We start from the raw sequence: 54,880 nt of genomic DNA, 5'->3' as shown, positions 1-54,880 counted from the left end.
AGTATACCCGGCGCACTACCAGATTCAGTTTCAACAGTTCAACATATTCTGCAAATAATAAAAATCAATATTGACAATATAATTAATGTAGTTTTTAAAGCAGTGAAATAAACACGTTAATAAATGATAGTATGCATGTGGATGTCTGTGAACTGATAACTTTATATTGTTTTTATTGAATTATTTATCATAAATTATTATTTTTGTGTATATTTGGGTATATTTTATACAAATATTTTTATTGAATAAACATACTATGTATGTTTTAGATTTTGTGAGGTTTGACTACAGCATGCTCCTCTTTCTTTACCTTAAAATAAATAAGCCGCCATTTGGTTATACCTGCTTTTGTGGATGCCTAGTGTTTTTTAATTGCTTTAATGTGAAAAATTGCTATACACAACATACAATTACTCCTAACTTTCACTTTCATGAAATTAGAAATAAGGTAAAAAAAATTCCAAATTAATAAGTTGGTCATAATTTTAATTTTGTCAGTAGTTTTAAAAAAGTAGCACAGTGACTTACGGTAAAATTTGGTATTATATCTTTTCTCAGCCAAAGCTTGTTCTCGTGTACTCCATGTTTTAAACTGACAACTTCTGATTCTTTAGGTTCCCAAGAGACAGCCTTCCAGTAGCAGTGATTGACTTTATCCAAATGTATGATGTTTTCACTTTTTTTTCACTTAATTTACAGAATACTATTTCGTCTTTTTATTATTCATATCAAAACCATCAAATATTTGCATTTTCTTTATAATGAGTATCATTACATCATATGTAACATTTTTCTTCAAGACAACAGATGGTACAGATGGCATGTTTTCAACTTTGCTGGCTTTTAAATCCCCTTGAATTATTTGGTAAAGAGAGTTCATGTCCGTTTTTAGGGGTCTTAAAATATGATACAAGTCCTTTTTTCTAGCGAAACTGATTTAATGATATTGCTTTTGTCGATCTTATCATAGACGATTTTTTCATACACGGGCTGTCTCAAATCTATTCATATAATGATGTAGTGTTATTTATTCATTTTCAGGCTCTTCTAGTGGTAGCCCCGGTAGTGTTATCATGAAGGTACTGACGGGTGGATCAGGTTATATCAGTGGCGGACCAGGGTTCAGTTCTGTCAGAGGTGGTGGATCCAGGGGAGGAGGTGGAAGGACACCTTATGGAATCAGTGGCGGATCAACTGTTTACAGCAACGGGCGCGTGGTTGGAATGAGCGGCAGCGGAAGTGGTAAGATCTAGGAGGTTTTGACTGGCCTAATCAAAGAACTTTATTCGGTTATAACCAATATTTGCCCCCCCCCCCCCCAAATCAAACTTTGATGGAGGTATATATAATTAAGTTCTTAAATAGGGGAGTATATGCTGACTTCAAAGCATTGAATCTTTTCATAATTAATGACGTCATATGTACGTAATGACGTCACAAACATGACGTAAATTTCATTTTTTTTAATGAATTCTACAGAAAAATGTACATATTTCGACGATAATTTGAGTAAAAGTCACCAAGCGCATGTGTGTACGGGATCAATATTTTGATATAATGTGTAGAATGATAGTATAAATGAAATATGTAAATATTGTTCCTGAACAAACTTGCACTCTATAAATTTTAAAGCTAAAATTGTGGGAAATTTTGTCCATTTTGTCCTCTTTCTGAAAAAGGATATAAAATCGGACTAGTTTGTGACGTCATAAAAGCAAAAATTGTGAATAAACTGCCTTGAAACTATAATATATTCTGTTGATTTATATTTCTCATACAATATATTGAATTCAGCACATTTCAGGAAGTTTTCAAAATTTGACTTTTGTGGGGGCAAGTATATGCAATATACCGCATATAGTTCTTTGATAAAAACAAGAGGACCCTATATCTAAATCATAAATGATCATTAATTAACTTATTACACTGAATGCATAATTATCTTTGATTTCTTTTTACATTGCAGCGTATTGTCCTCGGTTTATATTGTAGTGTATTGTCCTCTTTGTTTGTTTTATTTTGTTTTACATCCATCTTGTATCAAGTATGACGATCCTCACTGTAGGCGGTGTTAATGTTAAAGGTAATCATGTGTGTAGGTGGTGTTTATGTGAAAGGTAATCATGTGTGTAGACGGTGTTTATGTTAAAGGTAATCATGTGTGTAGACGGTGTTTATGTTAAAGGTAATCACGTGTGTAGGTGGTGTCTATGTTAGAGGTAATCACGTGTGGAGGCGGTGTTTATGTTAAAGGTAATCACGTGTGTAGGTGGTGTTAATGTTAAAGGTAATCACGTGTGTAGACGGTGTTTGTGTTAAAGGTAATCACGTGTGTAGACGGTGTTAATGTTAAAGGTAATCATGTGTGTAGGTGGTGTTTATGTTAAAGGTAATCACGTTTGTAGGCGGTGCTTATGTTAAAGGTTACTATATGTGTAGACTGTACTTATGTTTAAAGTAATTAAGTATGTAAGCGTTAAGATGCTTATGTTTAAAGGTAAACACATCGGAGGCGGTATTATCGTTAAATGTTATCATATGCGTTGGCTGTGATATTGTTCAAGATAACTACAAATGTAGGAGGATCAAAAATGGGAGAATTACTGAATGCAATGTTTTGCTGAAAGATGTCTTTAAAAAAAAGGTTGTATGCTCTCTCTCTCTCTTCTGATGCAGGGTATAACATGTTTCAGTAGTTAAGCTGGAAATCTGACAAATAGTCGCCTATGATAATCTTCTGACATACAATCAACCATAGTTAATCTTCTGACAAACAATCACCTATAAGTAATCTTCTGACATTCAATTGCCTATATGAAATCTACTGACATACAACCGCTTATATGTAATCTTCTGACATACAATCGCCAATACGTCATCTGTTGACATACAATCGCGTATAGGTAATCTTCTGACATACAGTCACCTCTAAGTAATCTTCCAACTTAAAATCAATTATAAGTAATCTTCTGACAAACAATCACCAAAATGTAATCTACTGACAAACAATCGCCTATAAGTAATATTCTGACATACAATCACCGATAAGTAATCCTCTGATTCACTATCATCTATAAGTAATCCACTGATTTAACTGATTTACTATCACCTATAAGTAATACACTGATTTACAGTCGCCTATAAGTAATCCTCTGATTTACTATCGCCTATAAGTAATCTACTGATATACAATCGGTTATAAGTAATCTTCTGACATATATAAATGTACTCGTACGTCAATACGCAGTCTTCTGACGCACAATTGCCTATAAGAAACCTATAAGTATACCATAAGTAATCTAAAAGAAATTTTTACTCAATGTTTCGACTAGAAACAACAATATTCATATGGAGACAGTAATGTGCTTAACTTTGTTAGAGAACAAAAAAAACATCTTGCGAAACTTCTTAACAAGTTTTTATATCAGTGTATTTTGTATGTAAAATTCATATTATATTAATTCTGGTAACGTTAAATATCTCCATTATTTTATGAATTTTGAAAAATATAACTAATGGTTGGAAAATTCAATATCTATGATCGAGATTGTTACTTTATTTACTATATACACTGACATCTGGAAAAAAATAACTCCTGCCATGGGAGAGGGCTCTTGGTAAACTACTTCAAAAATATGATTTTATTGCATCTCACCAAATGTTTAAAATTTAGATGAAAAAAAAACAACATTTTGGCAGTCGATAAAGGTCAACTAACAAAATTATTTCATTACAAACCATATAAATTTAGCTTTTCAATTTTCAAAATCTAAGCGACATTTTTTTTAAATGAGTAAGGTGTTTCTGTAAAATCAATAAAAGACCCAGATCCGGAAAGGGGAGGAAAATCTGTAAAATTATTTAGTAAGCAGAGTTTAGGTTGAACTAATATTAAGTTTACCAAAATAAACCCACTGTCTAAATCTTTACTTTAAAATTCTGATATTATGTTTCTTTTGTCTGTCTGTAAAACAATATCTAAATCTATGAATGACAAGGAACATCACCATACATGTTTTTTTAATTTGTAGCAAAAAGAAATCGTAGCCTTTTCATAATAATATTTCATTTCAGTTAAAGTTTATGATATATAGTCAAGTACAGTTTTTATATAAAATATCAAATCATTTGTTGAGAGTATTATGTTACAATTGTTCCAATAAGAAAATCCTTTAATTATATAAAGAAAATAAAACATGAAAAAACATGGAAATCAAAACAATGAAAAGAATGAAATAAAAAATAGTCGTTCAAGTGTATATTTCATATAAAACCATAATAAAAAAAACTGTATGAAGGGACAACACACATTCCACTTTCAATCTGAATATAGAACAAGTACTTTAGTTGTTAACGGATTCCACGATATTTTTGTTACTGCAAATTGTGAATTTCTAGTATAAAAATTTTAACCATATTATTTACAAGAAAAAAATTAAAGCATCATCAAACTCACTCAAAAATTGTGATTAATGCAAGTATCTCTGCAAAATTTATATAATGCTAGTAAAGAAGTAAACCGATAAATGTAATTTATAAAAATCTTTACAGTAAAAATGTACATGAACTATGGAAAGATAAATATAATATACAAAGACCGTTAAAAAAAACAGCATGAAAAAGTGACATGAAAAATTACCACGATTCAGGATTATCTTGCTTCTATCATCAATTATGCATCTAATTAAGCTTGTGTTTTCAGGGGTCCATGTTCTTAATCCTGATTTGTTTTGCATATTGCATTGAAAAAGTTAATCACTTTTCGCTTTCTTCGTCTCTTAGAAATGAATATTTTTTTCTTATACATGCATGGGGAGAGTAGAAAATCAACTTACATGTTTACCATGTTAAGCAAATAAGATCTCTACGAAAGATTCTCAACATTCGATTCATAAATTATTGATATCTACAATATACACATTATGTTTTTTTTTCTGTTTACAGAATGCATGAGGAGAGAAAAGGACCCATATACAATGTGACTGAAATATTCTTAAACCATTTTTATCTGTTTAATTTTGGGGAAACGCGTTCTTGAAGAATGTCTCTCGGTATTTCTTTCATAAACATTAGCAAAAGATGCAAATTCAGTTTTCTGAGACTTTTTTGTACCATTGAATCATAGCTGTCTTCATGCCAAGACGTAATTTATGTAATGTATTTAAAATGATTTACCTTGATCATCCTTGACGTTTATAAAGTATGAGTGTTGTTTTTAATAATACGAACAAACTTCATGTATATCATTCAGACAAACAATTTATAATTTCAACACCATTTCACAAAGAATTGAAGTTTGCCCCCTGGTAAATTAAAAAAGTTTTATATTCATTTTTTGCGATTCTGTCCATCCATAGTTGTCCCTTATCGACAATAAATCTGAAAAATGATCCATCAAATATTCACACATCTCAATTTTACCAGAACGACGGCATTGATGTAAAATTGTTTCACAATCATCCAGTAGTGTATAAATGTCCATATATTTCTCAATTAATAGTTTTACTATTTTAACATTGCCTCCCCAGGCTGCATCGTGCAACACTGTCTTACCACAACTGTCCCCTAGATCTAATAAATGGGGACAGATCTCAACTAAAAACTCACAAACTTCAAACTTCTCACTGAGACAAGCTAGATGCAGAATATTTTTTCCATCACTTGACACGGCATTTAAGTCCAATCCATTTTCTATCAGAAAAGTCACGATTTCAACACTTCCTCCCCTACAAGCTGAATGTAATACTGTCATCCCTTCAGTGTCCTTTATCACCAATAAATCTGGAAAATGATTGACCAAATGCTCACACATCTCCATTTCACCAGAACGACAGCATAGATGTAAAATTGTTTCACCATCTCCCTGTAGGGCATTGATGTCCATCTTTTTCTCAATCAACAGTTTTACTAATTCAACATTGCCTACCCAGGCTGCATCATGCAATACTGAGTTACTAGATTTATCTTTGAAGTCTAATAGATGGGGATATTTCTCAACTAAGTACACACAAACTTCAAACTTCCCATTGAGACAGGCTATATGCAAGATAGTTTTACCATTTTTTGATAAGGCATTGAAATCCATCCCTTTTTCTATAAGGAAAGAAACAATTTCAACACTTCCTCCATTACAAGCTGAATGTAACGCTGTCCACTCGTCATTGTCCCATATCGTTAATAAATCTGGAAAACGATTGACCAAATGCTCACACATCTCCATGTTACCCGAGCGACAGCATAGATGTAAAATTGTTTCACCATCTCCTTGTAGGGCATTGATGTCCATCTTTTTTTCAATCAATAGTTTTACTATTTGGACATTGCCTCCCCAAGCTGCATCGTGCAACACTGTGTTACTAGATTTGTCCCTCACATCTAACATATGAGGATAATTCTCAACTAAGTACTCACAAACTCCAAACTTCCCATTGAGACAAGCTATATGCAGAACACCTTTGCCATTATTTGACAAGTTATTAATGTCGATCCCTTTTTCAATCAGAAAAATCACAATTTCCACAATCCCTCTCTCACAGCAAGCTGAATGTAACGCTGTCAATCCTCTACTGTCCTTTATCTCCAATAAATCAGGATAATGATTAACCAAAAACTCACACATCTCCATTTTACCAGAACGACAGCACTGATGTAAAATTGTTTCACCCTTTCCCTGTAGGGCATTGATGTCTAATTTTTTCTCAATCAATAGTTTTACTATTTGAACATTGCCTCCCCAGGCTGCATCATGCAACACTGTGTTTCTAGATTTGTCTTTGACGTCTAATAGATGGGGATAATTCTCAATTAAGTACTTAAAAAGATATATGTTGCCACCTAGGGCTGTGTAATGGAGAATATTTTTACCATCATTGTCACTAACATTCAGTAATTGTGGGTATCTGTTTAACAGATATTTACACATATCAAAATGTCCATTTTTGCATGCAGCATGCAGGATAGATTCACCCGTATTATCTGATTTATATTCCTTTGGTTTATTGTCACTTGATATATGTAATATATTTTCATTCTCAAAGAGGTTTAGCATATATTCAAACATATCTATATTCCCACTGAAAGCTGCCCAATGCAAAAGACTTTTTCCACGAATATCTGTGTGTTCCTGGAGTAATGCGGGATATGTCTCAACAAGATATTTGACCATGTTAAGCCTACCATCCTGACAAGCACAAGTAAGAACCGTGTGACCATTGTCTCGATCTTTTTCATATGGATCACAGCCAAACTTTAATAGAAGATTGAATGCATTTTTATCTCCAGAATTTGCTGCAGACTGTAATACATTGGAACCTTGCTCATTTTTTATATCTACAAGGAATGGATACTTTGATAGAACTTGTTCCATTAATTGTGTTTGTTGCATAAAGCAGATTTCCTGGAGTAAACTATGCTTTATATTTTTCCAGACTGGGTGTAAAGAAGATGAAATCTGGTGAAGATCAACAAGTTCACAAACTCGGAGCAATAACTCTATATTGCCACTTTGTACAGCATTAAAACACGTTTGAAGATCACATTCCACATCTGATGACAAAATGAGATTAACAATATCGGGTTGATTTTTTGAGCAAGCGGCGTTGAGTGATCTGTATTTTGTTCTTTTGTCTGAATGTGGAAGTAAATATTCAACCCACCGCTTATTCCCTACCTTCGAAAAATGCACTATCATTGAATCTCCCTTTTTATCATGACATGTTTTAAACTTTGAAGTGCATTCTTCAGATTGTAATACGTGCTCATGGAAGTTCGAATCATTCCATAAATCCAGTGATGATATGGAAGAATATCCAATTACATAGCCTTCTTCAATAATATTTGCAATGCGGCGGGCAACATATTTAAACAATCCTTGTTCTATGTAGACTTGTGTACTTTTGGGGTTTTTACATGTGGTCAATGTCATAAGTAAGGACGGAAAACACATTTGGATCATTTTTTCAGGATTTGATATAAACAAGACACTGAAAATAGATTCTTGTACTGAACTATGGGCAAACTTATAAATATTTTCTATCATGTCATGAGTTATTAAAAAACCTTCAAAACACAAAATATTGTCTTGGAAATCGTTAACATGCGAGTTTTGCAGACCTGCAAATTCTAAGGAGTCGCGCTTCAGCTCTAAATCCAGTCGGGGATTATGAATTAATTCGACTTCTACTTTTCCTCCTTTCAGAAGAAGATACACTAAAACAGCGGTTTTTGCAGTTCTTTTTTTCAATAAGGTTTTGAAGTAGTCTCTCATAAACGTCATTGCATTTGGTAAAAATGCAATAACGTTTTGTTTAAAATTTTCATTGCCTCTTGCCAATTTACAACATTGTGGAAACCCTATAGCAAGTGGCATTTCAGATATTTTATAGATGAGCTTTTTGTCTTTTATGTATTCAGATAGTTCATACTTTTCTGATAGCTGCAGGATCTCGTCCATGAGCAATGCATTTTCCTTGCTTGATAGGTCAACCAGGGACGACATCAAAAAATCGTTATCGCACTCGTTTTGTATACATTCCTGATATATATCATTTCGAAGTGTAAATATCAATCTGTTAGATTTATTATCAATATCTTTTTCAATTAAAACCTTTGTCATATCTGCTCTAGCTTTACATTCGTGAACGTCATCGTTGTATAAAGTAAACTCTCCAAATAAATTGTCAATAAATACCACTATATTATCATCCGGTGATATGCTTTCATACAAGTCTGTGAACTTGTAAAGCTGAAGAGGAGAATTCCCCTCATCCATCAATTCTTTCATCAACATCTTGGCGATCGTGGTTTTTCCAGTCCCGGGGTTTCCCTTGATGACGACATAACCGTTATTGTCCAACAGTTCCTTCGCTCTTACATACGAACGAGTTTTCACGAATAGATGACTAACAGCTTCATAATGTTTTTGTATCATTTTCTTAGTTGTTTCTGAAAAAAAAAAAATAGTTATCTTTAAAGAACATAGTCTTACTGTTTCTAAGATTTCAAAATTTGTTTACCGATTAATTAACAGTGTTATGCCCAATAGAAAGTGCAAAATGGTATTGTAGCTGGAACTCCAGTGTGTCTGAGCTTGAAAGAGAAATTAATCAATTTGGACTACATTTACGATATTGTGTATTGTATTGGACTAGAGATACAATATTGTATATGATAAGAAAATTATATCAGCAAATTTTGTTTTGTCCCCTTCGTATATGAAAAAAAAGCTTTGATTGATGATTAAGGAAATATATCTTACTAATACGATTTTCAGAATATAGTTCCATTTATACTTTACATATCAATTTAATTGTGTTACAAGCATCTAAGAATAAATTTATCAGAATTGACACAAATAATCACTGGTGAATAAATTTTCTTAATGTCACAAATACTGACAGAAATAAATACTCGATAGTTTTCAATAAGTATATGAATAAAGGGGAAAACGGATATTAATTTATTCCTTTAAGCTGTTAAGGTAGGATTCTTCTCATATTTCTAATATTTAAAAATTAATGAAATTTTCACAGAATCAAGAAGACAATACCAGTAAGTGATAGTGATAGTATCAGTGAAATAAAATTTGACCGTTTTATATTAGAGGCAAGGTCAGTTCAAGGTCATTATCTTTTTCCTTGACATTAAGAATAAAAAATAAATGTTGCCAATCATACGGTACCTACTTCTATTTCTAAAGTTTAATGATAGTTCTTTTTGCATAAAAACATATAATAAAGTAGTCTTATAAATGTACAAAATGATACAAAAACAAAAGGTTTTGATCGTTTACTAAGAGAGAAAAAATACTTTTTATGGATTTTTGGCTCAAATCTGCACTTTGATAGGAAGCGTTCAAAAGCTAATAAAGTTCTAGTTTGTTTGAAAAATCATATTTATTTGATATATTTTGAAAGTTTAGTCCCTCATTATTAATCTAACTTACATTTGAAAGTTTCTCCAAGACTTCGATTGTGTAAAAATTTAAACTAAATTCATTGTTCTATTATAATTTTGAGAGGCAGAAAAGAAGATATTTTCATACGCCACCATTCCGCCAAAATATAGTCCCTGCTAGTTTTCAAATGCAGTTTATCATTTCTATTTAAAGTGGTACAATTGTGATGAGGAAAGAAAAATATGGTCTTTTAAATTCCTTACACCTCAATATATAAGACATATAAGCAAATATACTTTGAATGTTTCATCTAGTCAGAAACCAGAGAAGAATCCTACCTTAAGGCTATAAGGCCGTACTGAATCTGATCTAGACCTTTAAGACCTAGAATTTTCCCATAAATAAAGCAGACATGCATCACTAACATACTGATTTCTATTGCCTCTTGGTACCAATAGATATCTGTAATATTTTAAAACGAGATAAGCAATTGCAACCATTCATTTAATATTTTTGTTATTTTTATATTATCGTACCTATCTGTCTTGCAAGTCTTGGATCTACAAAAAAATAAATTTCAGAATAAAAGATGATAATTCTTTAATTCATCAAATAATTCATAATTAGCCGATGACAATAAGTTTGGTTAATTATAACATGTATTGTGCAAAGGGAATGATTAACGCCTTTTTAAAAACCTGAGCAATGTAGTTCCATTTTGCTATTTCATGACATCTTATTTACCACGCATTACTTATGTGCCGTTTAATATCAGTATTACTATTTGTTTTATTAAAAATTAAATCTGTGGCAAACTGGATCTCCTGTTTTGATCATTCCATTCATAAAATCATCGTTACATGCAAGTAATATGAGATAATTACCATGGAGCACCAAATTTCTTTGCATAATCCGCATATTACCTGAAGAAAAAAATAAGTAATAAATTAAATAAATCAATTGTTTTATATTTATATAATTTTGATTATTGAACATCTGATAATAATCAATCTCTATATTTGTTAATTGAGCATTATTATCATTTATATCTTAAATCTTTCAAAAGAATCCGTCCAAATATTCTGAGTAAAATAATGCAAGAATCATTAAGCGATAAAAGACGCAAAGATTTTTAATTACTTACTTTTAAGATCATCCACAGTTGTATGAAGTTCTCTGATATCTCCAAGTAAATCTATGTATTTCTTCTCTTGCTCTGGGTCCATGGAGCAGGTTTTTATCATGTTGACTGCATCCTGATAAACCGTTGCGGCTCCAAGGTGTCCCTCTAGTTCCACTACAATGTCGCAGATGTTCCACCATTCTTGTCTAAATTCTGACTCAGATAGGGACAGATCAGCTGAATGTCCGTAATACTGGTTTCTAATGAGGCGAATTCTTTCAATGTTGGCTGCCACACTTCTGTCTCCGGGATTCGGAATTTCTCCCCAACCTTTAGAATGTGGTGCTATTTTACTTACATTGCGAAGAAGTAAATACAATAAAGATATGTCTAAGTCTGAATAATCACCACTGTATTGTTTTGGTAGTTTGGGGAAAATAATCTCGGACTGTGTTTTGTTGAGGGGATTTCTTTGTCTATTTGGAAGGTTATCTATGAATTCTTTAACTTTTCTGGACAAATCTGATGGTTTTACTTCAGACTTTAGAATGTCACGTAACACATCGGTACATGGACCCAGTAAAAGCCTCGCCAGTCGAGCAGTGTTTGTTGTTTCTGGTGTAGAAGTATAGCTCTTGGACAAAGACATGATGTGACTGCATTCAATATGTTTGATGAAATGATGTTCTAGGTACGTATCTTCGCCATGAAAAGATTACAAACGTTTAGTAACAAAAAATAAGTCTCATAACTATTTCAAATTACTGACAAAAAACATATTTCAGAATACACATATTTTCATTTAGTCAACTTTATAACAGATTGGCATTCACCCATTCATTATGATTTGGATTTTAACACTTTGATTTCCTGTATGATTTATGTGTTGAGAGAAATGCCGTGCTATAAATCTATAGGAATCGAAAGGTGTAAAAGAACTTACAGCATACAAATTCACCTTTCTATTAACATTTTGTTATAGATTTAATTTTGGTCTATGTATACTTTGATGAAATATTTTAACGAATAAACGTGACGTTGTGCTAGATTCAAAGGGATTCCGACATCATTTTTATTTATATAAAGATTTTTGACTTCTAAAATAGGGTGAAGATACGCAGAATTATTAAGGCTGCGTAAAGAGGGCGGGGTCTTCTTTTTATACGGGAAATATTAACTGTGACATCACCTGATAAAAGTCAGAAATTAAATAATTTGCCAATTTAGACTGTATAAGGATGATAAACATCAACAAAACTTATCAATGCATAGCTACACCCCAAACAGCAGACTATATAAAGAAATCCCTGATCGCATTGAGCTTGTCAACATGACGTCATTTTGGTAAAAATGGCCTATTTTATTGCATTTGATCATTTAATAGAAAATTATTACGAATTTTAGATAGGCTATTAATACCACCGTAAAACCTTTTAGTGCCATTATATAATTATTATCGATATATTGTATATGATTAATTATGTTCCCCAAACGAAGTTGGGGAACATATTGTTTTTACTCTGTTTCTTATTATTATTATTATTATTTTTCTTCTCGGGAAAATTTTGTCCGCGAATGATCTTGTAAAGTACACATCCGATTAAGGGGAAACCTTTTTAGGGTAAGTAGGCATGTTATGTAGATTTGCGGAACGAAGGTCATTTTGCGCGCACGTGCTTGCAAGAGCGCGCACGTGCAACACGTGAAATCACCAATATACTTGAAATTGCCGTAACTTTTACATTTTTCGATGTAATGCTTTGATATTTATAATATATAGACATATTATAAATGTAAATAAGATGACATTGTCAACATGCCATTTTGTGTGCACGTGCTTGCAAGAGCGTGCACGAGCAACACGTGAAATGACCGATTTAATTGATGTAGGCGTATATTTTTACCTTTTTGATGAAATGCTTTGAAACTCACAATATAAGGATATAGTAGTAGCATAGATAATATGACATGGTCAAAATAGCAAGATCTCACGCGCATGCACGTGTGCTTTGCTCTGATTGGTTGAAACTAAAGTCTCAAAATCTTTCTTGTTTTTTGATGAAATTATTTGAAATTTTGAACATAGCCATGCATTAGGATATCCTACACCATGAAATATAACAATTTTCATGAAAACACGTGCATGCACGTGTGCTGCAATCTGATTGGCTGAAACTTTAAATAGCTATAACTCCCTAGGTTTTCAACCAAACAGGATGGGATTTGGAACATAGATAGATATAATAAACTTCTACAAGAAGGTATGGTCACCATGCACATCCATACACGTGCGTGTACGTGCGCTGCAATCTGATTGGCTGAAACTTTAAATAGCTATAACTCCCTTAGTTTTCAACCAAACAAGATGGGATTTGGAACATAGATAAATATTATGGACTTCTACAAGAAGGTATGATCACCAAGCACATCAATACACGTGCGTGTACGTACGCTGCAATCTGATTGGCTGAAACTTTAATAAGCTGTAACTCCCTTGGTTTTCAACCAAACGGAGTGGGATTTAGAACATAGATAGATGTAATGGACTTCTACAAGAAGGTATGTCACCATGCTCATGTATGCACGGGCGTGCACGTGAAATTAGTAAAATCAAAAAAAAACACTTGAATGAGCGTATTTTTTAATACTTTTGGAATAAATACTTTAATATTTAGTAAATTTAAGTATATAGATTGTGTAAACAAGATGATATGGTCATTACGCACATGCATTAACATGCGCACGCGTGCAATGCTAAAATTTGAATGAACTTGGTATCCATCTGGGTAAACGTTGTTAAAGTCTCAAATGCATAAAGATTGTCTTATTTAATGAAGCTTATAAGGAATATGGCAATAAAAGGGAGATGGGGAGCGTTTGGGGAACATCTGTAACGGTCCCCGTTACAATTAGCACTAGTTTTACATTGTTATTGTGTAAAAGTTTGGTATATTTTACATTGATGAGCCTAAGCAGATTTATTAAGGAAGCACACAGATCAGAATTCGGCAATATTACATTAATATTTAACACTAAAAAATGGATAAGTCGTGGATAAAACTTTTGTTATCATTATGCATAATCATTCTGTAGACTTCAATGTGAATTATACTACAGGAAGCACTACCCTACGAGGTCACCACGTGGCGTCAATAATTAGAAAATATGCCTTAATGAAAATGTGAAAAGTTTAACATTAGCACGGGGTAATTAATTTCAGTTTGTAATAATAGTAATGCAAAACCATATCTGTACAAAGAAAACTGCTTCTCACTAAGATATTGACCTTAGTGAAGGAAAGAGTACTGTGTAAGAAGGATATGGAGATAACGAACAGTATTCAATCTCAAACTTCATTAAACAATATACAAAATAAGAGCAGAGCAAACACGGACCTCCGAAACATCAGAGGTGGGATCAGGTGCCATGGAGGAGTGAGCATCCCCTATCGATCGGTCACACCCGCCGTGTGTTCGTGTGCAACAATACATTCAAGGAGTGGTGTGAATCAGATGTAGATACATAAAAATTCCAAAGAACTTATGGACAATTTGAAATCACAAGATATAACCAAAATCAGCGGCCTAAAAACTTACGACTTTTCAAAATTATACACAATAATTCCCCACGATAAAGAAAAAGGTACAGTTTGAGCTTTATTGTGCCCTAAAATTTTATGTTCTTAAAAAGTTATAAAATTGGCTTTAACAATAGATGAGTAGATGAATATGATAAATTATTAAAGAATATGGCATGAAGAAGGGCCATTCTTGAAATATGACGTCATTTATTTGGTATATTTTTAAGTTTAATGGAGAAAAGCTTCAAAATAACTCGTTTTCCGCTAATTTTCCTTTAGAACATAGAGTCTGCCACCGTCTCCCACTTTAATTTTTGGATATAATGTGCAAACTGCTATGAAAAATCACATATCTCAAAATCTTTCCGGGCGACGGTGGCAGAGTATGTTTTCTGAAAGAAAATTCCACTGGAAATTGATGTATTCCTCAACTTTTTAAGAAAATCCAGGCTCATTGATATCATTGACAACTGCTCTTTTTTTAATAAAAGTCAAACTCATAAATTTACTTATATAGTCATTAACCAGTACACTTCAAGTTTCTCCTTCACTGCTGTTGATATCTTAGTAACTTAAGTAAATAATTTGTAAAAACCATTTGCTGTTCATTATCTTTTTCAGAAGATAAAAAAATATTTTCAAAACTGAGTTTTTCCATCAATTTAACGTTTGGATAATAATACGATGTATAATATAAAATTACTTTATATTATGCATTGGTGATATTAAAAGTGCTAAATAATGAAATTTCACTTCAGTAGACATAGCCCGGATAACAATAAAAATGCTCACAACTGCTTCAGTAAACCTTTAGAAAGACAGAGTACTTGTAATGCACCAAAGTTTATTCTAATTCAAGTGCATGTGAACACCAATACATTTAAATGGCGAACGCAATAAATAACCCTGATCTACAGAGACATGTGTAACAAAAATCGTAGATTCCTGTTTTATTAAAATGTCAATTTATTGTGGAAAATAAGTTAGATTTGAGACGCCATCACAAAAGTCGCTCTAGTGATTTAAGAATAAACTGACAAATGAAGACTGAAGAAAAAAAATGAAACCTTAAACTAGTCATTCATATTTTGTATATTATCTGATTTCATTTTGTCTATCATCAATTCGTTTAATTATCCGGAACATTCTTTATAAAATTGCAACGTTTTCTAGAACGTTTTTAATACATACAAATCACTTCTTTATAAAACTCAATTTTAAAATCAATGATAAATGACGTTTCTTCTTTTAAATTTATAAATAAAAGAACTTATAAGAAGTTAAATTAAAAACTTTAAAGAAGGCTTTTATTAAATGTGTGATATAAATATGTGGATTATCGTCCTTTTATATTTTTTTTAAATTGCATTAGAAATTGCATATGACAGATACATGTAAAAATATCTAATAAGTAATAAAAGATTAATTGAGCAAAGATATATTCTATTCTTTTATGTTTAATAAATGTATGAATTTGCAGACAACGTATAATGTATAATATACGATAATAATAATTGATTTCTACTTTTTTACATCATTTAACTTTTTATCTTTGCATTTTCTATGGAAATTATTATTTCTTGTTTACGAAACAATCTTCTGCTTATCCCTAACACAAAAATACTATAGTTAACTATAGTTTACTTTAGTTAACTATAGTGATAACTTTGAAACTTTGAAAACTTTGATTTACTATAGTAATACTAGGTTCTCCACATTCGAAAATTTAACCATGGAGGAAGCTGCGCGAAGGCGAAATGTGGACGAAAACACTAATGCATCTTAGACTTCCTAATCTTCATTAATCAATGATTGGTTTTACACTTTTTATACTTACCCACTGCAACATAAAACAGTGAAATAATTAACACTTTTTAAAGTTAAAAGAAAATTATAATTAAATTAATTAAGAAATAAGGAATCATTTTTTGAAAAAAACGGGTTGGTCACGTGATTAAATCCAATAAAGCCTGGCTTTATGGAAGATTTGATCATGTGCCAACCCGTTTTACATCTCAATAAAACTCAAAATATGATACTTTATTACTTATATTTACATTTGTGACTTACTAATACTTTATATTTGCCTGATTGTCACTTTTAATGTGTGAAAAGCGTTAATTTTTCAAACCCAACTGCTTGTTTGTTATCCACTAAACGCGCGTCGACCCTTTAAGACGTCACAGCGAAATTACGTCGAACGTTTATCGAAACGCACATCTATGACCTCTTGACCCCGCACCTGTATTTATAAAGTTATAAAAACGCTTACCTTCAGTAGTGTTATATAAAGGAAAACATTTGCAAATGTAAATATAAAGGATTTATAATTATCCTGTAAATTTGCCCAAAACTGTAGTAAATAGAAGGAATCTGAAGGAACTTAAAAAAAGTTGATACAGGTAGTCAGTTACATGTAGCTTGGCAATAGATTCATAATTATAAGAATCATAGTCTGTTGTATGAAATGATCTATTTCAATATGACTATAAACTGATGAATTGGTAGTATTTCTTAAGATAAGACACAAAGGAACATTTGGACCAGTGTCCTTTTATCTAAACGGTTTCCTTTTCTACATATTGCATTAACAGTTTTGTTTACTTCAAGTTCAACATGTGTCTAGTGCTAAAAATAGCGCCACGCAAATGGTTTCATAACAACGGGAAGTAACTCTAAAATAAGACAGCGATTGAGACGCAGGTCATATGCTTATTTTATCTAAAGATGATAAAGTAAAAGCTGAAAAAAAACAGAGTATGGGAAATTGATTAAATAAAGAGGAATAGGAATTTTTTACAGAATATTTTATTTCTGGCACAGACTCTTGAATTGAATGCATGACGATTATCATTCTCATGATATTGTAATCTTTTATAAACCCGTTATATATCTATAAACCCGTTATATATCTAATCATGTCGTGAACAGGTTGAGGTTCCCCAAAATTATTGACATGTGTACAGGAAAATAAACTTTCAATCTGATCAGCTAACTGACTCTCATTGGTTGTCAGGCTTCACGACATAGTCGCCGATTAACGACGTGTTTGTTTAGCACAGTCCGCTTTCCTCTAGGCATGCAAGGTGCTGGGCAGTCGTAGTATAAACTCAATTTACTTATCAAGTCATTAAAAAAAAGTAAGTGTCTAGCTTGAAATGCTATTAAATTTAATCATGGCGGAAGCCGATTTTAACCAAGGCGCAGCTTGTTTAACCATGGCGCACATAAAGTTAACCATGGCGGGCCGCCATGGTAAAGCCCCTTGTGGAGAACCCTGTGATAACTTTGACACTTTGAAAAACTTTGACAAAAACTTCGACACTTTGAAAAACTTGGGGGAAAATCTTGACACTTTGAAAAACTTTGGCGAAAACTATAACACTTTGATAAACTTTGGAGAAAACTTTGACACTTTGAAAAACTTTGGCGAAAACTTTGACACTTTGAAAATCTTTGGCGAAAACTTTGACACTTTGAGAAACTTTGACACTTTGATGTACTATAGTAAACTATAGTTAACTATAGTATTTTTTGTTCGGGATTGCATAAATATATATGCAATAATTCTCCAAAATAAAAGCAATAGAGACCGGGATTAAACGTTCATCAAATATACAGATAATGTAAATCTAAGGTGTGCATCGGCGCACGGAAACAAGCATATCATTTTTAGATCACCTGAGCTGAAAGCTCAAATAGAATTTTCTGATCACATTTTTTTTTGCAGTCCGACTGTCTAGATGTCGTCTGTCTTTCTGTATTTTTTTTACATTTTCGGCTTTTTCTCCAGAACCAGTGGGTAAGTTGCAACCAAACATCCAAATAATCACCCTTATATAAAGAAGAGTAAATAGAATCGATGATTGTTTAAATGAATTGCCCTGTCATCTTTCAAAAAGAGATAGATAAGTAATATTAAAAAAATGATGGCGTGTTTAAAAATCTTGTTATCAAAAACACTGATATGGGAAAGTTAGCACTAATGTGGAAGCATCCTAATGTAGTATAGATACAAGGCTTTTTTTCAAATCATGACTCCTGTGGGTAGGATGCAATGGACGATCAAAATAAAAGACAAAAAACAAACTGAAAGCCAAAAAAATATTTAGGCATTGTAAGTTAGTCTAGATTCAAGGTATTTCAAATCATAACCCCCCCTCCACCTTTTTGGGAAGGATATGGAGATAACGAACTGTACTCAATCTCAACGTCCATAAAAAATATAAAATAAGAGCAGAACAACCGAAACCGAAACATCCGATGTGGGATCAGATGCCTCGGAGGACTGCGCATCCTCTGCCAACCGGTCACATCCGCCGTGTGCTCCTTGTCATGATCAGGAAATAACGGAAAAAATCCGTCATCAATTCAGTGTATAAATAATGGACTAACGATTGGTTAAAAAGCGTCAGTCACCATTTGACTCAATGATAAATTGTATTTGCTGACAATGTTATTGTATCGATCATAGAACCTATGAAATGACTTTAAACGAAAAAATGTGGGTAGGTCAATACACATTCTACTTATTACAGAGAGATGTTATTTTAAATTGAAAGCCTTACTTGGAAATTTCTTTAGAAATTATAAACAAAACATTATTTATTTATTTATTTATTTTTTTATTTATTTGAAATATACCAGAATTATGGTTTGAAAAAGGATTGAAAAAATTGGATTACTTACATTTAAATTGTCCCTACAGTACCTTTTTTTTAACATTACCGAACTCTTTTTCTTTTGATACACTATGACTATTTAACTGACTTGTCTTAAGTGTAGGCCTTTTTTCGAGAAAGATCGCTTTTTATCTAACCTTTCGTGTCTCGGGAAAATTACCGGTATATGTCTGGGTGGTTTTGTGTCTTTTTTTAAATTACCCCGGATTACACAATATAAAATTATGCTCTACTAAGCAAGATATTTTAAACGAGAAATATAGCTATTACATCATTCTTTTTATCTAAAAATAAAATATTACTAATATTACTATTAAAAAAACCTGAAAATACCTAACATTATTTTTTTTTGTCTGTTGAAATTTACAAAAATGGAACACAGATTAGTTCTGGAAGCAATTACAAAGCAAGATTCCTTTTATTTACCTAGAATACCCGAATCTCGCTATTTAGCGGGTTTCATTGTATCGCGGAACATGTATATTGTAAAAATTTGGATACATAACCTACGCGTATATTTGTTTTTTTGTTTATGGACAATCTGGATGTTGTCTAAGTGTTTACTTTTTTGATGATTAAAAAGTTTTAAGCATCCGTTTGGAAAAAAAAAATATTCAAATAAAACTTAATTTTAATAGATATGGAGTCCCTTTTTTCATTAGACCATTTGATTTCTAACCTAGTACAAAATATTGAAAAAGCTCTTATTTTAAAAGTCTTTAGTAATAGCAGCTGTTTATTTTTCATGCGAAATAAATTCAAAAATAAGAATGGAGGTAAAAACCATGTACAAGTGTCCATATTTACCTATTCCTCGATACAAAGATACTCTCCATATTTAGGAGGTTAATTAGATTTCCTATTTTAAAGACAGGCCAGAAATTAAACTATGCAAGCTTGGAAAATAATTTTACACAAAAACGTTAGGCCAAAGTAAGAATTATAAACATCATTTGAGATAAGTTGAAGTAAAAATTTGAAAATAAACTTCAAATGCAAAAAGTACCGCGATACAATGAGACACCAGTATATATATTAAATCCAATTGTTGTGTAAAATTTCCCTATTCTGGAAATGTATCCAAATATTTGGTCGCCCTTTCTATATACCCATTTCATTAAAAAGAATAATGGAAATATGACGGCAGTCTGACATTTATTTCACCTAAAACGAATGCGTTTAAAGTGCAGATTAAGTTCATGTATTATTTTGCAACGGTTATCTGACAGTTTTACATGTTTTATCTTATTATAGGAATTAATTCTAAATCATTAAAAAGCTCTATATTACTCAGCATATTATCAAAGTTTTCATACACATAATACAGCAATATACTTTGGTACCGTTTCACCTTTCCTAATATTAATAGAAAGGAATATTGATATACACATATACACAGTTATCATTTTCAATGTTCCTTTCAAATAATACAAATATTTAGCAGAACAAACACTGTGCTCTAAAATAACATAAGACGCGGGTTCAGCATGTGCGGAAAAGAGGGCATACACACCCCTACTCGTGTGTTCGGAACTTTTTTTTCAATTGTTTGGTCTTCTGCAAATTCTAAGACCCGAGGAGTTCAAATTAGCTATCTCAGTTGCTCTTGAGAGATAGCGAGAATACAGCGAGAATACAGCGAGATAAGGTGAATTCAGGAAAATGTGTGTTTAGGAAGTGATTAGCGCGTGCAGACATAGTAAACAGAGAAGTTGGTTGGTTTGAACATATTTTATTGTTTTGATGTTATAACAAAAGGATTGGACACAAGTTCTTAAAAACTTAGAACGTCCTCTCCTTTATAACAATTTGTAACACAAAGTATTGTTTAAAACTAATTTACACAGGAAGTAAAGGTCAATAAGATTATCTCACATAGGCAATACATGTACAAAATTGAATTAATGTAGTATGGGCAAACAAATCTAAATACATTACTCAAAACCGACCAGATCTCTTGATAAACAATTGCACATTTAAAAATAAACTTTGGTTGTGTTTTAGTTTCCAACACTCTATAGTATCTGTAGAAATGTAATCCAATCTCTTTTGAATTCAATCAAACTTTTTAAGAAGAATGTATTCTCTATGATACTATTTTTTAACGTCATACATGCATGTATTTAAAAAAAAAATTTCGACAGTAAAATATATTTGTATCGGAATATATCGAGACTATATTTTTTGGCGTCATTTTAGCAAATAAGGCACCAATATGGCCTTAAATGACAAATCGGATGAATGAGAATTTCTTTATGATGTACTACGGGTTACGGGTTCTAGTAAATGTACGCACGAAAAAAAAATCCTCCAAAATCTAACGGGGATCGGAAAGGTACAAAGAATATGTTTTCCATTTCGCAGAGCTATTTCAATTTTTTTTTAATTCGGTTATCCAATCTTCACAATCACAAACAATTCATGTGTTATATAAACGTGGAATTCTAATATTTTTTTTTAAATCAATCTGTAGGACGATTTGCGTCTCTTCCTATGCCTTTGTTCTTTTAAATGCTGCTTATTTCCCTTACTGTTGAACCTCTGGTGTTTTGAACTTGTTACAAACTACATCTTATTATATATATTTCCTAGTTTACAACAAATAAAAAAGTCGCTGAAATCTTTTATAGTTTCTTATCTTTATTTTTTTTTTTTGTTTTTTTTTTTGTTTTTTTTTTTGTTTTTTGTTTTTTATCGCGGTTCTTTAATTTATCATCACCAAAATAATATCGATTTTAGATTGCCTTAAACCACGTGTTCAAAGTAAAATGTAAAACTTGTACAGTTGGTCACTTTTGCGTGGTAAAATATACTCTGTGCATTAATAAGAATAGCTATATAAGAGTAATAAAAGTTGATCACTCAGTAATGATAATATTTTATATTTTACTACTATTAATGGTATCGGTCGGTTTTGAAAAATTGTTGCTAAAGAACCCCATTTTTGCCGAAAGTTATTTGCGCAGTAATTTTTGTGCAAGAAATTGATACCTTCAAATAAAGGTATTCTGGTACATCATTACAAAAATGTACAAAATAAACAAACATGCTCTACTGAGCAGGAGATGTAAAACAAGAACCGTGGTTTTTCTATCAAAAGGTTATTTCAATGTAAACAAATACGTTGAAATTTCATTCCCTTCAGATATAAGGAGTTTAAATCGAAATGACCTTGATGTAATTGTGTCCATATCAATTTGGAAAATAGAGTTATACAACTTTTTTCTTTATGAATTCTAGTTATTCAACCAGTGAAAATTGCGTGAAAATTCGCTTAATACATTATTGTAACTAAACATGCATATATACTTATATGTATATTGAATTATCTTTTTGTCAATTCATAAATAGGTGATACTGAAATGTATGAGTGAGGTGGAAGAATCAGTGAGTGAATGTTTAATAAAAATCCACAATGATTTTATAAATATACTGCCATTTGAAAGTTGTATTGTGGAAAAAAAAAAACATTATTGTAACAGTTCTAAAAATTAAAAAAAAAAATATTTGTTATAATTTTTTTTTGGATTATAGCATTTTCCATCCCCATTTTTATTAGATTTTTTTTCTGAATAATGTTACTCTTCTTTCCTTTATTTGACAATATAAAGATCAAAAGTTAACGTATGCTAAACAACTGTTAACGCATTCCAAAATCAAAACAGAAAATCTTTTTTTCTGTTTTAAGCATATTGCCCTTAGGTATTTACAAAACTCAACAAATAACACAGTTTACAAGATATTTATTGGTGCGAATATTAAAAGTTTAAAGAACGCAAGCCATCGTTTACATAGCTAGATTTTACGGAGTAAATTTCCTCCCAAAACCTATCACTGAAACAGTTTTCACTACCACATAACAATTTGAAAAAGGCAAAAATCTACAGGGTAAATTTCCTCTAAAAAATGACACTGATACAGTTAACATACAGTAGTCAATTCAAAAGCGACTGTCCATGATATAAAAAGATTTTACGGAGTAAATTTCCTCCCGAAAATTATCACTGATACAGTATTCACTACAAACAATTACAAATTGAAAATAGCAAAAATCTAGAGAGTAAATTTCCTCTCTAAATTCACATTGGTGCATTGTACATTCAGTATGTCAATGCCAAATCAACCACCGTTTACATAGCCAGATTTTACGGAGTAAATTTCCTCCCATAGAATTTCACTGATAGAGTGTTCACTACTTTAATTACAGTTTGTTACTAATAAAAATTCAGAGAGTAAATTACCTCTCAAAATTCACGTCGGTGGATTGTACATTCAGTACTTCAATGCCAAATCAACCATCGTTTACATTGCTAGATTTTACGGAGTAAATTTCCTCCCAAAGAATTTCACTGATACAGTTTTCTCTACTAACATTACAAATTAGTACTAACAAAAATCTACAGAGTAAATTTCCTCTCTAAATTCACGTCGGTGCATTGTACATTCAGTATTTCAAAGCCAAAGAAACCATCGTTTACATAGCTACATTTTACGGAGTAAATTTCCTCCCAAAGAATATCACTGATACATTGTTCACCACTATGTTTCAAAATAGAAAAAAAACTCTACAGAGTAAATTTCCTCTCAAAATGCACGTCGGTGCATTGTACATTCAGTATTTCAATGCCAAATCAACCATCGTTTACACAGCTAGATTTTACGGAGTAAATTTCCTCCCAAAGACTATCACTGATATAGTGTACACAACTACATTTCATCTAGAGAGGAAATTTCCTCTCAAAATGACATTCATACGGTAAACATACAGCAGTCAATTCAGAAGCGACTATCCTTTATATGACAAGACTTTACGGAGTAAATTTCCTCCCAAAGAATTTCACTGATAGAGTGTTCACTACTTACATTACAGTTTGTTATTAACAAAAATCTAGAGAGTAAATTTCCTCTCTAAATTCACGTCGGTGTATTGTACATTCGGTATTTCAATGCCAAATCAACTATCGTTAACATAGCTGGGTTTTACGGAGTAAATTTCCTCCCAAAGAATAACACTGATACATATTGTTCACCACTACATTTCAACATAGAAAAAAAGTCTACAGAGTAAATTTCCTCTCAAAATGCACGTCGGTGCATTGTACATTCAGTATTTCAAAGCCAAATCAACCATCGTTTACACAGCTAGATTTTACGGAGTAAATTTCCTCCCAAAGACTATCACTGATATAGTGTACACAACTACATTACAAGTTGAAAATAGCAAAAATCTGGAGAGGAAATTTCCTCTCAAAATGACATTCATACAGTAAAAATACAGTAGTCAATTCAGAAGCGACTATCCTTTAGATAACAAGGCTTTACGGAGTAAATTTCCTCCCAAAGAATTTCACTGATAGAGTGTTCACTACTTACGTTACAGTTTGTTATTAACAAAAATCTACAGAGTAAATTTCCTCTCTAAATTCACGTCGGTGCATTGTACATTCAGTATTTCAATGCCGAATCAACCATCGTTTACGCAGCTAGATTTTACAGAGTAAATTTCCTCCCAAAGACTATCACTGATATAGTGTTCACTACCACATTACAATTTGAAAAAGGCAAAAATATACAGGGTAAATTTCCTCTAAAAAATGACACTGATACAGTTAGCATACAGTAGTCAATTCAAAAGCGACTATCCTTGATATAAAAATATTTTACGGAGTAAATTTCCTCCCAAAGAATATCACTGATACAGTAATCACTACAACAATTACAATTTGAAAATAGCAAAAATTTACAGAGTAAATTTCCTCTCTAAACTCACATTGGTGCATTGTACATTCAGTATTTCAAAGCCAAAGCAACCATCATTAACATACTAGATTTTACATTCATTATTCGCAGATAGAAAATAAACATCTAAAAATAAATTAATACAATATACACTTTTTACAGGAAAAAAACATACATTTTACATCTTATTCAAAAAAAGACTTTCAAGGGACATTTTTATCTCAATATACTAATGATGAAATACATTATTATTTAATCTATAAATAAACAACGAAGAATCTATACAAACACATACAGTTTTTTTGACTGATTTCAAGGCGTATTCAACGAGGGGAGGGGGTTCAATGCGCATACAGTAGCATGGTGACGTCACAAACAATATCTCAAAGTACGTTGAAAACTGTATTGTCCAGTCTATATCCGCGAAGAAAAAAGGAGAAGGAGGCAAGTCCCTCTCTTGATTATTGTCGAACAGTTTGATTTCAAACACATCTATCACATTTACTTTCTTTGACCGAAGCTCCACTTCTATGCTTTCCTTAAGGCTGATGCCATTGAACACTTGCTGAATGCATTTCAAACATGTCCAAAAGAAATTTGGCCGCCATATTTTTAACAAATCCATTGTTGACCTATTGATAAAATTTTTAAACTCGTAAATCATCTCATATAATTATTTTTAAACTTTCAATTTTTCAAAGAAAACATCCACCTTGACCAAGGATCGAAATCCTCATGGAACTAGTAATGTAGTTAAGGATAGAATTCATATGCCAGACACTACCTCAATTACATTTATCGTTACATTTATACATATATAATTATAAATTTACCTTTATTATTCAATGTTTGGTCTTGGTTTCCTTATTTCTCCATTCATCAGAAAACAGTCACTTTTATATATCCAGTCGTCACTTAAACCACTCCTGAAATAATTTTGTTCACCTATTGAAGGGCGGTCTAACTTGGTTTTCTTTCTCTAATTTGCTGCGTGTTCCCTGCAACTTTGAAGTGGAGAAGCCACTGGGCACGATGCAAATATCCGATACCGCCAATTTCAAAACTGCCTTACACACAAATCCTCATGTGGGGATAATACACATGTAACCGGAAACGGAAAAATAAACTGTTTTCACACAGAACCAGAAAACAAATTCATTGTTTTCAAGATAAATGAATGATTTAGCGTCAATAGGTTGTTGTGAGAGAAAATTGAGATGGTCTGTTTCTTATCATTTCATCATTTTCTTTTCCGGTGCGTGAATCCCCGCTGTTACATTTGTAATCAAACCCTTGTATTGGATAGAGCTGCGGCCATGTCATAATATTCTGACCTAAATCAAGCTGTAAGTTCCATATTTTTTCACCATCAAAATCTAAGCCCGAAAAAATCATAAGTCGCCTTAGCTATTTACATTTTGTTGATATGTGTACTCTGCTGCAATTGCATAGACACTATCTTTCATGCAGCAGTTACCGATATTTAGGTTTCAAAGATGTGATTAAAAATCATTGACTGTTATTCGTTTTAGTTGACCTATCGACACTAACATCATGGGGTCAAAAAAGAGAAAAATAGACTTTAGAAAAAGCTAACGCAAAAGCAAAACTTCTAAAACTTGTTTTAAGCTTTTAATTTTAAAAACTCAAATAATGTAAATCATTTAAAAATTAAATTAAAAAAAATATATACTAGTATATCGCCTTCCTTTTTATATGCCTGTATTTTCTATTCCAAACTGTAATTTATTATTTACGACTTGTATTCGATAATGGTGTTTTGGGTGTTATAACATCTGATCTTAATTACTATAAAACCGTTATTTCAAAATTTTGTAAGCATCTTAATATATTATCTATCAAACCTGAAACCGCAAATTTACATCTGAGAAATTGTTAATTATGTAAATCCATTGAAGTTTATTGCATTTTACTAAGTTACATGTTTTACATATACTCTACTACTACATGTATCGCATATGTATATTTATTTGATGTAACAGTATATTAATTAATACATTAATGAAAATATTTATTTTATAAGATGTAACAAAAATATGAACAGTAAACATGTACATTCAAAGAAATCTTGTCCGATTGACGCGTCCGATGAAGTCAATAAAAGTGTAATTGATGCAAATCACCCGTATTCCCCAAACGCTGGCAAGACAGTTTACGGCAGTAGATTTTGATTTCAGGAGGGTGGATCCTAGGTTTTCAGCTTTTTTTGGTTAAAGAAAAATACTTGATACATTCCTTCATTTATTTCTATCAGTGAAATTTTTACATTAAAATGAAAATATTAACATAGCCAATCAGGATGTGTCTAGTTATCACAACGGTAAATGTTTTCACCAAACAAATCGTAAAAAAAAAAGAATCTGGTAATTGTTTACTTGAAAAAAAATATTTAACAGGAGATGTTAAACATTACCTGTCACACTAGCTAAAACATCCTCACACACAAAACGGTATTTTCTGACTTTTTCCATTTGCAAACAGGGCTACCTCAAATTCACGCGTTTTTTAATGTCTTTATAAACATTCCTAGTGCATCACAGGTTGTAGCCCCCCATGCCCGAAAAAAGCTCATTAAAAAAAAAACCTTTATTTGTTCAAAAAGTACATAAAATTTACTAGGCACAGGTACAAAAGTTGTAAAAAAGGATTGGAAGAGAATAGAAAAACGTCTCAAAAGAAAGGAAAATCAATTTGATATTTGACTTAAAGACGTACAACACACTGGGGGAGATAACTCTTGCGATTTCAATTAAACGTTTGACGTGACGTCGTTTAACGTCAAAAATAAAGCGTCAAAACGACGAGTAAAACGATCCCGATGTATATCAATCATGAAAGAAAATTGGGATATGGGGCTTGGCTGTGATTGTGCGTACCATACTCAATCAATAAGTTTTTTTTTTTAATTAACCCGATTCAACTCCTTAAAAAGCAAGACATAAAATACCATCCCTTAATGTTTATTTCATTTTATTTCATATACAATAAATTGTATTTTTTATCAGAGCGCAGCATTTTTTTTTATTCTGAAAATTTCATTTTACATTGCCGAAAATCTCTTTATGTACAATTGGCTATATAACATTCCGATTAATGATCTTCATTACAATTGGTGCATACACGATATAAATACATGTATTATGTTTCTTCTTTAATAAAACAACAATAAATAAACAAAAAAACTTTTTACAATGTGAAATCGATGTTGTTCTCAGACCCTTACTGATCAAAGAGGAACAACTCTGAAAATGTAGGTCTGGAGATGTTTATTTTCCTCCCTTTATTCACGATTTTCCACAGAATCAGATACATTTACAGCAAGACCTGATAAATCCGAGAATTGAATACTATAGACCTCATATACACAATGTAAGTATAGAATTGAAAAGAATTGTTCACTTGTACTGAAATTATCTGCATTTATGAATATCCTATTGCAGCAAATCGTAACTGACTTTCTGTCAACAATGTCGGTTCGCATTTCCTCGAATCAAAACAAAACGTAGCCGATAAGATTTTAAAATATATCAATGTGCGATTTGATATCAATTGAAAAAGATGAAGAGTTTAATGTTTGATATTTTGAAGTTAATGTGGACGAATACGGAATTTTCATTTTAACTTTAGAAGCGACGACATTGAAAGAATATCATAAGGGGTTTATGTACATCTAGGCCTAATGCAAATGTCGATGTATCCCCACGGCCACATACTGTCTCGTTTGAAAAAATGACATGAAAGAAACTACAATTATTCCATTTATATCACAGGAGAGTTGAACATACACCATTTTTTAATGAATAAAATTAAAGAAATAAAATTAAAAATCAACATATTCAAGTTCAACAAAACTTGAATGCGTATCCAGGTTTCATGTTATATGGAATACATAACGCATACGTATATATTGACTAAACACTAAAATCTTTCAGTAATTTTTCCTGAAACATATTAAAAGAGTAGTCAATATTTATTCTGCATTCATGAATTTAAAAAATAATGCCTACCTCCGGGATTCTTGACGAAATACCAGTATATTTGCACTGTAAAAGACGTTTCGTCAAACGCTAATGGTCTGCGACGCAAAAAAGGAAGGGGTGGGGGTGATAGGGGTATTCAAAAAATGCCTTAAAATCTACATTTAGATACGCTTTACATATGAGAACTTTTAAATTTGTAAGTTTATTTATTTTTCAAGCAAAATCAATATTCCAATTTAATTTTTTTAATGTGTATTTGTAGTTTCATATAACAAAGTGATCGACCCCCGTCTGAAAGACGCGCGGGAACGTGATTTATTAAGAAAGGGGGAGGGGGTAACTTTCCGCTTTTAAATCAAAACTGGTCGTACAAAAATTGTACAAAAAATTATAAAGATTATTTTTACTACCAGCTACCTATAGAAAGTTTTTTACCAAAATTAAACGACAGGTTTTTTCACAAAAAAATTTTGAATTTGAAAAATAGGCAATTTTCAAGGCTTAGAAAATGCATAGTTTTTTAGTTTAAGGTCTTTAATAATTGTTTTGATGACATGTATATCAAAAAGATGACTATATTTTTGTGTTAAATGGTTAAAGGAATAAGCCAATGAAATTTGACATTTATATCTAACCTGATTTTTTTGAAAATCAAGGTTTAAGTAGTTCATTGATTAAAAATTTTCTCTCCTTGTAAACAACTAAAGGGGGGTAACTTTCGGAAGTTCCTGTCCAAAAACCACTCGAACGATTTTGTCCAAAATATGCATACATGCAGTAGATATAGTCATGCACTAAATATACAAAAATAACGAAAATTAATTACGACAGGAATTTTTTGGGGTAGGTGTGTTGTACATCCTTAAGTTTAAACTGAAGTTTATTTTGATCGGTCAATTACCTGTGTGATACATCTACCCATTTAGTACTCCTCCTCCCTCTTGTTTAACCAGGAAATGATACCAACTTCCCGGAATTTCGTACCCTTTTCCCAATAATTCAACTCGCAGTACTTCCAGAATTACCAAGTTATATCGTACCCGAAGTTAATTTATACAAAGGGAAATAGAATTATATGGAAATACGTAAAACAAAAATTGAAAGACAGCTAATTTCTACTAACGATTTAGTTTCCCACAGCATTGTAAAATTAATAATTTTTATAACTGTCTTTTTCTTTAATTTACTTTTTTTTTTACAGTAATTGATTAATATGACCCCCCCCCCAAAAAAAAAAAAGAATGGGTGCAAAGGATTCTTAATAATTAGTTTTGTACCTTTGTTTTAAACCCAATTAACTGTAGACATTAATTGCCGTGCAAAAATCTCTCGGGGAAGTTTCACAGATTAACGTTAATTCAGCTTGTATTGAGTTCGCTCTCCAGATAGGTTTTCTTGGCATGTTTCCTTTCTTTGAAAGGATATCTATCAATACTTCTAAAAAGAACTTTTAAAAATATATAATAAAAAAATTAATAAGGAAAAAGGAATACTGATAAAATTTTGTTGCTGACTTAAAAATTCAAATTTATATGTACATCATTTTTAGAATAAAAAAAAAATGCATTCTTTTATTTAAGCATAATTTTTCTTGATATCTAGGCAATAAAGTGTATTTTTTTCACTTAATTGAGTGCATGAAAGTAATTGCGACTTCGGCAGGATGGGCAATGTGATACCTCATTAGACCTAAAGAATACATGCTGAGCACATATTGCTCCTAATCGAGAATTAATGGATGGAGGATCTGATAACCATATGTACTTAACTGTGTGGGATTGTTTTGCATAACATGGAATAAAGAAAGTATTTTTGTAGACACTATATTTTGAACTAAGACAGAATGTCCATTTTTTTGGCAACTTCATGTACCTAATAATAGCAATTCTCTGGAACCCTTTCGACAAGACATACAAGATCTGTTGTCGAAAAGTTTTGCTAAGAACAGTTTTTTCTTTCAAATTTCTCAAAAATAATTTAGTCTATCTGTACATTTTTTAATTATTAAATATTTCAAAGAGAGTAATTCTTAAACACTCGGGAATTCAACTTAATAAAAATAATCGATATCAGCCTGTGAAAAAGAAAAGATAATCTCGGCCTTATCCAAGTTCCCCTGTGATTACATAGTGTAGGGATTACATGGTGAAGTGATTACATAATACATTTATATTTCTTTAAATTTGTGAATATACAAATTGTACAGTGTTAGTGTTAAAAGTTTAAAAAAGGCATGTTTAAATTAAAAAAGAAGAAATACATGAAATAGACAGATTGTGTAACTGTAATTACGCTACATAAATAATATATATCTTATTAAATCTTTACAATCATTCTTTACAATTTTTTGCAGTCTGACATCCAATTAACTGTAAATAATAAATTACAGTAGGATCGAAAGACACTGGCATAAAGATAGCAAATCATTTACAATATTAGAGTTCTATTGTCAAAAATAAGTGTTTTTATAAAGCTTATTTTCTCTTTTTTAATCTCATTGTGTAAGTGTAGATATATCATCGAAAAGGAATAATTGTCCGTGATTTTTTTTCACATCTTCATGATCTTTCGAACCGCATATTTCATATGTATTTACAAAAAATAATAAATACTACGACACGAGTAGATAAAGTTAAATGCACTCACAGCTGAGTATAATGTTAAATATCAACAAATTGTAAGTAATAGTGTGGCAACTAGTGCGTTTCACAGGCTTAGATTTTGGAGGTGAGAAAATGTTGAAATTACAGTTTAATTTAGGCCAGTTTATTATGACATGGCTGCAGCTCTATCCAATACAAAGGGTTGATTACAAGTGTAACAGCGGGGATTCACAGCGGAAATGAAAATGGTTAAATGATGAGAAGCCATTAGACTATCACAATTTTCTCTCACAACAACCTAATTCATTTATCTTGAAAACGATGGATTTGTTTTTAAGTTCTGTGTTAAAACAGCTTATTTTTCCGTTTCCCGTTTCATATCCTACATATATAAGATTTGTGTGTATGGCAGTTTTGAAAATGGCGGCATCGGATATTTGCATTCTGCCCAGTGGTTCATCTACTTCAAAATCACAGAGAACACGAAACAAGTTAGAGAAAGAAATCCAAGTTACACTGCCCCACATTTTGTGAACACAATTATTTCAGGAGTGGTTTAAGTGACGACTGGGTATAAAAGTGACTGTTTTCTGATGAATGGAGAAATAAGGAAACCAAGACCAAACATTGAACAATAAAGGTAAATTTGCAATTATATAATTATGTGTATGTTACGATGAAGTGTAATTAAGGAAGTGTCTTCAGATGAATTCTACCCTTAACTACAGTTCATGAGGATTTCAATCCTTGGTCAAGGTGGTTGCTTTCTTTATTGTGTGAAATGCTAAACACTTTAGCTATCATTTTATTTGGAGTAAAACTACCCGCATGCATGTACATGTTTTTATTAACCTCTCTGAACCTTTTAAAATTAATGGCGGTAGTAATACGTGTTTTAATTGCATATGTCCTGTCTGAACTCATCTGAATGCAAAATCGTGTTTCATGCAATAGTATATGATCTGGATTTATATGATAAAGGGACATCATTCTCAAATAAAATCTATCTTGTCTTTGTTTGTTTAAACGTGTGTGTAGACTGAGGGTATATGTACGCGTTCTTTAGATGAATGAAATTTTCATACGGAAAACCAACGGAAAAACTATTTTTCGATTTTACAAAAATTGTGCAAGCAACACTACTCGACTGTGGTGCACATTATGTAATCCGGCATGCCTGAAGAAATAAATGCCCGTGAGTTTTGAAAAATTGAAAGTTTGAAAACAATTATATGAGATGATTTACGAGTTTAAAAATTTTATCAATAGGTCAACTATGGATTTGTTCAAAATATGGCGGCCATATTTCCTTTGGACATGTTGGGAATGCATTCAGCAAGTGTTCAATGCCATCAGCCATAAGGAAGGCATAGAAGTATCGCTTCGGTCAAAGAAAGTAAATGTGATAGATGTGTTTGAAATCAAACTGTTCGACAATAATCAAGAGAGGGAATTGCCTCCTTCACCCTTTTTTCTTCGCGGATATAGACTGGACAATACAGTTTTCAACGTACTTTGAGATATTGTTTGTGACATCACCATGCTACTGCATGCGCACTGAACCCCCTCCCCTCGTTGAATACGCCTTGAAATCAGTGAAAAAAACTGTATGTGTTTGTATAGATTATTTTTTGTTTATTTATAGATTAAATAATAATGTATTTCATCATTAGTATATTGAGATAGAAATGTCCCTTGAAAGTCTTTTTTTGAATAAGATGTAAAATGTATGTTTTTTTTCCTGTAAAAAGTTTTTTTTAGAGGAAATTACCCTCTGATATTCTGCTGTTTTCTATATATAATGTTTATTTTCTATCTGCGAATAATGAATGTAAAATCTAGTATGTTAATGATGGTTGCTTTGGCTTTGAAATACTGAATGTACAATGCACCAATGTGAGTTTAGAGAGGAGATTTACTCTGTAAATTTTTGCTATTTTCAAATTGTAATTGTTGTAGTGAATACTGTATCAGTGATATTCTTTGGGAGGAAATTTACTCCGTAAAATATTTTTATATCAAGGATAGTCGCTTTTGAATTGACTACTGTATGCTAACTGTATCAGTGTCATTTTTGAGAGGAAATTTACCCTGCAGATTTTTGCCTTTTTCAAATTGTAATGTGGTAGTGAACATTGTATCAGTGATAGTCTTTGGGAGGAAATTTACTCCGTAAAATCTAGCTGCATAAACGATGGTTGACTTGGCATTTAAATACTGAATGTACAATGCACCGAAGTGAATTTACAGAGGAAATTTACTCTCTGGATTTTTGTTAATAACAAACTGTAATGTAAGTAGTGAACACTCTATCAGTGAAATTCTTGGGGAGGAAATTTACTCCGTAAAGTCTTGTTATGTAGAGGATAGTCGCATCTGAATTGACTACTGTATGTTTACTGTATGAATGTCATTTTGGGAGGAAATTTTCTCTCTAGATTTTTGCTATTTTCAAATTTTAATGTAGTTGTGTACACTATATCAGTTATATTCTTTGGGAGGAAATTTACTCCGTAAAATCTAGCTGTGTAAACGTTGGTTTCTTTGGCTTTGAAATACTGAATGTGCAACGCACAGACGTGAATTTAGAGAGGAAATTTACTCTGTACATTTTTGTTATAAACAAACTATAATGATAGTAGTGAACACTGTATCAGTGATATTCTTTGGGAGGAAATTTACTCCGTAAAATCTAGCTATGTTAACGATAGTTGATTTGGCATTGAAATACTGAATGTACAATACACCGATGTGAATTTGGAGAGGAAATTTACTCTCTAGATTTTTGTTAATAACAAACTGTAATGTAAGTAGTGAACACTGTATCAGTGAAATTCTTTGGGAGGAAATTTACTCCGTAAAGTCTTGTTTTATAAATGATAGTCGCTTTTGAATTGACTACTGTATGTTTACTGTATGAATGTCATTTTGAGAGGAAATTTCCTCTCTAGATTTTTGCTATTTTCAAATTGTAATGTAGTTGTATACACTATATCAGTGATAGTCTTTGGGAGGAAATTTACTCCGTAAAATCTAGCTGTGTAAACGATGGTTTACTTGGCTTTGAAATACTGAATGTACAATGCACCGACGTGGATTTAGAGAGGAAATTTACTCTGTAATTTTTTTTTCTATTTTGAAATGTAGTGGTGAACAATGTATCAGTGATATTCTTTGGGAGGAAATTAACTCCGTAAAGTGTAGCTATGTAAACGATTGTTTCTTTGGCTTTGAAATACTGAATGTACAATGCACCGACGTGAATTTAGATAGGAAATTTACTCTGTAGATTTTTGTTAGTACTAATTTGCAATGTTAGTAGTGAACACTGTATCAGTGAAATTCTTTGGGAGGAAATTTACTCCGTAAAATCTAGCTGTGTAAACGATGGTTGATTTGGCATTGAAATACTGAATGTACAATACACCGACGTGAATTTAGAGAGGAAATTTACTCTCTAGATTTTTGTTTATAACAAACTGTAATGAAAGTAGTGAACACTGTATCAGTGAAAACTTTGGGAGGAAATTTACTCCGTAAAATCTAGCAATGTAAACGATGGTTGATTTGGCATTGAAATACTGAATGTACAATGCACCAATGTGCATTTAGAGAGGAAATTTACTCTCTAGATTTTTGCTATTTTCAAATTGTAATTTTTGTAGTGAATACTTTATCAGTGATATTCTTTGGGAGGAAATTTACTCCGTAAAACCTTGTTTAATCATGGATAGTCGCTTTTGAATTGACTTCTGAATGTTAACTGTATCAGTGTCATTTTTGAGAGGAAATTTACCCTGTAGATTTTGTCTTTTTCAAATTGTAATGTGGTAGTGAAAACTGTTTCAGTGATAGTTTTTGGGAGGAAATTTACTCCGTAAAATCTAGCTATGTAAACGATGATTTGCGTTCTTTTAACTTTTAGTATTTGCACCAATAAATATCTTGTAAAATGTGTTATTTGTTGAGTTTTGTCAATACCTAAGGGCAAAATGCTTAAAACAGAAAAAAAGATTTTCTGTTTTGATTTTGGAATGCGTTTGTTATAAACCTCATTTGATTCTTAAAATACAAAATCATTCTCTGGTATTTAAACACAAATGAAAAAAGCATAAATTTTGCAATATGATAAAAATCTTGCCTACTGAAGGCACAGAATAAAAAGCGGGAATTGATATTTATAAAAAAAAATGAAATGCATATGGTGTGTCTTGTAAAAATTGTAAAAACAGATTTATAAATAAAAAAAATCTAACCCTTGATGAATACAGTTGTTTTAATGAAATCAAAGCAATTACCGGTTAATAAAATAAATCCGATTTTTTACTTGGTCGTTAAAGAGAAAATGAGGGAGAAATTTTTTTTAAGGATGGCTCAGGTATCTGATTAATAATGACAGAAACAGCCACTTTGAATTATCGCGAAGAAGAATGACTCAGGGAAAAACGATACTTCTATTCAATCACCTTTAGTCTGATGTTATCTGATTTCTTTTAACAACGTATCCGGTATGCTCTTTATGTCACGTTCTCAGGCAAATTGTTTAGATATATAGAAATTTCCTTCATACAACCGAATTATTAGACCATTGAAAATCTTGACATTGTTACACTGCCCAGTCGATTTCTTAAAAAGAAAAACATCAAATTAGAAAGGTACTACATTGCAGAAAGTAGAAAGTACATTTTTTTACATCAATCATGACCCATTAATTCAGGGTTAGAATAGACTGCAGACTCGGGACCGAGAGAAGTGAGAGGCAGAGAATCTACGGGCAGATCGAATTACGGTTCGCCGACAGTGGAAGTGTTGCCTGCTAACCATAACCCTGACGTTCCCCGCCGGGTTGCCTGCTCATAAAACTATTTTCTGTTGGAGATGAAAACTGTAGTAACGTTCTCGTATTTAACGTCACTTCTTTTCTTATATTTCAACCGGATATACCAAATACGTATCAATTTTATTACACCCCGTACACTGCCAAAACATTAGTGAAGTTATTTTCATCTAACTCAATTCCAGCAGTGTTTCTTTCGTTGCGAGATAAGGTTCCTTTGAATGAAATCGTATAAACCGAGGTACCGTATCATCCAACTCCATCCCAGCAGTGCTACTTTCTTTGCGATATAAGGGTCCTTCGGATGAGATCGTATAAACCGAGGTACCGTATCACGATAGATGCTGACACTAAAAGACCCCCACCCTGCTCAATGGCCGTGAGACACGAGTATAAGACAAAAAATAAAGCTTTCAACCGGCAAGTGGTGGCGTCTCCATATGAGTGAAAAAAGTCTCGAGAGGACCTTAAGCAACATATAATTAATCAACCAATCTCAACAAGATGGATTGTACAAATAAATAATTGGTAAAGGAGTAACAAATCCCTAGACAATATTACGTAACTAGCAACAGTTAATTTGACAGTTACAGAGTGTCAATTGGAATGCCTTAATTCTATTTCAAAGGGAATAAGATAAATAGGACAAAATTTACAAGACCACATTTTAAAACAGATAAATATTTTCAAAGATAAATGTACGAATTAAGTTTAAAATATTAAAAGGTTATTATAATTCAAAATTATCAGAATTTATAAATTGTTGATTATTTAGGATTCATCATTGTCCGTTACCTCCCTAATATTGTAATAGAATTTGAATGTAGCTACAATGGAATCTTTGATGTAACTTATCCTAATGTACGACGGGCAAGTTTAATTTTCCGTATAATAATGTAGTCCGTCACAACCAAATTTGAGTCACTTTCAAAGATAACATCGTAAATGATTCCAACAATGATTTTTTTTTCTAGGTTTGTACATGTATTTGATCTTTTTACTGAAATTTTGATCTTGATTACTGTTCGTTATTACACTGTGTCATACATCTTTACCATAAATAGAAACAGGTGTATTCTGGTGAATAAAAAAAAAAATCTGAGCAGTGGTTAGTTTTTATAAAATGTAGCGATAATTTTCTACACAAAACTAACACACGTCAATATATGTTAAAAGTAAAAAATCCCAAAACAGAGAGGACTTTTGGAATAGCATATTTCTTCTATTAACCACATATTTCTTTCTTTAAGAAGCCTTAATATTTTATTATAGCTATTTGTTTCGTTAGAATCTTTGACAAAATTGATATATTCAATACAAAAGTTCTAGAAGAATTTTAATTATTGTCAATGTTCACTTATTTATAAGGGAATACAAACACATATTCTAACTAAATCAATGTTTTTAACTTAGCTAGCATTAAAAAAAAAACAATATGAAAACATATTGCTCAATGCATTCCAATTTGAATAGAAACCAAAGAAAAAGAACAGAAACATATAAAGAAATACTTACATTTTATGGTAGATCAATGAAAAAAAATGTTTAAACAGATCCTGAATTTAACTAATTTAAGAGGGTTTAATCTTTGTTCAAATCAAAGAGCTATCATGCGAAAAGAGCTGAAGTATTGATCAATTTAAAGTCACCATTGTTGCCGATACCGATAACAGTAAAGCAAAGGATTTTGTACATTATTTTTACTGCCCAAAATGTTGTTACATAATAGCATTTAACAATAGTATGGTAAATTTTGCAAAGATTACCTTTATCAAAGAATTCTATTGCAGAAAACAATTCAGTAAGGATATCCGGAGTTCGGCAAAATGTGACATTTAAATCAAAATGCCGAACTTTTTGTAGTCGATGAAGAATCGGTTGAGTATAAATATCACGGGCCTAGCGTATTTATGAATATTTATGAGATGTCTCTAACGACAAGAAGAAACCCGGTGGTTTATATTATTTCCGGAATGTATTTTTTTATCATCGTTGATATGAAAACCATGTCAATGTTTTGTTTTTAATGCATTAAACACCGATTTAACGTTAAATTTCATGCCTAAAATAAATGAATTAATTTTTTTTTTCAATTTGTAGATTGTAAATAAATATGAAAACGAAAGAAAAGTATTACAAAAAAAAGAACATTTAAATGAGAAAAAAGTTTAAAAATTGAACTTAAATGAGAGTGATAAGGACGGAAACAAAAATAATATGTTCTACGGTGCGACCGTTGGGGCGAGCGCAGTTATTTACTATCAAAAACCTTTACACAGCTTTATTTTATTTCCAAAGGAATCGGGATCGAGATTCCGAACTTTTCGGAAGTTTCCGACAAAATCGGAAATACCCGAGCCGTTTAAGTGACGAAAGTATGACGTCAAATAAAAAGTCATGTAGACTTAGAACGCAAACGATAGTTTTGTGACAAGGATATAGCATATAAACGTTGTTTGTAATTTTTTTAAGTATGTTGTTGCTATGTTTTAGTCTTCAGGTTGCTATGCACCGCAAAGGATTACTGGGAGTTTGGAATTTTTTCACGCGGTGAGATAAAAATTTCTTGGAACAATGTGCAGATTTCAACCCGAATTTCCTCCGTTCGTACACGTTAGTCTATTGAGCTCGCTACGGGAGCGGCGCTTCGCGCCGCCTCGCTGCGCTCAATATTAATTTTACATATAAAAAACAACACTCAATAAAATGTAATCTGTTTAATTAGTAAATAAATAACAGCATAATCTATTTGCTTAATAATACAATAATTTACACCATAAAATAAAACAAAAAAGATGAAAATATGAAATATTTATTCCAAATACTTGAACTAAAATAATCAAACTAATAACAGCATTTACTTTCCGGCACTGATGATATGTACTTCCCTCTGAGTAAAATATAATTAAACAAGGCTGTTGGAAGAGTCGATCACTTTAATGCAACAAAAACATAACAGAATAGCATAATACATATAACAAAAGATATTGATACATTCCATTTAGTACCTGATTACAACAATACAGGTAAGGGTCCTGTACCCTAGGCTATTGATACAGACTACTGAATACTACAAGACAGGTAAGAGATCAATACCCTAGGCTATTGATACGGTCTACCGCGTACTACAGGACAGGTAAGAGTCCAATACCTTAGGCTATTGATACGGTCTACCGAGTACTACAAGACAGGTGAGAGTCCAGTACCCTAGGCTATTGATACGGTCTACCGAGTACTACAGGACAGGTTAGAGTCCAGTACCCTAGGCTATTGATACAGACTACTGAATACTACAAGACAGGTAAGAGTCCAATACCCTAGGCTATTGATACAGTCTACCAAGTACTACAGGACAGGTAAGAGTCCAATACCCTAGGCTATTGATATGGTCTACCGAGTACTACAGGACAGGTAAGTGACTGAACCCTAGGCTATTGATACTGTGTACTGAGCTCTACAGGACAGGTAATAGATCAGTACCCTAGGCTATTGATACAAACTACTGAGTACTACAGAACAGGTAAGAGTCCAATACCCTAGGCCATTGATATGGTCTACCGAGTACTACAAGACAGGTAAGAGACTGAACCCTAGGCTATTGATACGGTCTACCAAGTACTATAGGACAGGTTAGAGTTTAGTACCCTGGGCTATTGATATGGTCTACCGAATACTACAGGACAGGTAAGAGTCCAATACCATAAGCTATTGATACGGTCTACCGAATACTACAAGACAGGTAAGTGTCCAATACCCTAGGCTATTGATATGGTTTACCGAGTACTACAGGACAGGTAAGTGACTGAACCCTAGGCTATTGATACAGTCTACTGAGTACTACAGGACAGGTAGGAGATAAGTACCTTAAGCTATTGATACGGTCTACCAAGTACTACAGGACAGGTAAGATTCCAATACCCTAGGCTATTGATACGGTCTACCGAGTACTACAGGACAGGTAAGAGTCCAGTACCCTAGGCTATTGATACGGTCTACCGAGTACTACAGGACAGGTAAGAGACTGAACCCTAGGCTATTGATACGGTCTACCAAGTACTACAGGACAGGTTAGAGTCCAGTACCCTAGGCTATTGATATGGTCTACCGAATACTACAGGACAGGTAAGAGTCCAGTACCCTAGGCTATTGATACGGTCTACCGAGTACTACAGGACAGGTAAGTGACAAGTATCCTAGGCTATTGATATGCTCTACCAAGTACTACAAGACAGGTAAGAGTCCAATAGCCTGGGCTATTGATACGGTCTACTGAATAGTACAAGACAGGTAAGAGTCCAATACCCTAGGCTATTGATACGGTCTACCAAGTACTACAGGACAGGTAAGAGTCCAGTACCCTAGGCTATTGATATGGTCTACCGAGTACTACAGGACATGTAAGAGTCAAGTACCCTAGGCTATTGATCAGTCTACCGAATACTACTGGACAGGTAAGAGTCAAGTATCCTAGGCTATTGATACGGTCTACCGAATACTACAGGACAGGTAAGAGTCCAGTACCCTAGGCTATTAATACGGTCTACCAAATACTACAGGACAGGTAAGAGTCCAATACCCTAGGCTATTGATACAGTCTACCGAATACTACAGGACAGGAAAGAGTCAAGTACCCTACGCTATTGATACGGTCTACCAAGTACTTCAGGACAGGTAAGAGTCCAATACCCTAGGCTATTGATACGGTCTACCAAGTACTACAGGACAGGTAAGAGTCCAATACCCTAGGCTATTGATATGGTCTACCGAGTACTACAGGACAGGTAAGTGACTGAACCCTAGGCTATTGATACTGTGTACTGAGCTCTACAGGACAGGTAATAGATCAGTACCCTAGGCTATTGATACAAACTACTGAGTACTACAGAACAGGTAAGAGTCCAATACCCTAGACCATTGATATGGTCTACCGAGTACTACAAGACAGGTAAGAGACTGAACCCTAGGCTATTGATACGGTCTACCAAGTACTACAGGACAGGTTAGAGTCCAGTACCCTAGGCTATTGAAATGCTCTACCGAATACTACAAGACAGGTAAGAATCCAATACCCTAGGCTATTGATTCGGTTTACCGAGTCCTACAGGACAGGTAAGAGTCCAATACCCTTGGCTATTGATACAGTTTACGGAGCACTAGCTACAACAGAGGTAAGTGACCTGAACCCTAGGCTATTGATACGGTCTACCGAATACTACAGGACACGTAGGCGATCAGTACCTTAGGCTATTGATACGGTCTACCAAGTACTACAAAACAGGTAAGATTCCAATACCCTAGGCTATTGATACGGTCTACCGAGTACTAAGGACAGGTTAGAGTCCATTACCCTAGGCTATTGATACGGTCTACCGAGTACTACAGGACAGGTAAGAGTCCAGTACCCTAGGCTATTGATATGGTCTACCGAGTACTACAGGACAGGTAAGAGTCCAGTACCCTAGGCTATTGATACGGTCTACCGAGTACCACAGGACAGGTAAGTGACTGAACCCTACGCAGTACAGTTAAGGCAACATTTTCTATAAAAACTCACGGAATCTGATACATATAATGTTTAACAGTTTTATTTTTTAGCAAGACACTCTAGTTAAAACAGCTATTTGTGATCTTAAAGAGTATGTCCATTGCTTTTCGCATCGGTATTTTTTGTCATAATGTAACCCTCTACGGTCACTTGGTCTTCGGTTTTAGGTCAAAAAATGAAATGTCAAATTTGACCAAAAAGTGAAAGGGCATGGCAAACAAAAAATTAACTGCACAATGTTTTATGTTGTCACTATGTATCTATTCTTTCTTAAAAGTGATGCTCATTCAGTTAGTTTTCCGATATAACTAAGTTATTCAGCTAAAACAGACAGTAATGTATGAAAAATAGAATATTTTCCTAATTTCATCACGAATTATAAATTAACTAAAGAATTACAAAGTAATGAGCATCACTTTTTGAAAACTATACAATAAAATAAATAATTTAAAATAAAAACCTACTTTTTAGATTGTCGCCTTGCCCTTGCACTTTTTGATCAAAAATGAAATCTTGGAAGAGTCAATCTAAATTTAGTTTTCAAACGCATAACTGACCCAGCATGGGAGATAACTCTGGAGTACTTGATATAGTTTGTTCACCTCGTAAATTTAAAATAAATATACATGCGGGCAGGACTTGACTCTTTTTTTTACTAAATCAAACGGTATGCATAAAAATCCTTGACATTTCTTTCTTTTCTGTGTATTCGTTCTCCATACGTTGTATACATTTAATGTCTTTCAAACCTCCCGCATTTCCTCAACGATGTGTATATACACGTAGTATTTCACACAAATAGGTATAAATATTGCCGATATATTTATGTAGAACACAAATGGTTAATTAAAATATAGCCTTCATTATTAATTGATTAGATATCTATTCCCCTCTCTCACTACTGTACGCATAGGCGTCGAAACCGAGGAGGGGGGGGGGGGGGGGGGCTTAGCCTCCGTACTTAATATTTGCAAATTATATACATAATGTAGGCATTGGAATTTGCCTTTTTCTTTTGGCTTAACCCCTTCCCTCCCCCTTTTCAATCAGCCCGCTTTCATTTTGCTTCCGACGCCTATGGTACACACACTTGTGTTAATATTTTTTCTTTCTGCATACGAGGTAATGTTCTATGATCGCTTTCAATCAGACTGCTTACTGTTAATTAAGGGATATAAACTAAGTTATAAGTTTAAGGTACTAATTAGAAAGAATTGGGGTATACTGCTGTATTTGTTAAGGGGACAGCTATTTTATTTTAAGGGTGAGGGACTGGCAGATTTTAAAAATAAATACTTGCAGATCAGTGATCTCCCCCTCCCACGAATCAAAGTTTTTTTTTTTGCATTTTTTTTTTTTTTTTTTTGCATATAGGATTTTCAATGAAGAGGAGAATAAAGAAATAATCTGTCCTTCATCTTATTGATCGGAAATAAATATTAATCTGTTCTTCATTGACATGAAAATGAAAAAAAAAAATCTGACTTGGAAAAACTCGCCTGCCCCCCCCCCCCCCCCCCACCACCACCCCCTTTCCTTCAGAACAAATGGTGGTCCCCTATCCTATTTTGAAACAATTAGGGGGATCTCTAGTCTCCTGTTTTTGGTAATATTATTGAAAGATAAATGAACACAATGCACATGCTGGAAATAAGATCTTGATATTCATTAGTACCCTCCACACAAAATAGTAAGAAAGTTAAGAAATTCATTTCTTAATGGCCTTTTCAAAACCTGTACAGTTAATATATGAAAAAGTCAAATTATTATTTATCTAGACAATTTTATTTAATAAACATTTCTTTTCAAATCCAATGACAGACTATTGGAATGCTGGGCAGGTGCAAATTATTTCCATCATCTCATGTTCTTGTGGATAAAATGAATTCTGAAAATAGAAGAAAATTAGGAAATACCATTATTGAAAGTAATTTGTGTTTAAAAAATGAAATAAAAAAATGCATGGAAACATTTAACTTAGAATTTACATACATTGTGTAACGTGAAGCGGTCAACCACCCAAGGGTTAAACAGGCTCGCCGTTGCTTAACTTGCCTGAAATAGAGGGAGACTCTACCGCATCACCAGAAAAGCTAGCTCACTGGGGAGGCAGTACAAGTTCCCTATATACTATCCGCTACACATGTTTTCAATTCTTCTGTTAGGTTTTATTATCAAAACTTTGTATGGTTTATAGCTTATATTGAGCATACCATTTTCCTTAAATGATGGATTAACTTGCTGCCTGAATGAATCCATTTTCCAACATCTGGGAGTAGCTAGGCCTACAACACAATATATATGCAGTTATATGCTATGAGATTACTAAATATACATTGTAATGGATAAAATGGCATTACATTTGACATAACAAATTATGCTACATTGTATATTGTAGTGAATTTATGTTATTGATATAAATGAAAAAAAAAATACATTACAAAACTTCTCTGGGAAAGTGAAACCTCTGACATTTACAATAGTTATTGATAGAATATTTTCTATAAAAAAATTTTCTAAGTTTCCCCTTTACCAAAATGAAAAAAAAAACAATATGTAAAGCACATGCAAACTTTGAAAATGTGAAATGCTTTAGAAGTATACATACCCTGTGGAGAAATGATGCATTTTTTTAATTTATTCACTCTTTACGCCTGAAACTCTGGACAGCTACAATGATAAAAGTATTATACAAATATTTTTTAAATTAATGTACATGTACATGTAATCTAAACAAAAAATGATTTTTTTTTTCATTAATTTAGATATTCTAGAAAATTACAACCATTGATCTGAAGTGGGGCTTTTATGTTTTCAACACAATGTTACGGATATTTTTTTTTAAATTGTGTAGCATATTTGTATGTCAAAATACATTATTCTTTGTTTAGGCCTAGTCACTGGTGAATCATTGACTGAAACAATGAAAACATCTCATTCAATTTAGTTTAAATTTGTGTTACAGATGATCTCCATTATTACACATATTGTCTCAAAGAAAATGAGCTAATTGACAGGAACTCAGTACATATTTAGTGCAATTAATTTTTAATAATTCTAAAAAGTGTGCAACTTAGTATAGGAGGGGGGAGGGGGGGGGGTTGTTACACACAAGGCACTGCATAATTAGGCTACAGTTTTTCACTGACTGTACTAATACATTTAAATGAACATGAACACACTCGGGTTTTTTTTTATGTTAACAAAAGCATGTCTACATATTGTAGATCTACACATGTACCTATACTTATGCGTATACATACCTGGCCTAGATTAAAGTGCAGTGATTGATCTACGGAGCTTGAGCTGGTGCAAATCGTCTCAGTTTTCTGACATTTTCCGAAATAATGTCCTCATATTCTTGTAAAATGGAGAAGCAATGCCTTGTCTCTTATTTTATCCCTATTTTCTTTAAAGATTGTGTGGTTATTGCATTTAAATCCACTGCAAATCTCAGCTGATGTCGCGACGTTTTTAGATGTAAACAACATTCCGTGTCACCGAGTGCAAGCGCTTGGCTGAAGCCGAATGCAGACAAACGACACATTAAAAAGACAATCGTAACTACTCGGCCATTTTCCGAAAGAGAAATAACCTCGTACGCAGACTGTGTAGGAATCGGCAAATCACCGCACTATTTCTAGTCACGTGGTAGACAAGATGGCTGCGCCCAGCTATCCCATTTGTTTATGTTGTGGGGCAGCAAAAAGCAAATATTTTTGCATTTCCAGCAAAAAGTGTGTCTTGTTTAAAACAGAATCAATACTAAGTTTATTACTGAAAAATGAGGTGGACCTGACACCAATTAGAAGTCAACATATTTGTGACAATTGTCTTAAAACTCTTTCTGCAATACCGAATATTATAGAAAACGTTAAGAAAGCCTGTAAAAGCAATGAATGTAATGTGTCCGTAACATCTACAACAACAGCCATCACAACCACGCCCATTGATATTGGTAAACGACCTGCCAAGACACCGCCCTCACAACTTAGGTCAGGTCAGACAAAGAAGAGGGGCCAGCTGGTGAAGTAAGAGATAAAAAAATAACGTATTATTATATTCTACTTCCTTATATTTTGAAATTGTTATTTCATATGGTACTTTTAATTTACACGCTTTGTTTACAAGCAATGAATGACCTATACCCTATGAAAAGTGTGTAGGTTTAAATTTTAATAATATTGAACTGAGTGAGTAATTAAATATTTTGAAAAAGGTCTGTGGAGAAGTTGAAAGTTTCATCAAAAGATGCAGAGGAGTCCAGTTCCAAGGCATGCCGTAAACTACGTTTTGTGTCAACAGATCACTCGTATACGCCAAAGGATTTACAGACTGTGTCAGAGAAATTCTGTGACACCATAGCTGACAGTTTGCTGGAAAAAATATTGAATCCAGTTTTTGAAAAGTATAAAGTAGTTTATTTAGTAAAGCTTATAATTTCCCATGCTTTCATTTTTTATGTGAATATCTTGACATTATCTACATGTGTGCTTCGTATATGATGCAAATAATGAGTGTTGATAAGGTGTGTAAAAAATGAAAAAAAAAAGATATATATTATACACTCACTGATGATTTTTTTTGTTGAAAAGAAGAGAATTAAGTCTTTAATGTATAAAAAAAATAGACTTAGACATGAAATTTTAATTACTTGGAGAACACTGATTTTTTTTTATGCACCAGCAAGGCAAAGTCAAGATATTTCTACTTTAAAGTATTTATTGTTATTTTTTTGTTAATTTGAAGTTGACTTAAATTATTAAGTTATATGCTTCCTGGTTACATGTAGTGGTATATACAGTCAAATTGTTATTTTGATTTTAGAATTTTCCTCCATCTAAGTAAAATTTTTGTCAATTATGCTGTGTCTGTATATACCACTGCATTTGTTGATTTTAGTTTAGTTCGCATGTGTTATTTATTTTTCAGCTGTTTGAATTTCAACACGTAAAAATCTCTCCAGATTATTCCCAGTGAAGGGTTATCACATGTAAGGAATGCTGTTGTAGCATAGGAGAATATATGGCCAATTAGAACTATCGAATTTATGGAGATCCATTGTTGAAACAGTTTGTATTGAAAAATATTTATGGCATGTAATTACTTGTAGAATACATAAATATCTATACTATATATTCACCTGTAGTTCTATATACTGGGTATCAAGGCATGTATTCAGCCATTCAGTTGAGAACATCCAGGTTCAAATCCTGGAAACCCATGACTTAAAATTTTCATGTCTTTAAATAATTTTTTGGTAAAACATTGTCTTCATTATTTTGTATTTAACTGATTATAAAGATAAAGATAGCACATTTTTCTTAAAATACTTATATATGAATTAAATTTATATTGCAATTATATTCATATTATTTACTAGTACAGTAATTTGAAATTTCATAAACATCATTTTTGAAGATTAGAAATTGTAATATTTTTGTTCTTTGGGTTTATTTTCAGTGATTGTACTTCAATAATCAACAAACAACTAGAAAAATTGATTTATGGGAGGAAAAGTGTCCTTTTTAAAAAAGGAGCAGATATTCTACAAGGTTGCGGCTTGCATTAATGAAATGCAGTCAAACTGCCCCCTTCTCTTTGAGGTTTTATCCATGTCTTTAGGGACCGTTGATTCATCAGAGAAAAAGATTGCAACACTGGCCACCATTTATGGCATGATCCTTCATAGCAGGGACCCCCTTGCCTCTGGAATACAAAGAATGTATTCAACCTTGGCAATTCGATATCATGCAGATAACAAGGTACTTAAGTGAAATTGAGTAAAAAGCGTTTGACATACATGTACCGTATCTTTCAAACAAACACAAAACCAACAAACAAACAAACAAAGAAAAAATATACATTTACATATTTAAATACATTCTTATAATACATCTATGGATTGGAAAATGCATTCTTTTAAATGTATAGTTACAGTAATTAGAATTTATTATTTATTTACCGGCATGCTTTATTCTTTATAGCTCATGCAGAGACTCAATAAAGTCCACATCACTATGTCTGATTCGTCAAAAAGAAATTTGATTAAGGAGCTAGGAGGAGCACTTGAAGAAAACTTGATTAAAGATATTTGCAGTGGGAAAAATGGCAAATTTAATGGTGATAATCTGGACATAAGGGTCAATACAAATGATATACGAATGACCAACAAAGACAAGCACTACCATTTCTTTGCTTCAAATTTTGTAATGGACAGAGTGATGCCAGAAATTTGTGCTATTCAGGAGGCACCTGCTGTGTTTGCACCAGATGTAGATATTGACATAAATAATTTTTTTCTTAGTGACACTGAAGTAACAATTTATAAAGACAGTTTGAAAGTTCTTCTTGGTAGGGTCATGGCAGAAAATATTCCTGCATTTGAGTGGTTTAAAAAGGTTATACCTGGACATATTCCCCATATGTATCAGGAGGAAATGGCCAAGCCTTCGACAATACATCCCCTGTCCTTGAACAATGAGTGTTCATATGAAGGTTGTCTCAAAATACTACAGGAATATACTGAATGGATTAATAAATGGTACAGAAAGGCAGGCAGAGGTATTTCCTTGTTTATAAATATGAATAACCTATTTAAGAGAGTATTAATGATTATGTTTTATTTTAAATACAGTAATTCTAGGAAAAAAAGTGATATAACTTACCTGTGAAAAATTTGTGAATACATAAATCTAGTATTTAGAATCAATTGATCAACTTCATTTCTCACAGCAAATGAGTTAGATGGACTCCAAGTTCCTGTAGGTGGGGACCAGTTAACAAGAGTGAGATTTCAAGGCGCAAAAGTATGGCTGGTTGCCATACAATACAAGAGCGGATGGAACAACTTAACCCGATCATCATTGAGCTGTTTCACACTTTACAAGACTTTATAGAGGTAAAGTCCAACAACCTTTTCATCCAGTTATTATAGTCTAAAATTAAGATGTGCATTGCATTCTCATCTGGTTAATAACATTTTATATGACATGTATTAGATATTCCTATTCAGACACTTCATTTTACAGAAAATGTGCAAGAAGTTCTTGAAAATAAACCAAGGAAGAGATGTTGGAACTTTGGCTAACCTTAAAGTTGAAATCCAAAGAACAAATGTAAATGGAAATGTGAAAAGTAGATTTAAGGTACTGATTTATTAAAAAAGATCAAATGTTTACTGTTTTTTTGATTTAAAAAAAAAGATTATTAAATCTCCAATGTCAGAAGATAATTTCAGTATTCATTATTTATTTTTTTTTATAAATAGGCACATGAAGATTTCTTCACTTCTGTGGGTCATTCATACTTCCTGACTTACATAATGGAGAAGTTTCAAATGACCAATTTGTCTGACAAACCGGTGCATGATGCAGTTCCTGATAATATTGCCAATCTTCACCTGACAAGAAAAAAGGCCATTTTGGATGTTCTGCTCAATGAAATTCTTGCAGACCTGTATATTCCATTTAACACTCAGGTCAGTATGATATTAGTATAATTACTGGTATGATTTTAAAAAAAATATTTTACTTTGAAATGCTCCTTCTTAGCAAAATTCTTAAACATTAGTTATAGAAATCTTTTTTTATTCCCACAGGATCCCAACAAAGTCAACATATCTGTACAAGTTGGAGGACATTCTTTCAATGTTACTTCAAATGTTATTGACAAAATAGTGACAGTACCTATCAAGATTAATGAAAACATTTTTCACATTAAAGTTTCTTTATCCGGAGTGAGGGGAGGATGCAAATTAGATGTCAATGGAGTGGAACTCTACATGAAGTGCACAGATCCAGACAATGGCCATCAAGATGACCTTCATAATTATGTGATGAATTACCTGCAATGGTATTTTGTAGTTCTTCAGTTTCAAGACACTGTACACGAAGGTGATATCAAAAGAATGAATGTCATTTTGAAAAAAAATGATTCCCTTTTTCTATTCTCATTCAGCATTGTCGAAATACTTTACCGAGTGCATAGATTATATTCTGAAAACGGAAATCACTCTGCCCCCGGATTTTGCGTTAAGAGTTTGTGCAGCATCATTTGTAAATGTTCATGGAGGTGAAGGAAAAAACAAGGCAGCAGATATGCATAAAGAAAATGAGGTCAAGTTACTAAAAGATTTAATAAGAGGTTTAGGAGCAAACAAAACTGAAAACTCCATTGTTGCTATATCTAAAGCAGCTCCTGTCATACAAAAAATTGTACAAAATTATGACAATATGACACTGATTAAGAAAATTAACACAAGTCACAAGAAAAGGTCGTCAGAGGAGGACATTGGGGCCATGATTAAAGTTTTGAAGAAAAACTCTCCCTGGATTTACAATAAGGAACGCCGATTAAATTCCTTCAAAGGTTTCGAGAAATCACCTTTTTCATTTGATCAAACACTGTTTAAAGTGACCGTAAAAAATACCATTAAGAGGTTGCTGAGGGATATTCCAATTCCACCGGAAGATGATGAGGATGAAGAACAAGAAAGCGGTGAAGAGTCTGACACATTTTCTGCGGAGGAGGAAGACTGAAATTTTATGTATATCGGGTATGTGCTTGTACAGATCTGTATTAAGGAGCTTCAATCATTTACAATCACCATGAAATTAAATTATTTGTATAAATTACCTTTTAAGTTCACATCAAACTTTTGCTCCTGCAATTGCTGCAGCAATCTTTTGGTGGTCCGCAGAATAATGAATTGTTAAATCCAAAGTACTTTAATATAAAAAGTCTGAGGCAAGTTTCAGAATTTTTACAATACTGTATGACTTCTTCACTTAGTCCCTTTCTATTTTTGGCAATGTCATTATTATTGAAATAGAGTACTGCTGTGCACTGGGCTCCACTTCTACCAGCCCTTCCAATTTCTTGAAGATATTTTTCAAGTGTTGTAGGGGGTCTGCAATGGATGATCCTGGTAATGCACCTGGCATCCAAACCCATACCGAGTGCAACTGTTGCAAATACTAAACGTAGTATAGGGTTTTCCTTTTTTTAACTCCGTTATCACATGGCTTTTCATGGCCTCTGTATAATCTTTATGGAATTGTGCAAAGATACGGTTTTCTGGATTTGGTTCACCTACATACTGATGCTCCCTTAATTCTGAATTCACATACTGATAAAAGTAACCCAATGATTCTAAATTCTCCACGTAAACTATAGTCACAGGGAAATTTTCCCTCTTCTCTTTAAGCTCTTCACACAGAGGTTCAATAATTGTGTCCAACTTTTTAACTTTGTTAATATTAGGAGGTCGCACAATCTTTTCCAAGAAAATATTTGGCCTGTCGGGATTGGCTTTGATAATGACTGGATTTATATACTGTAGCACTTTTCCAAGACTTTCTATTGAGGTTTCAGTCGCTGTTGCTGTCAGTGATAAATGTGCTGCAGATGGAAACAAACAGGTTAGGTCTCCAAGTTTCTTAAACTTTGGTCTGAATTCTTCTCCCCTGTAAATATATTTTGTTCAAGGAAAAACTCATGCAAACCTTTAGAAGATTAACTGTGCTTTATTTCATGTATTTGGTCACCTAACAAATGAGGATGACCCATGAGTGCACAGGCACTTGTTTTGTAAAAATAAGTAGGGGTGCTCCATATAAGGAACAAGTGCCTGTGGATGAGTAGCTAGGATTTAAGATACTAGTAATTCATATCATTTTAATGAAGGAATGTCCTTGAGTTATGCGAGATGTTTTGCCTTTTAATAATTTTACCTTAGTCATTTATCATGTGAGGGACTGATATAGGCCTATACTTTTTAATGGAATATTTCTGTATTTCCTTACCATTCCTCTATCATGTGAACCTCATCAATGGTCACACAACAGACACCCTCCTGAAAAACTTTTGAGCGCAGAATTCTACCAAACTTTTTAGAGAAAATTGCTTCTGGATGACTGTAAAGGATCTCAACATCACCATCTGTGATACGCTGCATGTCTTTTGTGACCAGCTTTAAATGAAAACAACAACAAATAATTTTTTAATACTTTTATTTTTTTGTTCTTTATAGTGGTTATAGTACTACCTGGTATAATTAGGCTAGTTGAAGCAATACACCACGACCTGAATTTAAATGCATTCTCATTAAGTATAAAAGACTGCAGATAAATGATCCTGGTGAGTTTTGTATTCATTAGTACAAATTTAATAGTTTTGACTTTAATAAAAATACTTTCCCAATATATCTATGTTCTTCCATTAAGACCATTTAACATGTTTAAGTGCAGTTATACAGCTGTAGCTTCATCATGTTTAGGGGTGTGTGTTATTTTCTATTGACTGTACCGGACCATAGGGAAACTGTGTAATTGTTAAAATATATAAATAGATATATACTAAAATACAAACATAATAACAAGAGCACCCTATGTATCGGACCTATGAAATATCTGATCGATTTGTATGTACGTTTTAGGGGTGTACATGTACCTTCGAGACAGTTTCTTCTTCATCATCCGCGGAACGACACCCGGTTCCTTCAAAATTCAAGCACAAGGCCTTTACCCCCTTAGAGGAAAGGAAAGAAACTTGATCTACAATAATCGAGGTTAAGGGGGCAATGACAATGACGATCCCAGCTCTTTCTCTTTCGCCTTGTAAAAACCACGGGAGTAATTGGTACAGGACACTTTTACCATAACCAGTTGGTAACACACTTATAACATCCCGTCGCTCCCATAAATTTTTAAGAGTTTCCAACTGCTTTTCCTTTAGCGAAAAATCAATTCCCAACTTATTCCGAGCAAATTCGAGACTCTCCTCCATGTTGGGAACTACACATGCGGTATCACTTCCGGCGAATAATTTAAGAAGGTTTTCTCCTCTCTGCTTACGAGGTTATTTATCGTTCACGGAAATGGCCGAGTAGTTACGATTGATTAAAAAGAGAATTATTTCAAAGACATGCTATTTTATATACAAGAAAATCACTAATTATTTTCTATTAAAACATGAAGATATTGTTGTTTATTACAAATTGTTGCCAATATCGGTAAATAAGTAATTTTAAGCACCATTTCCTTATATAGATTAATCAGGGCGGAGCAACTGTCATGACGTCAGACCTCATTATGACTTCATTGCCATATTTTTTTTTCATGTGTTGCCTTAACTGTACTGCGTAGGCTATTGATACAGTCTACTGAGTACTACAGGACAGGTAGGAGATAAGTACCCTAGGCTATTGATACGGTCTACAAAGTACTACAGGACAGGTAAGATTCCAGTACCCTAGGCTATTGATACGGTCTACCGAGTACTACAGGACAGGTAAGAGTCCAGTACCCTAGGCTATTGATACGGTCTACCGAGTACTACAGGACAGGTAAGAGTCCAGTACCCTAGGCTATTGATACGGTCTACCGAGTTCTACAAGACAGGTAAGAGACCGAACCCAAGGCTATTGATACTGTATACCAAGTAATACAGGACAGGTTAGAGTCCAGTACCTTAGGTTATTGATATGGTCTACCGAGTACTACAGGACAGGTAAGAGTCCAATACCCTAGGCTATTGATACAGTCTACGGAATACTACAGGACAGGAAAGAGTCAATTACCCTAGGCTATTGATACGGTCTACCAAATACTACAGGACAGGTAAGAGTCAAGTACCCTAGGCTATTGATACGGTCTACCGAAAATACTACAGGACAGGTAAGAGTCCAATATTTTAGGCTATTGATACGGTCTACCGAGTACTACAGGACAGGTAAGTGACCAGTATCCTACGCAATAGATATGGTCTACTGACTACTACAGGAGAGGTAAGAGTTCAGTACCCTAGGCAATTGATATGGTCTACCGAGTACTACAACACAGGTAAGAGTCCAATACCCTTGGCAATTGATATGGTCTACTGAGTACTACAGGACAGGTAGGAGAGCAGTACCCTTAAGTTATTGATACAGTCTACCGAGTACTACAGGACAGGTAGGAGATAAGTACCCTAGGCTATTGATATGGTCTACCAAGTACTACTGGACAGGTAAGATTCCAATACCCTAGGCTATTGATACGGTCTACCGAGTACTACAGGATAGGTAAGAGTCCAGTTCCCTAGGCTATTGATATGGTATACCGAATACTACAGGACAGGTAAGAGACTGAACCCTAGGCTATTGATACGGTCTACCAAGTACTACAGGACAGGTTAGAGTCCAGTACCCTAGGCTATTGATATGGTCTACCGAATACTACAGGACAGGTAAGATTCCAATACCCTAGGCTATTGATACGGTCTACCGAGTACTACAGGACATGTAAGAGTCAAGTACCCAAGGCTATTGATACGGTCTACCGAGTACTACAGGACAGGTAAGAGTCCAGTACCCTAGGCTATTGATACGGTCTACTGAGTACTACAGGACAGGTAAGAGACCGAACCCTAGGCTATTGATATGGTCTATTGAGTACTACATGACAGGTAAGGGTCCAGTGCCCTAGGCTATTGATACAGTCTACCAAGTACAATATATGTGACACATTTGTATCTATAAAGTATTAGGCTATCAATTTTACATTTTACTGAGCACACTGTTAATTGATACACCTGTACTTAAGCTATTGATACATTGTATTTTTTTGCATTGTAATTTGTAAGAAAAATCTATGTGACACACCTATACATGTACTAAGATTTTTAATATTATTATGAAATCATGATTGATGTAGTTGTTATGATGAAAATTTCATTGGTCATCAGAGTTAAAATATAATGGAATTCAGGTATATTTTTCATAATTTGATCCTGTACTGATCGCTCTGTGAGAGTGCATCTCTCATCTGCTGCTTCATATGGTAGGCCACTTCTCTTACATATGAGATATACTATGGCCTCTTTAATCAACACCA

At 33.0% G+C, this 54,880-nt stretch overlaps 2 protein-coding genes and 1 pseudogene across 2 annotated transcripts; 1 reads left to right on the top strand and 2 right to left on the bottom strand.

The window, feature by feature from the left end:
• Nucleotides 1–4,453: 4,453 nt before the first annotated feature.
• Nucleotides 4,454–11,728, bottom strand: LOC134239871 (serine/threonine-protein phosphatase 6 regulatory ankyrin repeat subunit B-like). The gene is made up of 4 exons (XM_062721999.1): nt 11,040–11,728; nt 10,780–10,818; nt 10,432–10,455; nt 4,454–8,943 (listed from the first exon to the last, which is right to left on the bottom strand). Exons 1-4 carry the CDS (start codon nt 11,665–11,667, stop codon nt 5,312–5,314), a joined length of 4,323 nt encoding a protein of 1,440 aa, XP_062577983.1. The 5' UTR covers nt 11,668–11,728; the 3' UTR covers nt 4,454–5,311.
• A 35,840-nt stretch (nt 11,729–47,568) lies between these two features.
• On the top strand, nt 47,569–50,545 carry LOC134239874 (uncharacterized; annotated as a pseudogene).
• LOC134239873 (ATP-dependent DNA helicase Q1-like) lies at nt 50,459–52,793 on the bottom strand. The gene is made up of 3 exons (XM_062722001.1): nt 52,458–52,793; nt 51,812–51,978; nt 50,459–51,472 (listed from the first exon to the last, which is right to left on the bottom strand). The coding sequence occupies exons 1-3, from the start codon at nt 52,791–52,793 to the stop codon at nt 50,899–50,901; spliced, it is 1,077 nt and encodes a 358-aa protein (XP_062577985.1). The 3' UTR covers nt 50,459–50,898.
• Nucleotides 52,794–54,880: the final 2,087 nt, after the last annotated feature.

Source organism: Saccostrea cucullata, unplaced genomic scaffold (genome assembly GCF_032062105.1).
Source record: "Saccostrea cucullata isolate Sc308-1 unplaced genomic scaffold, CSIRO_AGI_Scuc_v1 ctg2309, whole genome shotgun sequence".
NCBI classification, from domain to species: Eukaryota; Metazoa; Mollusca; class Bivalvia; order Ostreida; family Ostreidae; genus Saccostrea; species Saccostrea cuccullata.
The sequence above is the reverse complement of the archived record's forward strand: the minus strand, read 5'-3'. Positions and strand labels throughout refer to the sequence as shown.

Bases quoted from the DNA above. Each gene is read 5' to 3' on its own strand.
- LOC134239873 (XM_062722001.1), bottom strand. From the start codon at position 52,793: ATGGAGGAGAGTCTCGAATTTGCTCGGAATAAGTTGGGAATTGATTTT. The intron at 51,979-52,457 runs GTACATGTACAC...TTTCATTTAAAG, and splicing joins AAGAAGAAACTGTCTCGAAG to CTGGTCACAAAAGACATGCA. The intron at 51,473-51,811 runs GTAAGGAAATAC...ATATATTTACAG, and splicing joins GTTCACATGATAGAGGAATG to GGGAGAAGAATTCAGACCAA.
- LOC134239871 (XM_062721999.1), bottom strand. From the start codon at position 11,667: ATGTCTTTGTCCAAGAGCTATACTTCTACACCAGAAACAACAAACACT. The intron at 10,819-11,039 runs GTAAGTAATTAA...TTTTTTCTTCAG, and splicing joins AACTGTGGATGATCTTAAAA to GTAATATGCGGATTATGCAA. The intron at 8,944-10,431 runs GTACGATAATAT...TTTTTTTTTCAG, and splicing joins AAGACTTGCAAGACAGATAG to AAACAACTAAGAAAATGATA.